Genomic DNA, 72089 nt, shown 5'->3' with positions numbered 1-72089 from the left:
GGTCTGTGGGACGAAAACTGAATCTAATCTAATCTAATCTATGTCACACTACTTTAACCCTTTCACACCTGAATTTTCTTGGAGGAAGAAACATCTTTATTTATGTGGTTATGCTCTTGGGTAATTTTTTAATGATTTTAGATGCAAGATACATACAAAAATATGTACCCATTTTCAAAACATACTTTGTGCACTTTGCTTCATTTTGTGGACTAAAATAACAAATGCCAAAATATTCTCTGTTGTAATAAAAGTAAAATAGTCATTCAATAATTAACATTCAAAATAACAAAAAACAATATTCAGTTATACAGTGGCTTATAGTGAACCAACCACATCCTCGTATTCTGGTCGTCAAGTTCTGCACATTGTCACGAGCTGCTGTGCACTGCTACATTAATTTACTGATATTTTCATAGTTACACCCAACAGTTGGCAGCAGTTTCATATAGTGAAAAAGTTGGACATTCGCAAATGTGTACCTCAGGTTTCCATTGGGGGGGGGGGGGGGGGGAACTTCAGTTGTAGCTAAGACACAGTAAAAGTTAATGTACACAGTTATAGCCAGAGGGACTGAAAGGTTTAAGTGTCTCTTTTTCAACATACCCATGCTACATTAACAAGTATGTATGAAGCACTGCATAATATCAGAATTACACCTTCAGTTTTGTACGGATCACAGTGGGAAAACTGAAGTTTGTGAACGCTTGTTTAGTCTCATACAAAACTAATGTGTTTTCCAACATCGCATAATGCCAATTCTGTGTACCAAATAGCAACGAGTTTTACTTGCTCTGTGAATGTAATGACACAAACCATGAAATTATTGCTATGATCATTACACAATGAAAATGCTTGACCCATTGTCATGAGGTGTGTCAGATGAAAATCTGTGACTGGTTAAGAACTTTGTGGTAGAGAAGGGCGGAGAATCATCAACTGATGTAGAAGTAACTTCACATATGCCCCAAGGAAGTGCATTGGGACCCTAGCTGTTCATGTTGTGTATCAGTGATGTAGCTTCAGACTTTTCCAGATGTCTGTAATAAAATTCTGTTAGAAAGAAGTTGCATAAAATCCAGTAAGATCTTGATAAATTTTCAATTCACAACTTGTTTCGGTGTTTGGAAATCTAAAACTGAGCACTAAAATTCAGAACTGCAGTGTTCTGTAATTATATCAAAGAGTTAAAAGTGCAATCACTCAACCAATACAAATACCTTGGTGTACAGTATGTGGGGATATGAAATGGAAAGATGACATAGGCTCAACCGTAGGTGAAGCAGGTGGTAGACTTCAAGTTCATTGATAAGATACTGGGAAAACGCAATCAGTCTACTACTGGGATTTGGTTGCAAAACATTTGTGCATCTCTGTCTAGAATATTTCTTGAGTACTAACAGGAGATAATGAATGTATACATAGAAGTGCAACACAGATGGTTATAGGTTTCTGTGTCATAGAAATACTGAAAAACCTGAAATATGAGATGCTTGATGATATACATCATATATATATATCTTGAAAGCCTAGATAAAAAAGTTACAATATGGTACCTCAAGAACTAGATTAGGTGAAGAAACTAGGAATACTTTACAGCCTGCTGTATATTGTGTCTGTGGAGAGTATGAGGACAAGTTAATACAAACTACATGACGCTTGTGAATATCATCAGAATATGGGGGATTACTCCATGTGGTAAGTGAGACGGAAAAATTGCTGAATTCAGGTCCTCTTTTAGAAAATATAATTTTATTTAGAAGGAAGTGCTCAAACTGCCCAAAAAAGTTTAAAGGGGGATGTTAATTACAAGCTCTTTATAAATGTAAATCTATGCGGAATATTTGGAACAGAATCATAGGAAACTGTCAAATGTTGGAATGAATCTCTTAAATTCTAGCAGAAAGACTTATGCTAGACTTGATGTTGCTCATGAGTGCAAACCTGACATCATAACTTCCATAGTATCCTTTGGCTATGTATTCACAGACCCCAGAAACTTGTTTCTGTGACAAGCTAGGCTGCGACTTCCTGGACTTGTGCCATAGGGTTCAGAGCCGTTGGGTCTCCCTAAATGGGTCAGGCATGCAGTGCACATCACAGGCTGCCAGATACATGGCTGAATGTGTGTGGGGTGCACACACGGGTTTTTAAGGTTAGGTAATTCTCCATCCAGCCCAGTTAATGGCAACCACAGGTGACCCAAAAGCATAAAATCCAAAAAGCTGCCCCCTGAAGGTGAGAGTGTTAAAATCCTAGCAGTTAACTGCCAAAGCATTCGTAATGAAGTGGTGAAGTTGAAGCACTCCTCGAAAGCAGTGAAGCTCACACAATATTAGGTAAAGAAAGCTGGTTGAAACTGAAACTGATAGCTGTGAGATTCTTGGGGGAATTTACGTGTTCAACAAAAGGATAAGCTGGTGGGAAGTGGAGGTGTATTTGTCACATTAAACACGAAACTCAAATCCACTGAGATAGAAAATAAAGCTGCATGAGAGATTGTCAGGCAAGACTCAGTGTCAGGGGTGGGTATAATATGGTAACTGAATCCTTCTACTACCAGCCAGACTCACCTCCCGAGGTAACTGTAAACTTGAGAGAGAACTCAGTTTGTGCTTGTATGTAGGTTCCCCAATCATACTATAATCTTTGTTGGACCTGTAATCAACTGTCAATCAACTGGGAAAATGACAGGTTTGCTTGTGGTGGGTGTAACAAGACATCCTGTGAACCATGACTAAATACATTTTCTATCTTGAACTGACAGATCGGAACTCCACTCATGGCAGAAATATATTAGACCTGAGGTGAAAAACAGATCTGACCTCTTTGAAGATGTCCACATTGAAACTGGTATCAGTGACCTTGACACAGTTCTGGCAACAGTGATTACCAAAATACAAAAGACAACTAAAACAAAATGAGAGGTTCTGAGAAACAGCAGAAATCATTAGAATTCCACAAAGCTCCAGAGTCTGATAGAACCCCTATCAGAATCTATACTGAATTTGCAACTGAGTTAGCCCCTCATCTAACTATAATCATTCATAGATTCCTCGAACAATAAACTGTGCCCAGAAGTTGGAAGAAAACACACGTCAACAAGAAGAGAGGGATAAGTGATCCATAAAACTACTGTCAAATATCCTTGAAATTGTTTTGTTGTAGAATCTTATTTAACATATTCTGAGCTCAAACATGATGCGGTATCTTGATTCTTGGACAGAGTGAACTCATACATGCCCGCCAGCACCAATTCCAAAAACATCGATCATGTGAAACTCAACTAGCACTTTTCTCACGCGACACACTGACAGGTAGCTGCACCAATCTCTTGATATCTGAAAAACATTTGACTCATTACCACAACTACTCTTAGTGTCAAAAGTACAATCATATGGGTATAAAGCAAAATGTTTGACTGAACTGAGGATTTTTTGGCAGGGAAGATGCAGCATGTTATCTTGAATGGAGAGTCATCGTCACATGTAGAAGTAACTTCAGGTGTGCCCAGCGAAGTATGCTGAGACCGTTGCTGTTCATGTATATTAATGACCTTGTAGGTAGTATTAATATTAGTTGCTGCAAAAAAGAAGCACAATGATTCATATATTAGAAAGGATAACAAGAAAATGAAATCTATGTGGAAAGTTATTAATAAACATGCAGGCGAACTTGAAAACATAAGTAATAAAATCACCATAAGACACAGAAACGAAGTTGTTGATGATCCACTTCTAATAGCTAATCTATTTAATAATCATTATATTAATGTAGCCAAAAACCTGATCACAACTAACTATAATCCAAAGACAAAGGTAATAACTCCAATAAATGACAGAGGAATGTACCTATATCCCATAACACCCAAAGAAGTACAAATGGCTATCAGCAAACTAAAGAGTAAAATGACCTGTGGATTTGATGGCATCCCTGACAAAATTTATTAAATACAATAGCAGCAGTGTTGTCTCTCAGCTTGTGGACATACTCAATGACTCCTTTGGTGTGTTTCCAGGTAAACTTAAGCAGTGAACAGTAATACCACTTTATAAAAGTGATGACAAGTTTGACATTAAAAATTTGAGACCACTGTCATTATTATCCGTACTTTTGAAATAATTAAGAAAATAATGTAGGCTATGACAGATTGCTAGACTTCCTAAACAAAAATAAAATTCTTGTAAATGCACAGAATGTGTTCAGAAGAGCAAATGGCTCTCTTCAATTTCCTAAAACTTGTTTACAAAGCTATTGCGGACAGGAACTGATCTATGGAATTTTGGACCTTTCCAAAGCATTTCATCTTATAAATCATGATCTACTACTGTTAAAACTATACAGGGGGTTACAAAAAGGTGCGGCCAAACTTTCAGGAAACATTCCTCACACACACAGAAAGAAAATATGTTATGTGGACATTAGTCCGGAAATGCTTACTTTCCATGTTAGAGCTCATTTTATTACTTCTCTTCAAATCACATTAAACATGGAATGGAAACACACAGCAACAGAACGTACCAGCGTGACTTCGAACACTTTGTTACAGGTAATGTTCAAAATGTCCTCCGTTAGCGAGGATACATGCATCCACCCTCCGTTGCATGGAATCCCTGATGCGCTGATGCATCCCTGGAGAAATGCGTATTGTATCACAGCTGTCCACAATACGAGCACAAAGAGTCTCTACATTTGGTACCGGGGTTATGCCCCCATAAATGAAAGTCAAGAGGGTTGAGGTCAGGAGAGCGTGGAGGCCATGGAATTGGTCCGCCTCTACCAATCCATCGGTCACCGAATCTGTTGTTGAGAAGCGTATGAACACTTCGAATGAAATGTGCAGGAGCTCCATCGTGCATGAACCACATGTTGTGTTGTACTTGTAAAGGCACATGTTCTAGCAGCACTGGTAGAGTATCCCGTATGAAATCATGATAACGTGCTCCATTGAGTGTAGGTGGAAGAACATGGGGCCCAATCAAGACATCACCAACAATGCCTGCCCAAACGTTCACAGAAAATCTGTGTTGATGACGTGATTGCACAATTGCGTGCGGATTCTCATCAGCCCACACACGTTAATTGTGAAAATTTACAATTTGATCACGTTGGAATGAAGCCTCATCCGTAAAGAGAACATTTGCACTGAAATGAGGATTGACACATTGTTGGATGAACCATTCGCAGAAGTGTATCCGTGGAGGCCAATCAGCTGCTGATAGCGCCTGCACATGCTGTACATGGTACGGAAACAACTGGTTCTCCCGTAGCACTTTCCATACAGTGACGTGGTCAACGTTACCTTGTACAGCAGCAACTTCTCTGACACTGGCATTATGGTTATCGTCAACTGCACGAAGAATTGCCTCGTCCATTGCAGGTGTCCTCGTCGTTCTAGGTCTTCCCCAGTCGCGAGTCATAGGCTGGAATGTTCCGTGCTCCCTAAGACGCCGATCAATTGCTTCAAACGTCTTCCTGTCGGGACACCTTCATTCTGGAAATCTGTCTCGATACAAACGTACCGCGCCATGGCTATTGCCGCGTGCTAATCCATACATCAAATGGGCATCTGCCAACTCCGCATTTGTAAACATTGCACTGACTGCAAAACCACATTCATGATGAACACTAACCTGTTGATGCTACGTACTGATGTGCTTGAAGCTAGTACTGTAGAGCAATGAGTCACATGTCAACCGAAGTCAACATTACCTTCCTTAAATTGGGCCAACTGGCAGTGAATCGAGTAAGTACAGTACACATACTGACGAAACTAAAATGAGCTCGAACATGGGAACATGGAAATTAAGCGTTTCTGGACACATGTCCACATAACATCTTTTCTTTATTTGTGTGTGAGGAATGTTTCCTGAAAGTTTGGTCGTACCTTTCTGTAACACCCAGTATAATTATGATGTCCATGGTGTTTCCTAGAAATGGTTCAAGTCATGTTTAACTGATAGCAAACAAAGAGTGCAAATTTCTCAGGATGGAAATGTGTACCATTCTGAATATAAAAGAGTTAATTATGGGGTGCTCCAGGGCTCAGTATTGGGACGATTGTTATCCTTGAGTTTTATTAATGACCTACCACAACAGTTTTCAACAGCTGATACTATGCTATTTGCTAATGATACCAACTTCATTATAAAAAAGAAGAATGATTATGAGATGCAGAAAAAAAACAGCAGAAGTGGCAGAAAAATGGTTGAAAGATAACTGTCTAGTTGTCAATGGCAAGAAAACTGTATGGATGAACTTCAACCACATACGGAACAAAAATAGGACCAATGTAAAATTCACATATCAAATAGCCAAATTCAGCAAAAGAATGAATCACATAACATTTTTAGGATTATAGGTGGATGAGCATGTATGACAGGAAAAACATGTAGAAATGCTTAACTAAAAATTAAGCAAGAACTGTTACATATTAAGAATGCTTAAAGATTGCTGCAATACCAAAATAGTGTTAAGTGCTTATTACATATACATGCATAGTCTACTGAAGTATGGTATAGTATTCTGGGGAAACACCTCTTTTGCAAAGCAGCCTTTTAAGCTTCAAAAGAAAGCTATAAGATTAATAAGTGAAGTTGCTTACTTAGCATCATGTAAAGGCATCTTTAAAGAATTAAGAATCATGATTTTACCATCTATATTTATATTTGAAAGTATCTGCTTCATCAAAAACTGTCAAGTTTCAGCTTTGAATAGTGAGATCCACAATTATCAAACAAGGAACAGGGATGACTATTTTAGGGATGTGCACAGAAAATCTATATATCAGGACAGTGCTGTTTACAAATCAAGAATTCTTTACAGCGCATTGCCAGATAGCATAAAAAATACAAAACAATACGTTCAAAAAAAAGAACTAAAAGCTCCTACAACATTAATTAATACCTGGAATTTTGCTCAAATCTGTAGGTCTGGTTCATAACTCTAAACAAAAATTCATAATTATCAAACCATTCCTAGATAAAACTAAACTTTATTTATCCATATATGTATCTAATTATACACCTAACTTTTGTGCCTCATGTGACCATGTCTATTTGACTAAAGCACTGGTATTTAATAGTTTAAGTAAAATAAATCAAGGTGTTTTTGCTAGTTTTTATTTTATCTGTATGTATGTATACAGTTTTACGATCTGATTAAGCAGAATAATGTTTTTGTTATAAGGGTATATTGATACAAATAAGATTTTGTACATGAAGTAAGTATGTAATATTTTATACTCTGACATATCCAATATTACGAATGTGACAATGCGGATGTTCAATAAATAAATTGTCAGCCCGTTAACATATAACTCGACTAGATCCATATCCCTGAATGTTTCCTTCATGGAGGGATTTACAGAACGCAATGTGTTAATTAATGAATAAGTTGCCATAATTAGTAATGCCCTACTCACAACAGGTAAAGACCCAATTTTTGGAACCCAGACTGTCACATACTTTTAATCTGTTACAATTGATGAAATTTCCTACTTTTCACTTCAGAAATATTCTCACTTAATGAGTGAACTATCATAAAAAGCAATACCTCTTTATAATAAAGATAAAGGAAATTATATTGCTAATTACAAACTTGTAGTAAAACTCATTATACCACAGTGTTGCAGCTCACTCCTGCACACTAAAATTACTATGACCAGCCATCTCTTAAGTCACTCACAATTAATGTATAAGAAGTACAAGAAGTATACGGTGTGTTCACAATATCCAGACCAAGAGCTACCTAGTTCTGAATCCACCGAAGTCAGCAGAAGTTACATGGATTAGGACCATGACCGTTTTGTGGTGGATGAACTAAAAATACAGTAACTGTATGTACAGTTGCCATTATGGTTTGTTCAACATATTATGCTGTGCCAAAACAGTAAGCACAATGTGCCAACATGACCTGAACAAATGTTATGAGATGAAACTAATGCACAAATAACAGTAAAATAAAACTGTTAAGAATAGTACAAATTTGAAATTTTGTCTAAAAATTGTAAGTATTAGCACTTCGTCACACGTGTTAGTTCTTAAAGGCAGCAGTGGGTCATATATTGAACAGGACAGCATAATCTGCATTTTTCTACCCCCTAATATTGGTATCACTTTTATCTGTTGATTCTGGTATAGTCTTCAGTCTGAAGACTATTTTAACGTGGCTTTCTTCTTTAATCTATCATGTGCTAGCCTCTTCATCTCTGAATCACTACTGCAATCCATTTCCATTTGAACCTGCTTATTGTATTCATGCCTAGGTCTCCCTCTATAACTTTTACCCACAAAATATCCCTCCATTACTAAACTGATTATTCTTAGATGCCTCAGGATCTGCTTTCTAAACAAATATTTAATATACGTACTGTTACTGATCATCATAAAAAAATCTGTAACCATTTCAAGGCAAATCCCCAATAATACGGTCGTTTATGCTGAGTCATAATTTCCGACAAATCCTGGAAGTTATTTAAGTACTGTATCGTACAAATACAATAACTGATAAGTGTTTCGAACTTTCTAATAATTAAGTCTACAGTATGTTATACGCTTTGTGATACAGGGCCTGCTTACAACACAACAGAACGGGTGATACTGTTTTACAATAAAAAAATCCTGACAACTTTAAGCTGAGATGACATTACGATTTACATTCTTATACTAATATTTGAAAGCCGAAACATTGAAAGATCTACTTTTATTACTGTAACAAATCGGTATTTCAAGTATCGCAAGAAAGAGACCAATTCCGGATGGTCACAATTTAGGCACGCAAGATCCCTTTGTAAATTATAAGTTCCACCGTCAAATAGGTAACAGTTGAAAAAAGACAACTGGATTTGAATTTATTGTTACAGCTTTAAAAGTCGCTGTAATTCGATATTTCGAAACGTGTCGACTCTAGTTTCTATTATGTATTGTTCCTCAAGCACACACACACACACACACACACACACTTACGTAATACGTTGAAGCAAGCTCGGTAGCTCTGAAGACCGTCCAACAGTCGGATATAACACTTCATTCTTCATTGTAGTTCGCGCCATGTTTATATCCACTAAATTACTAAGAGCGTCTCCCAGCAATGCTCTGTGGGTAATAGTAGATACTTAAATGTTGAGTTAAAAAAAAAAATGAAATGATCGTATGGCACTGTTGGCCGGGAGGCCCCATCCGGGGAAGCTCGGCCGCCTAGTGCAAGTGTTATTTCAGTAGACGCCACATTGGGCCACTTGCGTGCTGCTGGTGATGAGAATGAAATGATAGTGAGGACAACACAACACCCAGTTCACGAGCGGAGAAAACCTCTTAATCCGGCCGGGAAATCGAACCCACCCCGCTGCATAAGAGGAAAGTACGTTACCACTCAGTTAAGAAGGCGGACAATGTTGTGTAAATTATGCCTTATAATTGACTTCATAATCTCCATGTGGTGGAGAAATAATGCATACTTCTTATAGGACACCTCCATTTCGAAAATTACATAAACATGGTGCAGAGCCGTACAGATGTTATCCTGTGCCCTGCATAGCTGCGCTCCACCACTCCCTCCGGAAACCACATTTATGGAATTTTTTCGAAGCTTGGACATGCACTTGCGAACGTTACATCCATCTCGGCACAACTAGCAGGCCCAGGAAAACACGACTGTCCAGTGTTTAGCAAAGAAAACTTAAGATTTTCAAAACTTTAGCATATACCAGAGTGTCTTTCACGTTGGAATAAAATAAATACGTAATACATTTGTAAGGCCTACTTCCATTGATATTACGACACAAGATGAGTAATCCAGCCGTTGACCAACGACAGAGCAAACATTTGTTTACAATAGGGTTCAACAGATTCGCCGGCCTGTGTTGCCAAGCGGTTCTAGGCGCTACAGTCTGGAACCGCGCGACAGCAGGTACGAATCCTGCCTCTGGCATGGATGTGCGTGATGTCCTTAGGTTAGTTGGGTTAAAATAGATCTAAGTTCTAGGGGACTGATGACCACAGCAGTTAAGTCCCATAGTGCTCAGAGCCATTTGTCCCATTTTTTTCAACAGTTTCATGAACAGCTGTCTACAGGCACAACTTATATTTCCCACTGTAGTACTGATCAGCCACAGAAGGCTTTTTTCGAGTTTTCTTTTATTTATACAGCAATTCGTACCAACCGAAACTTAGAAACAGCAAAATTACTGGCTGTACATCTCACTTCTGTGTTCAGTGGGTAGAAATAAGCAAAAATTGGGAGTTCAAAAATGTTCAAATGTGTGTGAAATTCTACGGGACTTAACTGCTAAGGTCAGCAGTCCCTAAGCTTACATACTACTTCACCTAAATTATCCTAAGGACAAACACACACACCCATGCCCAAGGGAGGACTCGAACCTCTGCCGGGACCAAAATTGGGAGTTACCGGTCAAATAGCAGGTTCGTTTCTGCCCGACTTTTGAGCACTTAGCAACAACTCTACGAGCGTGCTTTGATGTAGGAGGCAACTCTGCTGCATAAACGATGTTAGCGACAAATTCAAAGGGCTCTGAGCACTATGGGACTTAACATCTGAGGTCATCAGTCCCCTAGACTTAGAACTACTTAAACCTAACTAACCTAAGGACATCACACACATCCATGCCCGAGGCAGGATTCGAACCTGCGGCCGTAGCGAAGGCTGTGAGTCCTTCATGTGAGTCACCGACTACAGAACCAGATGTAATTGTAGAACCGTGACAGTTTTTCAAGAATTTTACTATGTACGATAATCAAGACATACACACTTCAGAACGCGCGCGCACGCACACACACACACACACACACACACACACACACACACACACACACACTACAGATAAAAATGTAATCAGTAATGGAATTACTTAAACATATCATGTACTCTACACTTGTAGTGGGTGTATGAAAAAGGATTTTACAACTTCTGAAACTCATGTTTATTTATTCATTTAACTTACTGACATGGTTTTGGTGTCATTTTATAACCAAATAATCAACTTTTTTCTACCTTACATCTGAACAGATACAGCGAGGCTTCCATTGGTTATGCAGTGCACTTCCCACCTGAAGTCTATTTCTTGCTAAACTCGCAGCAGCATGTCAGGCACGACTTGTTCAATTGTGAGGCAGATTCTGGATATGAGCCCTGGTAGAGAATCTGGCAACGGTGGAACAAAACACAGGATCTTTGACGAATCCCCAAAAGAAAAAGTTAAGAGGTGTCAGGTCTGCTGGCTCACCTCGGCCTATCCACTTACCTCCAGATGGGTCGTTAAGGAAATCCGATACACCAAAGACGTAGTATGGCTTTGCGCCATCTTGCAGAAACATTCTTGGTCAGTAACGTCAGTCTGGGGTTTAAAAAGTATTCCTGTGTGTCTAAGTACACCATTCCGAAGATAGTTTTCTCTTGTAAAAAGAAATTTTGGTCTTCCTCAGTGCACAAAACGCATTCAATTTTGGGCTATCACATTCATGTCCCCAAGGATTTGAATAGCATTTCTCTGTCCCAGATCCTACTACTGTATTTGCTAACTTTACCGCTTAAGTGAAAAGTCGACATATCACTAAAGATAACCTATACCTTGAAATATTCATCTTTATCCAATCATTGTAGCATTTCCATACAAAAGTCCTTATGAGCAATCCTATCAGTGTCTTTTAGTTCTTGCAGCATTACGTTTGGCGTATGTTAACACAACAGTTGTGTAACTTCTACGGTTTGAGATTCAGCCGCTTTTTTTAACATGACGCCAAACAGCCATATGTAGCAGCTCTCGAGAAGCACATCTCGTCGATTTTGTGGGACTGTTCACGAAGCTTTGTATCGCTTACTCTACAACGTCGTTACACGCACATCGACGACCTAAGGATTTGTAATGTCGTACTGAACATCCAGTTTCAATTAAACACTTGTGCCACTCATAGCTAGTAGGCCTTACTGGGAGGATCATTATCATACTCTGCACGGAAATAATGTTGCACAGTTGTCGCAGACTTCAACTCTTTAAACCAAGGGCGCCCATATTATACTTACAAGGGGAAGCCGCCAATTGTGAAATCCAGATTCGATTCATATTGCGCATAATAAAGCTCATGGCCTGAGGTGTATTGTGGCAAAGCACCAATATGCACTTCTCAGCCGTTGTCGAGAAAATCGACAGTTAAAAGAAACCGTTGTGGTGAAATACTCTCTACGATTAGAAACTTTCTACAGCGTCGTGGTGCAGCGGTAAGCGCTCGGGTTCGTAATCCTAAGGTCGTCGGATCGGATCTCGCGCCATGCAACTTTTTTTTTATTTAGTATTTGTTTTTTGTCATTCAAATATATATATATATATATAATTCCCGGCAATCAGTTGCAACAATTACGCATATAATAAGTTGTTGAAAGTCGTTCGTCGTGGAAAAACTGGCGACTTCGAACATCATTATGTTTTCCGTAAACAAAGTTGTATTTCACAAATGTTATTAATTGCCTTCATAATGTTAACCACGTATAGTTAACGGAAGACGTAGAAACGATATTCCGAAACGAATACGTATAGCGTAAGTCAAACGTTCGAATTAGAATAGAGACCCCACTAACACAAATTTCCTGTGGCAGGTATGAAATATAAACTCCGTTACTCGCTCGTTACACTTGAAGAACAGACGTTAAATGGGCCGAAACGAGCCGCCGCATAACTAGCGTAGTTACCTGCTAACTTCGAAAGAAGGTAGATGCGGTCCCTAGCGCAACTTATAACATCGTCAAAAATCAGTGCGGACGGGACAGCTTTGGTACACCCTGTTAAACAAACGGAAAAATGGAGGCGGTAGAATTGGAGAGCGATCCGCCTTCACCAACATGCATAAGCAATTCATTAATAGTATATATATATATATATATATATATATATATATATATATATATATATATATATATATTTGAATTACAAAAAACTAATTATAAAAAAAAGTTGCATGGCGCGAGATTCGATCCGGCGACCTTTGGATTACGAACCCGAGCGCTTACCGCTGCGCCACAACGCTGGAGAAAATTATTAATCATAGAGATATTTCACCGCAACGGTTTCTTTTAACTGTCGATTTTCTCGACAACGGCTGAGAAGTGCATGTTGGTGCTTTGCCACATTACACCTCTGGCCATGAGCTTTTATTATGCGTAGTATGAATCGAATCTGAATTTCACAATTGGCGGCCTCCCCTTGTTAGTGGAGTGTATTTAATAACCTGGAAGATGAATGGTGGCTTGTAAGTAGCCGTAGAAAGGTTCCAGTTCCGCTTCTGTTAAATACCTACATAAAACCGACTTTTAAATCATTTTCTTGAAAGAAAAACACTAGACTGTACTATACTTTCTCCTTTCTCTGAGATCTGGGATGGAGGGGGGGGGGGGCGTGTCGCAGTCCGCTGCCCCACCTTGCCCTTGGCTATGGGCGCCCTTGCTTCAAACCAAAACACACACAGAGCTGCGCTATTCTTTACTATTGTACCAAGTGAGTCAGTTGTAGTTCAAGATGGTATCAACACTAAGTCTAAATACATAGTATGAATAGTTTGTGCGAATATTCGAAGTTGTAAAGTTGTTTCTGATACACCCCGTATTTGCCAAGTCTTGTAGCTTGAACGGTATCAATAGTTCGTTTGCTATCTCGTGTGCCAGTTAACTTCTTCACGTCGCCAATTGGGTTGGAAAGACTACGTACCCCCTTTTTTTTTTTTTTAAGAAAAAAAGAAAAAGAACAGTATAGCTAACTCGAGCAGTGATGACAACTGACAACCCAAGCAATCTCAAATTGTATGTGAATCGATACGGAACACTAGTAAACAAAAGTTTGGGCAAGCAACATTAACAGCTGCCTCCAACTGAAGTCGATTGTGAATCAAACGTTACTCGAGCGACAGTTCTGCTAACTACTGGCTTGCCTCCCGTGTTTACGAAGTATATTCCATTTTTGTGTCAAGTCCACCGAAAATAAAAGTGCCAATCTCTTGGTGAACTCTATCTCTTAGTGCCCTGAGTCAAGGGCACCCATACCTGGGGGGCAATGGGGGTCACTCCCCCCCCCCCTCCCCCGCCCCCCATCTCCCAGGGAACGGAAATAATATAATGAGTCAGGCGTTTTTCTATCGAGAAAATGACAGAAAAGTCGCTTTTACGTGGGTATTCAACAGCGTCGGAACTGGATCTTTTTAATGGCTTCCTGCAGTTCGCCGTTCGTCATGCCACAGGTCTTCCTGCACCCTTACCGCACCACAAACTATCGTTTGGACTCTGTTGCCTTGAGCCCAGGCCTAACTGGTTTAAGTGTAAATCGAGTTCTGACCTCTGTACAAGCTTCGAGTTTCTGAAGCATCAGGAAACTAAGGCAAAATGCATAATTATTTTTTTCTAGTGACATCTGTTGAACAAATGTAGTGGGCGAGCTGTGCTCTTGATCACCAAATTGACTGAAAAGCGGCGGAAAGGTGGCGGGGGGAGGGGGGAGGGAGGGAAAGCCGTTGCAGAAGTGCAGACCAACATATGTTTTGTTACATATTTGCTATACTGTAAAATGTTAAGTGGAAGTACTTACGTCAGCGATCACCTCCCTTAACGACTAGAACAACAGTAAGAAACTGACTCGCTTACGAATGAAGTTTTGGATGACCAGTCTGTTTTGTGGTTTTTACAGTGTTTAATAGTCATTTGAAAAACCACTTTCTGACGTAGATCGGGCTCACAAGGTACTATGAGTGGACAACTAGGCCCAGTTCCAATAACGGCTGCCGCGCGACTAAACCGCGTAGCAGGGTCTAGGTTGCCATCGAAATGCCGTCAGCGGCGAGGCATAGCCGGCTCTGCGTGATGTCAAACCGCGACCGTTGATGCGTGCTGCGCTGCCGATCCGCGTTGCCAATCACAGAACACGCTGAGCGTGACGTCAGGTACGGAACCCCTCGCTATACGAACTTCAGCCGAAGCGCTGGCGCAGACGCGACGGTAGCTATGAAATACTTACCACCCAATTTAAAGGAAACTATTTGATGGAAAAAAATTTGATTCTACTGCGTCTTACAGCTTGATATCTTCGCTCAATAAAGGACTAAATTTGTTTTCGTTATTTGGCATGGTTACTTGCTGTATCATTTTTAAATAAACCACTACACGAAATGTTATTGAGTGTGAGGTAAAAACGTACTGCGTAGATTTTACGTAGATTTTATGTAATACATTACTGCGTATGAAATTTAGCCAACATATCGGAATTGTTTTTAAGGTTGAGAACAGAACGGTTCTCGAGATTGGCGGTGGACGGGTCGCACTGGGGCCACGTGTGGATCGCCTCAGTACTCCGTCCTGCTCGTCTCAAATCATGTGGTTGTATCAGCTCCGTATTTCCTAAACGGTTGGAGATATCGAAAAATGGTTTTTCGCAAATGATAGTTCTTAAAGAGTCGGGTATTTTGTCGCAAGACAAGTAAGCGAAATCTATTTGTCAATCGAGATGTGAAAGTAACTATAGTTTTTCGCAATGGATCGATGAACTTTTTTAAACGGCATTTAATAGCATGTAAAATGAGAATTACAGTGACATGGAACATATTTACAATATGCTACATAAACCTACAGAAATTAAACCTAAACTAATTTGCTGGTAAATCATAATATGCGATTTGCTAAGTAACAAACGCTTCTTTCTTGCTACAGTGTATTTTATTTGTTCCAGACGCGTTTCCCGTTTTACTTTAGGGCATCTTCAGTGGAATTCAGAATGATTCAGTTTTGTTTTGATACACGATATTTGTAGATTATAAAATAGTTCACGACTTTTTTTACGTAAATAAGTGATTACTTACAGTTAATCGAGATTTTGGCTGACATCCGCATTTCATCTCATTTGGTCACATGCTTGGTGTCGTACTAAAACTTAACTCACGAAGCATTAGCACATTTTCACGTTCGAACTTTTTTCTTCATAATTTTCATGTCCTTTGAGCTAACTGGAGTGGAGCAGCATTTTTCTACCGTCACTAGCTGTAGACATTTTACCGAAAATTGTGATTTAAGGTCGTAACTACAGAGTGTTCACTTTGTCTCTTCCTATTTGGTTTGTTTATGTACATGTTGCGAACATAACGAATTATATGCTGAAAACAAACGTCTGTTTATTTCTGTTCTCCTTGTATCTCTCTCTTAGCCTAACCTAACCTAACCTCTCTCTCTCTCTCTCCCTCTGTGTATGTGTGGGAGGGGGGGGGGGGGTTGGCTAGTCAGTGTGAGTCGTAGAAAGTTGAAAGTGAATGCAGCAGTTGTCAGAGAGTGGTCGAAAGTTTTGGTGTTCAGCTGATTTGAGTTTTGGCTTAAATGTTTTGTGGAGAGATTCGTGTAAGAGCAAATTCACAGCTTATGTTAATAGATGAAATAGCAGAATAACACTTCAACAGAAGATTATTAACGGAATATTAGCTTCCGATCCCTTTCTCCGCTTCACTCTTACATTAACCCCTCACAAAACATTTAAATCAAAGCTCGAATCAGCTGAACACGAAAATTTTCAACCGCTCTCTCACAGCTATTACAATCGCATCCAACTTTCTACAAGTTGCCCTGAATAACCACACACACACACACACACACACACACACACACACAGAGAGAGAGAGAGAGAACAGAAATGAACAAATTTTAGTTTTCAGCATATACACTCCTGGAAATGGAAAAAAGAACACATTGACACCGGTGTGTCAGACCCACCATACTTGCTCCGGACACTGCGAGAGGGCTGTACAAGCAATGATCACACGCCCGGCACAGCGGACACACCAGGAACCACGGTGTTGGCCGTCGAATGGCGCTAGCTGCCCAGCATTTGTGCACCGCCGCCGTCAGTGTCAGCCAGTTTGCCGTGGCATACGGAGCTCCATCGCAGTCTTTAACACTGGTAGCATGCCGCGACAGCGTGGACGTGAACCGTATGTGCAGTTGACGGACTTTGAGCGAGGGCGTATAGTGGGCATGCGGGAGACCGGGTGGACGTACCGCCGAATTGCTCAACACGTGGGGCGTGAGGTCTCCACAGTACATCGATGTTGTTGCCAGTGGTCGGCGGAAGGTGCACGTGCCCGTCGACCTGGGACCGGACCGCAGCGACGCACGGATGCACGCCAAGACCGTAGGATCCTACGCAGTGCCGTAGGGGACCGCACCGCCACTTCCCAGCAAATTAGGGACACTGTTGCTCCTGGGGTATCGGCGAGGACCATTCGCAACCGTCTCCATGAAGCTGGGCTATGGTCCCGCACACCGTTAGGCCGTCTTCCGCTCACGCCCCAACATCGTGCAGCCCGCCTCCAGTGGTGTCGCGACAGGCGTGAATGGAGGGACGAATGGAGACGTGTCGTCTTCAGCGATGAGAGTCGCTTCTGCCTTGGTGCCAATGATGGTCGTATGCGTGTTTGGCGACGTGCAGGTGAGCGCCACAATCAGGACTGCATACGACCGAGGCACACAGGGCCAACACCCGGCATCATGGTGTGGGGAGCGATCTCCTACACTGGCCGTACACCACTGGTGATCGCCGCCAGGTGTAAATGGCATGGCAAGCCGTTCCACAGGACTACATCCAGCATCTCTACGATCGTTTCCATGGGAGAATAGCAGCCTGCATTGCTGCGAAAGGTGGATATACACTGTTCTAGTGCCGACATTGTGCATGCTCTGTTGCCTGTGTCTATGTGCCTGTGGTTCTGTCAGTGTGATCATGTGATGTATCTGACCCCAGGAATGTGTCAATAAAGTTTCCCCTTCCTGGGACAATGAATTCACGGTGTTCTTATTTCCATTTCCAGGAGTGTACTTCGTTACGTGGGCAACTGGTACATAAACAAACCGAATAAAAAGAAATAAAAAGAAATAAAAATTGAAGACACGGTAGTTACGGCTTTAAATCAGTTTTTGATAAACTATCCGCAACTAGTGACAGATGAATAATAGTGTCGTTCGCTCTCCATAATTTGGCCTCCATTACGAAATCGACAATTCCTTGATACCATAGAGTATGTCCTGTCAACTTATCCCCTCTTTTAGACAAGCTGTGCTATAATTTCCTTTTCCCCCGCAGTTTAATTCAGTATCTGTTCTTTAGTTATACGATCTACATAGCTAATCTTCAACATTCTTCGTTAGCACCACATTTCGAAAGCGTGCATTGTCTTCGTGACAGAACTGTTCATCGTCCATGTTTCACTTGCATATAAAGCTAAACTCCACATAAATACCTTATAAAACACTACCGAACTATTTAAATTGATATTCGATGTCAACAAATTTTCTTATTCAGAAACGCTTTTCTTGCTACTGGCACTCTGCATTTTATATGCTCTCTACTTTTGCTTCTCACTTACTGCTACCCTTTCGAGTCCTTGAAGTTCTAGGCGCTCAGTCCGGAACCGCGCGACTGCTACGGTCGCAGGTTCGAATCCTGCTTCGGGCATGGATGTGTGTGAAGTCCTTAGGTTAGTTAGGTTTCATTAGTTCTAAGTACTAGGGGACTGATGACCACAGATGTTAAGTCCCATAGTGCTCAGAGCCATTTGAACCATTTGAACCTTGAAGTCTTTGAGCTGCAGTTTGGTTTTTGTTCAAGTTGTAGATAATCTTGGGTCCCTGTGTTTTGCGATGCCGCGAGAGTTTCAAAGAGTGTCTTTCACTTGATTGTTAAAACCTTTCTCTCGTGCTCCTACTGGTTTGTATAGCCCCTTCTCCTCTCCTTCCCCCTTCCAGCCTTCCCTTCTTCCCTCCGTTCTGGTTTGCCAAATAAACTCTTGACAGTTGCTTCTCTTTAGAGCAAAATTTTCTTTCCTCTTTTTCTTACTTACTTTCGGAATCTATGTTTTCCACGTGCAAAATCGCAGTCGCGATTTTTGACACTCTGTCAACGTCATTTTTTAGACCCCTATTTCCTATGCGCTACTTTATTTACTGAATATTTATATTTTCTTTGTTGTCAATTAAATTCAAGAATGTCTACTGTACCATTTTCCCATTTACATCCTCTGCTACCTTCATCAATTCTTGTCTCAAAAATATCTATTCGTATTGTAGTGGACTCCTTCTTCAATCAGTCGTTGCCTAGTAGTCTCTTTAAGTTCATTGAAAAACTCTGGGTCTTAAATTATTCAGGTTCCATTGCCTTAATTTGCTACCGTTTATTGTCTCTTTTATCGGTAAACGGCATTTCATAAGCAATAAATTATCGTCGCAGATTAAAACTGGGTGCCGGACCGATACTCGAACTCGGGACCTTTGCCTTTCGCGGGTAAGTGCTCTACCAACTGAGCTTTTTTTCTGTAATTTATTACTGAAATTGTGTAATTACATTTTTTAGGAAACACTTTTAAATTAGTTTTTTGAACTGAGCAAACAATTACAGTTCGTTTAGTCGATAACAGAACCAGATGATAAATTATTTTAGCAAATAACACTGTTTTGGAAAACAATTACAAAACACTCGCTTTCAGTATTGTATCTGCTCTGAGAATCAGTGACTTTTGTAATGATAGCTGCAAAATGTTCCAAAAACCTTTTCAAAATTAGTGTTTAAAAATGTGATATTATTTTCCGTATCTGTAAAAACATAATGGGAATTAAAAATTAGGTACAAACACATTTGTGATTTATGTTAAAAGAGGCATACCCTTTTTAAAAGTAATTATGAGGTTTGAACACTGTTGTTATAGTTTGTGGACGTCCTGTGGTTTCAACAATATTTTGGATGTTCACCAGCTAAGGGCCATCACGTTTCCGGAAAGTACAGACAATAGTGAAAAAACTACACTCTTAGGCTTTTCTGATCTGGACACCGTTTGGACAGCTATGCTTGTTCCTTTCAAAATTGTTGGAGGCACTGGCAATAGGGCCTGGTCAGCAGAATAGAATGAACCTTGATAAAAAATTGTAATTGGTCAGATGTACTTACAAAAAAAATCACTTGTACATCAGTTCAATTCTTACCTCTTGGAACAAGCACAAACATTTTTGAATGACACTGTCGTAAAAGAGGTGCTTACTCTTTAGAGTGATAAGGGTTTACTTCTCTATGGAAGGTAGACTTAACTCGCTTAGTCTTTCCTGCGACTGTGTGTTTCTTAGAAACGTGTTGATTCTTTTAACAGTCGAGAGAGATCGTTCCACTGAAGATGTAGCTCACGGAATTTATTGTCAGTACCAAAGTTGATAATATATGCATTTCATCGAACCCTTAAATCAGGCCTGGTTCGTACATTAATGAAGCTAACTTACTTACATTCTTTGAAGAGAACTAGGGTGAATTGTACAGTACAATGAGTTCATTTTTCAAAGCAACATAGTCTAACAAGTAAGAGCGGCCCATAAATTAGTGACAGTTTATGTGAAATATCATCAGGAAGATTTAGTTTATAATTTTTGAAGTTCTGAGAGTAAAGCGGGTGAATAAATTCCAGCTTGTTGAAAGAAGAGTACCTTTATTCTATTTCTCACCGAAGTGATCAACAGTTACTTCACCACTGCATCGCCGTCCCAGTTGTCACTATTATCCAGAACACTGTCAAACCATTGCAACAGTTCTATTCTTTCTTTAACTGTGTTGACCAATCTGGACGACAAGTTCCATTAGTTGGGGCAAGTGATGGCAACTTTCTTTGAATGAATTCATATTACGCGAAAGTTCTTTCAGAAGACTTGGAAGAAAATGAATGTGAGTGCAAGTGTGCACACTGCATTAATGAATGAGTCCTTTCAAAACTTCCCTCCTCTGTTTAACTTGATCATTGTGCCGCTCATTTATATAAGATTCAACTCTGTCCTTCGCAACCATTTTAACTGCAAAAACGATTGAATATAATTTTGTGATTTCGAATGTCTGCTTCCAGTTTTTCTTGAAGAGATGCCACGGAAAACGTTTTTGTAGCAAATTACATTTATTTCCATTCTGAGTTTTGAATTGGAACAGAAACGCAAAAGCTATCACGGTTTTAAAACGAAACACTGCACTGTATTTCAGGCGATTACAAACATCTACAGCTAAAAGCAAACTCCGGAAACCTGTTTGTGAATGTGTCTAGAACACACAACACCCACGTGCGAAAGCCAGTGTAAGCGAGCTGTGCGGTGCTTTCACCGCACACCATCAGTGACGTCAAGTCCCACCCTTCCGTGTTTCCCCTCCTGCCCTCATTTCCTCGACGACGTGTGCGACGTCGCCACAGAACGCGTCCCAGTCCACGAGGTTCATCATAACCCGCTGGCGGGCAACGTTTTTTTTCTGTGCTCCTCTCGAACGCGAGTCCATCTATCAAGGGGCTGAGTTCGAGTCTGAGCTCATTTGCTGCCGTGGCTCGCAGTTAGTCGTACTCATGACCAGTAATACAGAAGAACGCACTGTCATTGTCTGTCCCTCCGCAATTCGTTTTCCAAAGATTTCAGAAATTGTATTCATAAAGTGAACAAAACTTGACCAGGTTGATTACCTGGGCTGGAAAGGGGACCCTTCACGGGTCTGCCATCATCTTTAAGCGATAAGAAATAGTGTTTCCGTTTGTTCCACTGCAGCTATCTGCAGACAACTGGTAGCTTTAGGAAGACGTTACAGCTGAGAGAGATTCAGCCTAATGTTGGTATTCATTCATAAACTCACTCTTGTAATCACGTCTTCCAAACAACCTGAAGAGCTATTTTAATATGCCTGGAAGGCTACATGTACAATGTATGCATTCCTATAGTCAAGAATTCACATTATGGAACCTTTACCCTTACCTCTGAATGTAGCATTTACGCTTACGGAATGCCTTTTTCTTTCACATTTATTTCTTCAACACTGATTGGTTCATACAGTGCAGGGATTTCAGTGCCCATCATAACACAGGCATTTAAACTATTTTATGTCGTTACATTCTCTTCTCATGGTCAAGTACCCTTAAGTGGCACCCAATATTTAAACAGAACGGCTTATTTCATGATACTCTTCTGTTTGGCCATCAACAGAGTCAGTCTTAATAGTGGATTTAGTTACCTACTCTTACAAATTTCATACCCCTCTTGTTCGAGACTTCAACGTCTCCTCGCCTTAAAGTTAAGCTGCTGTGTTGGTTGACGATTAAATGGAGAGTTTCTGGAAATGTTTCAGAAAAGAAAGAAACCCTAATTCGTTTTACAAGCCTCCAAGAAATTTTTTTCTTCTGCTTTGGAATCTGAAGCTACTGTCTATACGGCTTAGGTATATCGTACATAAGAAAAAAGTATACAGCCCTCTAAGATGGTAGTTACTTTCTGCTTCTCGCGAGGATACTTTTAATTTTACCACTTATGTAGACACATGGCACTGTCAAGAAAATCCACTTCTCTGACCAAATTATGGTCAGTTTACAGCACCGTAAAAAACCTATGCCAAGGCCAACCGGAAGCGAAACTTTGCAGAGTATGTTGCACCAGAAGGCAAGTGGCAGGGTAACGTAAATGCGGTGCTTCACCATCGCGTAGGTTTTCGAAGTCTAAACTTTAGATAACAAGGGAATATGTCCGCTATGCTATTGAGCTGAACTATTTATTCCTTAAAGTTATTGCGTTATTGCGTCTGAAACACTAGAACAAATATTTGAGAAAATTTAGTTTTCGTTAGAATTCGAGATAAGTACCTGCCCGAAATATATCTGGTCTAACGTTTCAGTACACGCCTACACAATGCAGGATTTACCATTAGATATCACCTGAGGCAGACCCATCAGTATAAAAGGTCTGCGAATTTTGTAAGCAATGGAAAGGCAGTAACAGCAGAATTAGTCAGCAGTGCTCACTGATTTAGAAGGTGGGCTAATCACTGGATGTCGCTTAAGCAACAAAATAAGGGATATTTCAACCCTTCTAAGGCTGCGAAACTAGACTGTTGGTGAGGTAATTGTTAAATGGAGAGGCGAAGCCATAGCTAAACCAAGACCAGGCTGACCATGTACAGACAAACAGGAACCATCGATCATTGCAGTGGTTGGCTGTAGCAAATAGCAAGAAATCAGCGGAAGGACTCAGTAACGAGTTCCAAAGGGTTACCAGCAGTCAGCTTAATGCAATGACTGTGCGTGAAGGGTTAGAAGAATGGGGTACGCTGGTGGGGCAACTCTTCAGCCACCCGTTGCTGCAGTCTGTGCTGAGCGACGTTTGAGATGGGGCACAGAACGGCATTGGACATAAATACGGCTTTGCCCTGTGGTAATAGCCTGGAACGATTTAGGTTTGGCGAATGTTTTGAGAACATTAACCTGCCATTATGTCTAGTTCCAAGAGAAGCCACGGAGGTGGTTTCCGTATCTGGGCGCTTTTTGTGGTTATGGCGTTGTGCGGTTGCTGTGCTCATGAAAACGCTAAATGAGGAAGAATATGAACACTTTCACAGCTTTTTGTACTTCGTGTAGTAGAAGAACAGTCTGGAGAGAAGATTGTATCAGCATGACGACGGAACCTGTCTAAGCAGCGTCTTTGAGGGAAAGATTTGTGGATAGTATGATTCCTGGAAAGGACTGTCTTGTTCACCGTCTCTACTTGAACCCAGAACACCACCTTTGGGACGAGTTAGGAATCCAGCGTCCAGCATCAATGACCTCTGGTTTGAGCTGTTTATTCAAACACCTCACAAAGTGTCCCGAGCAGAATTCAAGCAAAGACGAAAGGTGGGTGCATCCCATATTAATGTCCACCAATATGTTGTCCAGATGTTATTGATCCATTAATTATCAGTATTAGTAGAGGCGATATTTTGTCTGAAGTTTACGGAATTTTACTTTCTTTACATTTCAAACTATACCCCCAATTTCCCTCTCCTTCCTCGAAGCTGAAGTAGGTAACTCAGGATGTTAAGGGCAAATTTGTGCCTGGAAAGATAAGACAGTGCTGAAGTAGTTGAACTCTGTATTTTACGATTTATAAATATTTTTCTGCACTTCACATTTTAGTCTACTAAGGCGACAGTTATGTGATAATTTTTCCAATAGTTATTTTCGAATCTGCTCCACATTTGTGGGTGGGCCAATTTAATTCTATTTATTGAGTGATTGTGGCTCGGCTGAGGTATGTGTTGACAAGGCTTTAGGAACAGACAGGTGACTAAAGAACAACGTTCGGCTTAAATATATGCATTTTATTTGCAAAGATAAATTAGGTACATACGTATCACATGGAATACTAGCAGATATTTGGACACTTAGTGCACGTAGCATAAAACAGCTCTTATAATCTAACCAGATAAGGGTATCGTAGAACTCTACACCTGCAAGTCTCAATTCTGCTTTGTTTCATGCAGTAATAGCCTCTAATTTCATTGGATAGTGTGACAGACGAAGCTACCTATATCACGTAAGCAGCATTTGACAGCTTCTTAGCTACATGCAGTGTTTAAAGGAAGAATACATTTTGTAACTTTGAAATTACATCTGTTCACTAAGGAACAAAGATATAGTGCACGTGCATTTTATAGCGTGAGTAAATATTTCATTGTTTACAGTAATTATGGTGCAATTGCCATGTGAAATAATACATACGAGAGATGGCAACGAAGTATTTGACAAGAACCAAACACTGTCATTCCATAAAATTGTTACAAAAACAAAACATTAAATTATAAACAGTAAACATTTATGTTCACACGCATAAACACACACAACTTTCACACAGTAACGCTTAACCCTCCTGGTAGATAAAGAAAGAATCGTAATTTAACTGCCTACGTTTAAGTCCAGATAATTACACTTCTCTACACAGCACACTAAAGAAGTTAGAAAGCTGGAATGATTTCGAGATCATGATTTTGGAGATAAATAGATCGAACGCACGAAGGAGGTCAAGCGCCCAAGAATAAAATAGTTCTACAGCTACAATACATAAGATGTGATACATTTATACAATTTACAAATGGATATGACGGCGAGAATGACGAGCTAATTTATTTTTTTATACAGCAGAGGAGAGACGGGCTTGCTGAATAGTCTTCTCCCCACCTCGGCGCTTCCTGGCACAGCCTTTCAGCACAGCGGGAAGGACAGCTTACGCATGAACAGATACGCGGGGTGGAGTCAGGGCCCCGCGCACAGTTGCGCGTACCTCGTCCTCCGCCGCCGATCTGCAGGCCGCACTCAGAAGCCACGCCTCGAGACTAGTACGTAGCTCACTTGGTCCCATTTCCCATCTCTTATTGCGGGGAATCCCCTTTCAGTGGCACAGAGAGCGCGTTGCTAGTGGACAGCGAGCCGCGTCTCGGTAGTCACTCGCAGCGGCAGTTTGCTAACAGATGGCGGGCGCGTCGGCACGTGTGCGCTGCGGCGCCCGCACCGGACTGGCGCCACCCACAGGGGCGCTCGCCCTCCGGCACGGACGTCACACTCGCCACTCTGCGCCGCGGAGCCGCCCGCCAGCGTCGCAACTACTCGACAGAGACGCGCGCTCGACTCCCGTCTGACGGAAGCAGTCACCGGTAGCAGCCGTCTCTCCTGCACAGCTAGCGTGCGCTGGATCTGCAGCGGGCTACGAGCGGGAACTATACAATGGGTACAACGATGGGGACGATGCGGACGCTAAGAACGTGGTGAAGTGCAGGGAAAACGAGGTCACGAGGAGAGTCCCTTAAGCGAAGTTGGCCTTGAGCTTGGCCAGCGCGTTGTTGAGGTGCAGCATCTCGAGGTTGAGCTGCGAGAGGCAGCCCTCCAGCCGCTCCACGGAGTCCAGCACCTCGACGCGCTGGGTGTGCGGGTTGTAGCGAACCTCGAACTTGCGGGACATGCCGCTAGCTACCCACCTCCTGCGGAACACAAAACCACACGTTAGACACCATTGCACTCAAATCTTACGGTCGTGTGTAGCTGAGGCCAAACAAGAAGATGAAAAGGCACACGTCGGTGCTGACAACTCGTGGCAGTTAAATTCAGCGCATGGTCAACGGTAGTATCAGGGAGCCACGGTATATTAATATTTTCTTATGGCTTCCATCCCGATCAGCCTTCCGATTTGATGCCACGAACTGGTCGGAAGCAATCCAACGTGTCCTTATTGGGCGAAATACCACCATATTGCAGAGCGATATGAAAGTGGGACGAGCATGTAATGGCAGTTGTGGGGAAGGCGGATAGTCGTCTTCGGTTCATTGGTAGAGTTTTGGGAAGATGTGGTTCATCTGTAAAGGAGACCGCTTATAAAACAATATTACGACCTATTCTCGAGTACTGCTCGAGCGTTTGGGATCCTATCAGGTCGGATTGAGGGAGGACATAGAAGCAATTCACATGCGGGCTGCTAGACGTGTTACTGGTAGGTTTGATCATCACGCGAGTGTTACGGAAATGCTTCAGGAACTCTGGCGGGAGTCTCTGGAGAAAAGGAGGCGTTCTTTTCGTGAATCGCTACTTAGGAAATTTAGAGAACCAGCATTTGAGGCTGACTGCAGTACAATTTTACTGCCGCCAACTTACATTTCGCGGAAACACACGAAGATAAGGGAGATTAGGGCTCGTATAGAGGCATATAGGCAGTCATTTTTTCCCTCGTTCTGTTTGCGAGTGGTACAGGGAGAGAAGGTGCAAGTTGTACGAGGTACCCTCCGCCACGCACCGTATGGTGGATTGTGGAGTATGTATGTAGATGTAGACGTTTAAATGAGGACACTACAGTTTAAGTTCAGAATCTAATGGCTGAGTTGCATTTAGTTACTAGCTCTCATAACTGGTTTCTTGCTGAGGAAAGAACGAGTGTGCCGAAAGGAAGTAGCCGTACTATAGCCATTTCTCTAATCCTTTTCAGCTCAGATTTAATCACCACGGTACCAATGTGTGTTCCCTTTTGTAGGAATCACGACAAATCGTCCACGATTGCGTTTGAGGAACTTTTTAGGGGTTTGATGGGCTTTTCCTTTATATCCCTTTGTGCTTCCACTGGTTTAACACACTCTTAAGCTTCTGTCTTGCCTACCTATTTATCAGTGCGTAATTTACATATTCAGCTTTAAGTACGCTCGTACGATTTACTACCCCTCCCCTCCTCTAGCCTCACAATTCTGGCAATGTTCTGTCCAGCTGTCTACGTGTGATTTCTGCTGTAAGTGATGAACTTCACCATTTAATAGCTATGGCCCGCCTGTGAAATTATAAAATCGCTATCTCACTTGCTGTGGGATATTTGTGCGGTGAAAAACGCGGTAACACCCCGTGGCAATTTTTCCACTGGTAACGTATTGGCAAGCTGGTGTCGCACGTGACTAGTGTTCTCACAGCTGTCGAGAGCTGTGTTTCCATCGAGGACTGTACAGGCGAAAGTCGCGCCGCCGCCGGCCCACTGCGCGCGGCGAAAGTGCGGGCGTAGCGCACGCAATGTCGCTCCAGGCATGCGTTACGCACTTCAGAGACGTTACGGAGTGCTGTTTTCCTCTTTGCGAGGATGGGGGCCGATTCTGTCCTCCATGGTTAGTCATCGTAAACATAGCGCCCCAATTTTTATCGACAAATACAGACCGATGTTAATTGTTCAAGTGGCTCTGAGCACTATGGGACTTAACATCTGAGGTCAGTCCCTAGAACTTAGGTTAGTTAGGTTTAAGTAGTTCTAAAGACTAGACACACATCCATGCCCGAGGCAGGATTCGAACCTGCGACCGTAGCGGTCGCGGCGGTTCCAGTCTGTAGCGCCTAGAACCGCTCGGCCACTGCGGCCGGCAGACCGATGTTAAGACTAATAGGGTATACAGGTATATCCGATTGACACGATTTCAGTTCCCAGTCGGGTAATTACACTAAGTAGTTTGTGTTACAGGTCGTTGGCTTTTAGGTAAGTTCTGCTGAATTTTCCGCACTGGTCCTCTTACCAGCCGCTTAACAAACAGCTTGGAAAGTGTTCATTTTTCGTAAACAAATTGAAGCTTCGTTTGAACTACGGAGAGTAACGAAGATGGCAGACAATACATGAACAAGTTTCATTGTCCTGACGGGCTAAGAGTTGTAATGCATCAGCATCACATAGCGTAGATAATGCTGCTATGCAACAGTTTAGGGCTACTACAGAAAAGTAGAATTTGGTGCGATCACCTTTTTAATGCTTAACCACTTTCCTCAGCAGTAGCTTCTGCGCGGGAAATGTCTCAGAACATTCAGCACTCCAATGAACATGCCATTTACTTAGAAATTTTCACGAAATTTTGGGTTAATTTGTGACTTGGAAGTACCTTGAGGATCTAATATTTTAATAAAAAATTTTGTAGTATTGAATCCTCCTCCGAAGTGGAATGGAAGGACACTCATCCGTTTATAAATTAAGTACCAGGGGATCAAAGAGTCAGTATAAATTTGAAAACTGAATAAATAATGGAATAATGCACATAGATACAAATTGACACACGTGCTTGGAATGACATGGGGTTTTATTAGAACTAAAATTACAAAAACTCAAAAAATGTCCGACAGATGGCGCTTCAGCTGATCAGAATAGCAATAATTAGCATAAAGTAAGACAAAGCAAAGACGATGTTCTTTACAGTAAATGCTGAATATTTCCACCATCATTTCTCAACAATAGCTGTAGTCTAGGAATAATGTTGTGAACAGCACTGTAAATCATGACCGGAGTTATGGTGAAGCATTGGCGCCGGATGTTGTCTTTCAGCATCCCTAGAGATGTCGGTCGATCACGATACACTTGCGACTTCAGGTAAGCCAATAATCGCACGGACTGAGTTCTGAGGACTTGGGAGCCCAAGCATGACGGAAGTGGGGGCTGAGCACACGATCACCAAACGACGCGTGCAAGAGATCTTTCACGCGTCTAGCAATACTTTTTTTTGGTTCTAATAAAACCTCATGTCATTCCAAGCATGCGTGTCAATTTTTACCTCTATCTACATTATTCCGTGGTTTATTAAGTTTTCAAATTTATACTGACTTTTTGATCACCCGGTATTTTGTGGTTCGCAGTTACATAATTTTCGAGTAGAGAAGTTCGCAAATAGTAGTGGCAAAACTGTACTTTATGGGAACTCTAAACTCTTGTGTGTACAGGAACATGGGAAAAAGAAATTTACTGTGCCATCATTTGGTAGTAGCACCTCAGACTGGGCAAGGAAATCGGCTGAGCCTTGTGGAAAGGATCTCCGTGTAATTTTTGCCGAAATCACAAAGGAGGTAAATCTGGGTGGTCGAATGGAAATCTGAACCGCTGCTATATCTAACACGAGGCCAGTGTTGAGTTACTGCGGCACCTCTTACAATCATTTGCGAAACGAAGTGACTAAACGCTGTGGAGCTGGCCTGTGGTGGGAGGAGGAGAGTTTTACGCACCTGAACTTGTCCTTGGCATCCTCGAAGCTCTCTGCGACGTAGTAGACGGGCTGCACGTCCTGGTCCTGGTAGGGCTGGATGGCGGTCAGCGAGGGCTCGAAGGGCCGGTGCTCGGGCTTGTCGGACACGGCGTGCAGCAGCTCGCGCGTCGACGACAGCAGCCCGGCGCCGTACGCTTTCAGCTGGCCCTTCTCCTTGCACAGGCCGAACTCGACCGTGAACCAGTACACCGTCGACAGCTTCTCGATCTCCGCGTCAGAAGCCCCGAGGGAAGCGAGGCCGATCTCCTGCGAGAACTGCGCGAAGCTGGGGTCCGCCAGCAGCGGCATGTGACCGATCAGCTCGTGGATGCAGTCGCTGCGGAAGAAAGAAAGCGCGTCCTCTTAGCCGAGCCGAGCGCCGTCTGTGCAATAGTGTAGCCGTCACCAGACATTACGGTTCTGCGATGCTCCCAAGTTTACTGCGCCAGGAAAGGTAATTTGTACATTCACGTATTTGCTCACTTTAAGTTAGCAGCCCAATCTGTGTTTACTTATTTAAGAACTCTAGTTTTGCTGATTTCTCGCAAGTTTCTCAAAGACAGGAAAGTGTTACGTTAGGGTTTATCCGAAGTGTCATTAGGAACCACTGTTCCAACGTTTTAGAGTTGTTTTGTGTGAAGAGACCAAACTGCGAGGTCATCGGTCTCGTCGGATCAGGGAAGGAATTCGGCCGTGCCCTTTCAGAGGAACCATCCCGGCATTTGCCTGGAGCGATTTAGGGAAATCACGGAAAACCTAAATCAGGATGGCCGGACGCGGGATTGAACAGTCGCCCTCCCGAATGTGAGTACAGTGTGCTAACCACTGCGCCACCTCGCTCGGTAACGTTTTAGAGAATTCACGTTTAAACTGAGGCAAGGACAGGCGCAATACGCTCAAAACTCCAAGAAGAATATAATTCCAATTCTAAAGAACGGAGGTGCTGACAGGCGTGAATATTACAGAACTATCAGTTCGTTATGTCGCGAGTGCAAAATACTAACCAGAATACAGAAGAAAGGAAAAAGTTCTAGAAGCCGACCTCGGGAAAGATCAGTTCGGATTGCGGAGAAAGTAGAAACATACACAAGGCAATACTGACGCCAGACTTCCCTTAGAAGCTAGGTTAAGGAAAAGCAAACCTACGTTTATAGCATTTCTAGACTTAGAGACAGCTTCGGATAATGTTGACTGGAATACCCTCTTTGAAACTATGAAGGGGTAAAATACAGGGAACTAAAGTCTATTTACAACTTGTGAGGAAACCAGACGCCAGTTTTAATAATCGAGGGACATGAATGGCAAGCACTTAAAGTTTAGCCTGTCCCCGACGTTGTTGAATCACTACACTGAACAAGCACTGAAGGAATGTAAAAACTTTCGAGTAGGTATTTAAGTTCAGAGAGAAGGAAAGGACGGAGGTTTGCCGAAGTCATTGTAATTCTGTCACAGGCAGCTAAGGATTGAATAGCAGTTTAACTGAATGAACAGTCTTCAGTATATATAAGATGATCAAGAAGTAGAGAGAATATAAAATTTAGACTGTCACTGGAAGGAAACGCGTTTCTGAAGATAATTGCTGTTATCGACTATAGACGTTTTATAAAGTCTTTTCTGAAAGTATTTAAATGGAGTGTAACCATGTACGAAAGTGGATAGTTTGCATTAGAGAATAAAAGCTTTTGAAATGCGATGCTGAAGATAGCTGGGTAGATCCCGTAGTTAACGAGGTACTAAACACAATTTTGGAGAAAAAACTAGTGGCACAAGATGACTAAAGGAAGGGATCATCGGTTGATAGGACACATTGAAAGACATTAAGGGATCGTTTTAGCACCGGAGGAACGTGCGGGTGTAAAACTCGAAAGGGGAGACAAAGCTGGTCCCTGCGGAGGTTCGCGTCCTCCCTCGTGTGTCTGTCTCTCTCTCTCTGTGTGTGTGTGTGTGTGTGTGTGTGTGTGTGTGTGTGTGTGTGTGTGTGTGTGTGTGTGTGTGTGTGTGTGTCCTTAGGATAATTTAGGTTAAGTGGTGTGTAAGCTTAGGGACTGGTGACCTTGGCAGTCAAGTCCCATAAGATTTCACACACACATTTGAACATTTTTTTGAACAAAGCTGAATACAGTAAACATTAAGAAGGGTGTAGGTTGCAGGAGTTGTTCGGAGATTAAGAGGGTTGCACTGGATAGAGTAGCATGGAGAGCTGCATCACACCAGTTTTCGGACCGAAAACTGGTATCTTTTGTTCAAACATACCAGTACTAGTTACCTGTTTGGTAAGTTACAATAACTGTTCAACAAAATCTATTTCGGCAGAGGTCACGATGAGAAGTCGCCATGCAATGAACGGCAGTAAATCTTACCGCTTAGCAGATTAGCGTTTTAGAGACAATCCGAAATGTTAAATTGCTGTACATCGTCAAATTACGATCTCCAATGAGGACACTTTTTTAGGGAGTATGTGCCACAGTAATATCTGCACGGATCTGCGTTAGCTAAATTATGGAGTCAGGATCAAGTCTTTGGGACCGGATCACTGAAATGCAACACACTAATACCGGATACATGCCACGGCGAATGAGCCTGTTTTGACAGTTTGCAAAAGCATCCCTGCAGTATACTGTATTGGGTAATTTGCACTTTGAGCACTTAAGAGAGCACCTAGATGCGCGTTTGTTTTTGGTTTTGAAGCCTGAACTTATGAGTGTGATACCAATACCTGCAAGTATGCGAAGTTAAACTACGCATACCTGAGAAGTGGTTGAGGGAAGAGCAGTTAGTTGCCTGTATTACTGCACTTTATAACTGAGGGGGAGTGGAAGGCGGAAAGAAAACTCTCCCGAGCGAGCTTCAAGGAGCGAACAGCGGGGCGCAGTCCAGCGTGGCGGGCTGGCGCGGGCTGCAACAACACGGCGCGCCGGGCCAGCCGGCTGCCGGCTGCCCGCCGTGATTGCATTAGCGCGCCCGTAATGGATCCCTCCTCATCTAGCGCCCCACTGACGGCCAATTAACCCCGGGCTTTTAGCGATGTCATTCCAGTCGCTGCTTCCACGTAATTCGATTGCATGCGGCGTGATGATGTTCCTGTCACGGGAGAACAGTTCAGAAAGGAGGGCGGAACGGAACAATCTCCAGAGGATGAAGCGAAACTGCTACTCTGCTGTGTGACGCGAAGCCACATTGCTGCAGTCTTCGCAGCTGAAAGCCCTGTGTGAAATAGGAGTGGAAGCAGTTTTGTGTGTGCTGATTTCCTCTTTGGGAAAGTTACGGGCCTTGTTTAAACAATTTGGACGTCAAAAATGCTTCAGATAAAATTGTTGGTGCCTTACTACTTAGAACTTTAATATTCTTCGCGCTGAAATTTGTTTATTATTCCTGAAAACCTAAACCATATTCAGTGCGTTTGCTACTAATTCATGCAGATACATATTCTTTGAGGAAATACTTGTTCCCTCTACACATATTTGTGTTTGAGCGGGAGGCATTTCTTCTGCAGGTATCAGTGAAACATTTGACATTTCATTGCTAATATTTGTTTATTCGGTATTAAACCGCGGTCCAAGGTATTCTTTGACTAAGATCTTCCACTGCCTGGGATTTCAGGAACTTTAACGACATAGCAGTTGGTATCAACAAACCTCAGAAAACCTAGCTGTTTATATGTATCCACCCAACAGTCGGTTCGTGATATCAGACCGCTGCCTACCACCGCGGAATAGCACCGAACTATGCTACAGAACTTGTAGTGAGGAAGAGTTGGCGCGTTTGTTTTATTTAACACTAAGGCCATGTCTAATTTCAGTCTTCTCCTATTACAGACTTCCAGTTTTTACGACCTCGCTGCATCCTAGCGTAGTAATGATTAGATCTTGATGAAACCGCAGTATCAGAATGTGTGGTTCCCCGGTCCCAGTGCATGTTCTGCTACTGCCGATTTATCCGCATTGCCCAGGCGCCAATCGCTCTTTTTTACGGCGAGTGTTGACGCTTATTTTCGTAGTTATGCACGTTTCACCGTAAGTGCAAATGATTTTGTGTAGTCCTGCTGCGGCAACTGGTGGGCGTTGGTCCTTTGCAGCGTCCAAATATTAGCACATTTGAACTAAGAGACAACAAAATTCGTTTCTGACACTGGTTTTACCAAGATCGAATCGTTAGCACATTGGGATGTAAAGGCCATAGAAATTCAAAAGCTCAAGAAACAACTTTCAATTCTTTGCTATTTAAGTACACAAATTGTGGGCCTTGGTTATAGAACAGTGCCAACTACTCCACACTAGAAGCCAAAAACCAAGAAACGTCGGTGCAACTCCCCAAACTTAGGCAACGATGTAATGACGCCACGAACTGATCGTCGTATGGAAACAGTTCGGCTTGCTGAGCTTATTTGAGACTAGCTGCTTCCAGAGTCGCTTGCACCTGATGTCTCCGGCACTGGAAGATTAAACAGAAGTATGCTGTGGAACATGGCCTGATGCCCATAAAATACTTCAGTAATGAAGCTTGCATCGTTTGAATGAAAGAAGATACTGCTCATTTGATGAGAAACTAAGAGGTACAGAAATCGATACCGTTCTTACGAGAGTGACTGACGTTCAGGCATTTGTGAAGGAGCTAAACTTTTGGTGTATATTACATGAAGTGCGACACGAAAAGTAACTAGAAGTGGACATCGAAAACATTTACGACGATTTTTAACTTTCATTCGTGATTGGAACGATACGACTCGTCAGACTTTTTGCAGAAACAGAAGTGCACAAGATGTCCTATACGCTCTGACTCGGTATTATCATTAGATTCTCAGTTTTTATCTGGATGGAGTTTCCTTTGATTCTGCAAACAGATGCAGAACCACAGAAAAATCTGTAAAGACTCGTCCGTTTGCGTCATACTATTTGACTTCTCAGATGCAAAAATAATTTCACTAGACTATGGTAGATAAGTCACAATGATACTTAAGTTTTCCTCAAGGGCACGAAAATTATTTCTCCAATTGCGAATGCATTTTTTTCCATTCCAGAACGGAATGTATTGCGGCAAACGTTTTTCCGTTATGTTCTTACACTAGCTCGACACACGTTAAATGTTGTGTTCTTTTTATTGACTAGTGCGTAAAACTATAGGTATGAAGTTTTCTGGACATAAATCAGTTCGTGTCCTGTGATAGCTGAATTAATTCTCAAAAGACTTCTCCGTCAGAAATTTTTGCCCGAAGGTATTTCAGCATTGAAGAGCTGAAAGAGTAAAAGAAGGAAAATACGGCGCATTCTCTTTGAGAATCTTACTAGCCTCTGATCGGGCAATTTTTCTGATCGGCCTCCGAGGGACGGCTTGCGTGGGTCGTTAATTGAGAGTAGCGGCTCAGATTGAGCCGCAGCCCGGCTCTTTCTTTTGTTCGTCCCTGGGGAGCTGTGCGGGGTGGGGGGGCAAGCCTTCGCCCTCCACCAGTTCTGCGCCCAACTCCCGCTCTGTTACTTTGGGCGATACTCCCAGCTGGAAGAGAAATGCCCTAATTACTTTCTGTGAGCCCACTGATTCGATTTGTATTAGCTTTTTAGGTTTGACACAAAAATGAAATATTTTTAGGCAGACGGTCCGAAAACTTATGGTGTGGTGCAGTGTGCGCCTATGCGTACTGAGTTCGTTGGTGTTTCCACATACGTGTTGGTCAATTTCGAACACGACATTAAGTTTTCTTACCTTCGTCTTTACGTAATAAACATTTATAAGGATAGTGCACTGTTCTTTCTTCTCTGCAACTCCCAGAGACTGCGGAGAGAAACAAGATTAAAAGCAAGTCTTAAGGGGGATACTCCGTATCGAGCAACCTGTGCAGTTTTAGTGCAGAACAAACAACCTACAACTTGTTCTCTTCTTGACCGATCGAGTCACTGCAAGATTACTGCATGTCAGCAACACTCATTGGAGCTGGAGTTGTTTCCTGCTTCTGGGCTAAAGCAGCCTAGCTAATGTTTTTGCATATTTGTTTTCGGTTTTAAAACTTAAAGTTGTCTTATTCTCACAGCATTTATATTATTTATTCCTTTTTATTTGTAACTAAAGTTTCGGGGAAAAATGTCTAAAGATTTAATGGAACACTGTTCGAGGTCAGATCAAAAGGCATAACTTTAATGTCTGACGTTGGCTTAAACTTACAGAAGTTAAAAAGATTTAATCTTTTTAGCAGCCTAAGTCATTGGCTTCTGGGACAAGTAGAAGGTACGAGGTGCATATCCTAAAAATGCATTCATTAGAAATCCTGCACATTAGTTGCCTTTGAAAGTGCACGGTTCATGTTTATATTAACTGCCTATATTTTAATTGCAGCCGTACGTTTCAACCAATGACTGGTGCGTGCATGGAAGCACTTTTTAGCCCTCACAAGGACGCGACAGAGCAATGGGTAGGCTGTAAACCTGCAATCGCAGCTGGTTTTAGGAATTAGCTTGGAGATTTGAAACCTCTTACAGACCCGATAAAACATTGCTGTTCGAGGATTCTGTCAATGTAATTACTTTTATTTTACGTTACAGCCAAGCGTAATCGAAGGAGAATCTCTTGTAATAAGAAAACCAAACGCAAATTACTTCTAATACTTTAAATTGAGATCATTTCCCCGCTCACATTTTTCCAACTTAACGTCACTCCAAGTGGCAGTTTCCAGGGTTGATTATGTGATGGGAGAGAGTATCTAAACGACGCTCAGGTCATTTCCGTAATGGAGTATTTCGAAATCGACACCTTCACATTTGCAGGGACGGCGTTCTAGAATACGTCTACCACAATAAGAAATAGTTGCTGACAGATCAAAGGAAACACTATCTTCACGGAGGTTCCATTTTGTTGTATTTCTCTGAAAGTTTTCAGTCTGTCTTATTACAGAAGGATTTAGCTTACGTTATTGTATTATTTGGTTAACGGAGTATTTTTTTAACGCTAACGAATTTCATATTTCGTTAGTACTATAAAGGAAGCGTGTTCTGTCTAACTCTTGGCAGGTGTTCGGCTGATGTGTTGTGACAGGGATTTCCAGTCGATGGCGTGTTTTCTTCGAAAGGCGACTTCCCGACATCACCATTCGCTTATCACAGTCGTTACTGGACCGTCCACCGGTCTTTAGTTAACTGAATTCTCTGAACTCAGTCCATTTTAATTTGTTTATCGTGTTTCCCGTCTTCTAGATAGTACATTTTACGGTAGATGTACAGTCCAGACGTTTGATTTTTTTTTTTGTTTTCCTTTTCAGCGTAAAATCGCTATTTCGAATTTATTACACTTATTTGCTTCCCTGGTCTTATTTTATGCTGTGTGAATAGCGTTGCTTTGAAGAATAGTTCTCACCCGTATGAACACCGTAACTGGCACATTGAGTTATTAATGACTGACTGGAAAGTTTAGTATGAAGCTATCGCAGGAATACTTACTGTGGCATGGACAGTTCTTCAAAATATAAGCGTTACTTTCATGCTGAAGCTTCCTTTGATCATCATGGCACATCGGTTTCACGTGTTTACATCTACAGCCAACAAATGGGGTACTTCTACATTTAAAATTTGTACTCCTGATTGTGCTTACGAAGGACGAAGGAGGAATTAGGGAAGTCAGTTTTTCTTTGCACTAAGTAGAAAGAAGTGACGCTGATGTCAGCCCAAATATGATTAAATGTTGCAGAAACAAGTTTTTTGTAACAGTTGCACACTAACTCTTGCATGAACCAGCTACGTTTCTATCATGACACCATCATGGTATTACAACTTATAAAGAACAGCCCAACACATATTTCTCTAACTCCAGAGCAGAAGCATGCTTCTTGAGACAGCCTTTTTTCTGTTGCTCAGATTGATATCTTTCCGAAGAGAAAGAATTGTTGTGGTGACCCAAGCTGTTGACCTATCCGTTATTTAAACGGAGCTTCAGCCGACAATTCTACTGTTCAGTACTTGGGAAGTTACGCACCAGTTGTCAAACGTGTGATTTTCACCACTGCATGCTTCGGGGCTGCGTTATTATAAAGTGCTTAAACTTTCATGCCATTAGGCATCGTAACTGGAAACCCAGAAGCAGACATGCGTTGTTGAACATGAAACTCCTCTTACGACATCTTGTGTTTGAGTGTTCTACTCAAGCTCGGCTTGAAACTGCAAGGTTTTTACTTTTGGCGGTGCATTTTACGCATAGAAGTTTTAAGCAGTTGATAACTGGATGACAGTCCCGTAACATGTTGTGGTCAGAGTTTCACATCTGAAAAGTGTGGCATAACTTACTTCAGTACTGAGTCATGAGTGTTTTACGATAGCTTTAACAGAATTCTCAGTTCTCGAGAAGGCACACACACGAGACTAAGAAAGTTTCTCCTCAATCTATTTACTGTGGCACTGAAGATGAGCAAGAAAGCACTCCGTCTTCAGGTCACAGGTGGCCCATCGGGACCATCCGACCGCCTTGTCATCTTGGGCTGAGGAGGCGGATGAGAGGGGCGTGTGGTCAACACACCGCTCTCCCGGTCGTTATGGTGGTTTTCTTTGACCGGAGTCGCTACTGTTCGGTCGAATAGCTCTTCAATTGGCATCACGAGGCAGAGTGCACCCCGAAAAATGGTAACTGCGCATGATGTCCCGGATGGTAATCGATCCAAGCGCCGGCCACGCCCAACAGCGCTTAACTTTGGTGATCTGACGAACCAGTGTGTCCACAGGGGCATGGCCGTTGCCGAAGATGTGTAAGACGGTAACAAGTTATTCGTAGTAACGAATAGAAAGAAATCGCGCTGTAAATTTTGGTAACGTTTAAACTGTCTTAGCAGTTTAGTGTGAGTTTTTGAATTAAATTTATGAAAATCACATTCCACACAGGAGTTAACTGGCAACATAGAAATTTAAGAGTGGCTGACGATTTACGGTTGTAACCAAGCTAGCTACTGCAAGCAAGCTAAAGGTCCCTGTCTGAAATGAAGCAATGGAGCATTGCTGTTAATCTTTACGAAATGTTTGTTGCTAGGCAGGCGAGAGGTACAAACACTAAGCAGAGGCAGATGCGAGATACTCACGGTTCAGGAGTGTGCGTGGGCGACGAGGTGTGCCTGACGTACTGCGTGCTCTGGAAGATGCGGAACGCCAGACTGGCCAGGAAGTCGCGCGCCGTCAGGAGCCCGGCGGCGGGTCGCAGCCGGAAGCCCGTGTGCTCTGCGGGCAGGCAAGCAGGCCGGCTAATGGCGAGCGACTCGGCGGGCAATGGCAGGGAGGTCCAGGTGTAGGATAAACAACAGTAGAAGGGTATGTGATCAATGGGAGTGAGGGACCATTACAAGAGCTTTTAAATAGAATGAAGTAATTACAAGATAAAGTGCACTGAGAGTATAGCAAAAGACAGCAGTAGTCATTAAAATCTTAGTATCAAAGCTAGGCTTTGTGGAGTATGTTTAAGAGAATAGCCGTTTGCACTATTATATGGAATTCAGTCGTGGACTGTGGGAAAACCGAAATGAGATTCAAAGCGTTTGAGATGTGGTGCTATAAGAGGATACTGGAAAGCTGGTGAATTGATATGAAATGCAGAGCTTCTCCGCAGAATCTTCGGCGAAAGGAAACAAGAAGGTACAGGTCGATAGCGAGTATGATAGAACACCATAGAACAACTTCCATTGTTCTGTAGGGAGCGTAAGAGGGCAGGAAATAGGTAAACAAAATACATTCATTTATTTAGGCTTTTGTTGTAAGTTATTCTGAGGTAGACAAGTTTATACTGCAGGGGAAATCGTGGGGTGTCACATGTGCAGATGTAAGTCTTAAGTCTGTAAATAGTGAAAGTTTTAATTTTAAACTTGTACATAATCTGACTGTTCTTAACCGAGGATCACTGAAATGGATAATTTACTTTAATTTTTGACAATACTTGGTTGTAATAGCCAAGAAAATAGCAAATGTCTTAATGACGCATTTAATGAAATGCAGATGTAAGTATTAAACCCATAAATATTAGAAGTTTAATTCATGTACATGATTTTACTGTTTATTGACTGAGCATCAGTAAAATTAATGAAACTCAAGTTTTTCTAATTACATTTTTGTAATGTGTTTATCTGACGTTTTCCACACCCAGGAGGATTCCTGCTTTTATAGGTCTATGGAATGAATAATTAATCTAATGAAATCAGTCATAAGACTGATGACTGAATAAACTTTGCTCTAGGATTTTTGATAGAGCTGTAACACATTGACATTTTATTGAAAACTTAGTTTAAGAATATTTCGTTCAAACTGCCACTGCGTATTTTACCTAGTTCTTTCAGGGTTTTACATTCATCGTCAGGTGATACGTTTGTTGAAGGTAACTTCACATGTGCCGGACAGTCAATCTACAAAATATGAAGGTCGTGGTAAATAGGGACTTCATTCTAGTTCTTATCTAATTATATTTGCTGCTCTTCCCGCTCGGGTTTTGAAGACTGACTGCTGTGGGAGTTTTCATAAAGGAAACCTGTGTGTTTCACATCCAGTCCAAGTCAACGTCCGATGTTACTAACTAATTTTGTTGACATTTCGAAACTCTGCAGAAGTGAATTTACGAAAATTAACAGTAGCTGGAATAAAACATTGTATTACTGAGGTTCCTGTGTAGACAGAAATGCTGCGAATGGGTTTGTGACGCAACTCCAAGACAGCAACACAACCGGTCTGTTCGCTAATGACAGTATTACCCAAACCATTTATGAACGTTCATTGTTTTAGTAACTTTACTGAAAGCTTCTATAAAGTTAGCTTACGTTAAGTTAAAGCCAGTTATCTTTATTCTGAGACTAGTAGCTTTTTACTCCCTAACACTTTTGAACCTAAATTTTTCATTTTTTTAGAGGCATTTTCGTCTTGCCACGTGAAATAACTAGACTAAGTGAATGTTGTGCTTTAGAGTCTTGCTGAAACCTGTCTTGCATACCGTTTGGAAACCAGTGTGATTAAGAAACACTACATCGTCTAGGCTTGCCATTTCAGAAATACTTAGCGGTCGTGAAAGATTTTAATATTGATTTCTCTATGCGTTATTGCGAGAAGCGTAGGCTGCACCGACGCACGAGTGCTGTACTCACTGCTCATGAAGTTAGACATCTCCTCGAGCTGTGGGATGCGCTCCTCGGTGAAGATGCCGGCCTGCTGCAGCAGCTTGAAGACTCGCCGGTACTCGACGCACGCGTACTTTGGCAGCAGCTCGATGGTGGCGCGGAACACCTGCTTCCACGTGGCCGTCTCCTCGGGCGTGTACTCGATGCGGGGGATCGGGTCTCCGCTGTGGACGAGAACCAGTGTCTCAGACAGTTACACGCGGCAGCAGCGCGGCAAGGCAGAAAAGCTATCTGGGGTGTGGTACTCACTACTTGTAGGCGAAAGCGATGTTGGCTATCATCTTCCTGCGCTCGCGGTACACCTTATCGGCGAAGCCCGGGTGGTTCATGTCCAGCTCTGGCTCGTACTTTGTCATCAGGTGGTTGCAGTTGTCCAGGTCGCTGGCGTGGCGCGGAAACCACGGATCTGTGGAACAAACACACATCCGTTGTCAATACCGTCACGCCGCTTTCAACAAGCCAAGACGATTATATATAAAATGCAAATTTCACAGCAAGCGGCTAAACTTCCTGAAGAGACACAAGTTTTTCTTTGATGTAAAAAACACCAGCCTTTAACCTGCGTCGTTTATGCGCAGTCATTTTTTCCGTGGTGGCTGTTTCGTTTAGAAGTACCATTTTTTGACAAGAAACAGTTAATTTGTGGCATTATTGAAATTGCCTAATTACAACTTTTGTTTCCGTAAGTTAGTGCCTGTAACCAATTTTGGCAGCAGCCGTTCCTTTATATCTAAATACCTTCAGATTTATTTCATTAGTGAATGCTAACAGGAAATTTCCAGGTAACTGAATTAGTTTCTGCGTCACTGAAATGTCTCGCAGCGTTGAGAAACCCGAAAAAAATCTATCAACCGCAGAACTGTATCACGCGACCCAAACGTTTAGCTCTGCATCACTAGACAGGACGGTTCTGAGAAGCATACTCAAACTGTGCAGTCGTCTACGCAGTCATGTACGGTTACAGCCGTGCTAAGTAATAAAATTTTTTGCTGTCTTGTCAGTTGATGCGTACGTAACGAAATTTTACTGGCGCCAAATTTTTGTTTTTAACTAAGACGTATCTCTAACTTGTGATTACAGTACTTTGCCTACGCTGTTTACAATCTCGATCCAGGAGGATGAATTGATTGAAATAAAGGCGTGTTTCAAAGATAAGCTAACACGTGTGTCTGCTTACCCAAGATACTCAAAGTTTTCTAGGTGCCGTAGGTGCCTTTTGGCGCACAGTAAGTTCATCGAAAGTGGTTGCACAGTGGCTAGCGTCGCGACATCAGTTGTGCTTCCTGTATTCGAAACCCGATTACTGTATTTTTTAATATCCTGTACCTACGTTCGTAGAGGGTAAATAGAACGTTTTTTTCAAGTTTGGGGAGTCAAGGGTATTATATTAATTATAAAATTACAAATGTTTCACAATAACTGGCTTATGTTTATTACGTATGTGGTATGATTTGTCAAGGTTTACAGTCTTTAAATCCTTATTCTTACATTTCGTTCTTACGCCAGTTCTTGTATTAACTTTATATTTCATTCTTATGTATATTATTCAGGAAGATTTGCTGTATTGCTGGATGATACCAATCGTTGCTACGTTCTGGACAGAAATTCTCAACACGAAGACACTGCTCGAAGCCAGGTTCATCAGACCACCTTTCTTTTGGATCTCTGGGAAGAAACATCTTTGGTAGCGCCGAAGACTTCACACTGGGCACCAATTTCGCGACAGACCGCGAATAGATGATTATATTTGTGGAAACTGTATGTTGTGACGAAACTGCAGGAATTTCACCGCAAATCATTTCAAAAAATTCTCATTCATTACTTTAATTCATTCAGGGGCAATTAGACAAATAAGAACGTTATTTTAATATTCACCGCAAAATATTTGTGCAATAAAATACGGACCTCGGTAGATAAACGAGAAACTGAAGAAAATTAATCTGATTTCGAACACTGGCCACAAGACTGGGCAACCGCTACGCTAGCCCCCGCACCGCTACTTCGGTTGGCGTGTTTTCTCGCTAGCAGGCACAAATTACCTCGAAAACTGTCGTTTCCGCAAAGAACTGTGGGGTAGCTTATTGGTTCAAATGCCCCTGAGCACTATGAGACTTAACATCTGAGGTCATCAGTCCCCTAGAACTTAGAACTACTTAAACCTAACTAACCTAAGGACATCACACACATCCATGCCCGAAGCAGGATTCGAACCTGCAACGTAGCGGTCGCGTGGTTCCAGACTGAAGCGCCTAGAACCGCTCTGCCACTGCGGTCGGCCGGTAGCTTACATTGATCCTTTCTCCACTGAGCGCAGGTTCTGGGGCATCGGGCTGGGACACTTGTGTTCTCCTTCCGAGCACGGATGTGTGAATATATATGTGTCAGTTGCCGAGCTGTACAGGAGGTGAGTGAAATACCGGGGGCAGACTCACCCTTGATGCTGACGCTGTTGTCTGCCATGAGCGTGACGGCGGAGAGGGCAGCGCTCTGGCGCAGCGAGCGAAGCAGCAGGAGCAGCGCCTGGCGCGTCATCGACACGCGCACCAGCACGTCCAGGCTGCCGCTCTCTTGCCGCGACTCGCGCGTCTCCAGGTGGCACACCTGGCCCTTGAAGTTCTGCCGGGTAAGACACGAGGCGGTCAGTGACACTTGTAAACAGTCTTAAAATTTAGAGACATTTTATTCACTAATTATCTGATTTTACACGACTCTTTAGCAACAGTTTCGGGAAACAATTTTGAAGAAAGCCAGGAAGGTCGTAAACTTTATACAAATGTGGAAAACGTGTAATTTATTCTCGCGAAATTTTAAATTAACGCTACACAGTACTGTCTTACTTGATTGCGAGATGACCGTACCAATATATTAAAATTCTTTGCCCCAAATACAAATCTTTGGCAATAGTAGCAAGCTACACTGTCTAGCAATTAATTCCAGCTAACAAACTGTAGCTGTTTGTACTGTTATGAAAATATTCGTGGTGAGTGACGGGATGCACTTTTCTTTCTGAATGTAACAAATTTCAGAGTGACGCCAATTGAACCCGAGGTTAAAATACCTAGCTGGAACTCGGGAGGACCGAGGTATAACTACGCGTCCTCCAATCACTTGAGCATAGTTCAACAAACTCATGCCCAATCGCTTCGCTGCAGTTTTCTCCAAATGAGGTAGGCCTCACGTTCTGCTGACATTCAGGTCCTCTTCCCAATGTAGTTAGCGTTACAGTCAACGTATCAACGAGACTGATCAACAAGGCAAGGGGCCCGCTGGTTAAACGCGTAACACGTTTGCAAACGAAACTACCAGGTTTTGTGAGAACTAAGCTACGCATATACATGTTGCTGTTAGGAAGCGGTTCACGTACAAACGCAACCTTTACCTGTCTCGAGGAAATGGGTTTACAATCTCTTTACCGTAACACTACGTTCGTCTTGCTGCACAACTACAATGTATCTGGACTCACTATTTTACGCGAGGGATTGAGAAATATCCACCAGTCCGAACGCTGTCAGATATTTTCAAACAGACATTCTAGCCTCTGTCCGACATTCTCTGGTTCCAGTTGTATCTGCTGACAAAGTTCTAGAAATCGTTTCCATCACCTAGCAGGATCTCATGAAACCATGTTGAAGCAGAAAAATTTCTATCTTTATAATCATCGATTAACTGACGTGCAGATGAAGGCAATTGCACGATTGCTTACACGTATAAGTAAGCATTTACTTGGTAATTCTTAGATTTACAACGCACCACTGATTCAGCAATTAACTACAACGAAGACAAATGCAGCTTAGTTATCTGGCTAAGGACCCGAAACAAAACAAAACTCATTTAATGACTGAATATCAATCTTCGTATGCTGCAGACACTTTCTGACCGAAATGAAATGAGTTTACAATGAAACTCCCTGTTATTGTTTTAACGGTAGATAAAGTGCTAAGTAATTAATGGCAGATCACAAGACAGGTGGGCTATGAGAGGGCTAGGGCCGCGACACGTAACTAATGCGAAACGCCTTCAGCCGGGAGTGGAGAAAGGTCACCTGCCAAAGAATCAAAGGTTTTTTCACCACTGTTTTGACTGTTTCGCTCTCCTCTGTCATCGGGCTATTCGAAGAGTTAAGCGCGCTTTGTCATCCTTAAGAACTTAATTATAAGGTCTATTGGCAGATGTTCATGAACCTGAGTTTTATGTAATTTCTGAACCGTTCTCAGATGATTTACGAAAAAATCCACAAGTATTGCATTAGTTTAATCGCTCTGGGACAGACTTACCTCTATGGTCTTGAGGATCCTGGCGAGAGAACCGAGCCCCTCGCGCATGCGCAGCACGAGCGCTGCCTTCTGGATGGCCTGCTCGGCTTCTGCACTCTCGCTGGCCGCGTTGGCGAGCAGCACCTCTTCCTCTGTCATCTCCGCATCTGCACCACACCAGGCAAACGTCACGCTACAGCTCCTCGAGTAAGTGTGGCTACGGTTAGCTCAAACTGAACTACAGCTGTTATTACTCTTCTGCATTTAGGGTTCTCAATACAATCTACATGAATTGAAGAAATAGGTATCTCACAACTGGCTCGTTATGTTTATATTACGTGTTATTTTAGAAACTTCTTAACGTATGACGACAACTTATTTCAAATGACTCTCTCATACACGAGTTCTCTAAATGTCAAGCACTGTGTGGAATTTAATGCACTGAGGATAACTGCTTAAAATTGTTAGATTATGGAGAAAATTCACCTCATCTGTAACGACTGCTCTTGAGCTGGCTCTTTCATCCCAAAACTGATTGTACATTAGAATGTGTAGTACACAAAGTGAATATTAAATTGCATTCTTTCGTGATCCTAATAAGTACGAGAATCTGAAGTATCTGCTTAACAACTTGCAAGAATTAAAAATATGCTACTGTCGTACAAAACTTCTTGAAAGTCTCCTGGCTGTTACGCAGCCTATTAACTCCGTACTGAGAGAAAAGAGGGTCACATCCGGTGAGAGTGGTTTGCCATTGGTGTGCTTCCAGTGAACTGTGACAAGTCATCTCAAGAATACTGATGCAATTTACGTCTTCTATCCGATTCCAGAATACTTAACCCTGTTTTTGTGCAAACGAACCGCACAAGGGTGATTGGCTGTTCAAACGGAGGAGTGAAAAATGAAGGTATCATGTGGGCCTGACATACTATCTGGGGTTGTGCAGCCGCATGGTGCTAGTCTATTTGACTTCGGCGTTTATGAAAATGTATGATTAGGTCAAGAAATACGCAGTCCTCGAGCGAAGAAAATCTGATCCGTCCAGGAATCTAGCACGGGACCGCGCGATGCTAACCATTAGACCACCGCGGAGAAGTTAGATTCTTCATAGGCTGGTAAGAACTTTATGAACCAGATTTGACAAACGTTAACACTTCCCTCGGTAACTTAATTTCTAGTATCCTAACAGGGCACCGGTTCCGCGAATATTTGAGATGCCACATGTACAGAAACGACGTTTGCAATTGCATTGTTTTTCCTATTCTTCCTAAACGTTTTCCGAGACCTTTGTGGTAATTTCTGGCAAATGTCGAGACACACACACACACACACACACACACACACACACACACACACACACACACACACACACACACACTGCCGTACGAGTGTGACGGTACTCTCGCCGTGGGTGACGTGCTGGGAGAAAGCGCGGCGTGACTCCCCCCAGAGGCACGTGCCCACTGCCCGGTCACCACTGTCGCCTTCTGAGGTAGCGTGACTGGCTGCGCGCACCGCCAGTGCGGGAACACGCTTTCTTTCTCCTTCAGTATTCATTTTCGTCACACGATTGCACTGAGGAGACTGGAATACTATAAAGGCTCCAGGTTCCATTGGTCCATTTTACTACCCACGGCAAAGTTTCGTGCGCATTAATGGCGTCACTCAATTTCAATACAAACCTGAATCCCTCTAAGAATAGCCGAGTAAATTAGGCCATACTTCTATTGTATATTAGGAGATGAAACCTATTCTCTAAGCTTGTTTTTTAAACTTCTGCGAAGAAGTACAATAACCATGCTGATTGGGGCGTGTGAAAAGGGCGAACAGTGGCAGATTGAAACTGTGTGCTGGAGCGAGGTTAAGTCGGGACCTTTGTCTTTCGCGGGTAAGTGCTCTACCAAATGAGTTACCCAAGCACGACTCACGACCCGTTCTCACAGCTGTACTTCCACCAGTATCTCGTCTCCTACCTTCCGAACTTCACCCAAGTTCTCCTGCGAGACTTGCAGTCCTGAAAGAAATATTGCGGAGACTTATGTTTCGTAACAGCGCACACTGCACTCTAGAGTGGAAAGTTTCATTCTGGAATTTGGTAATTATCAGAGTCTTACAGATGTGATGTACACTGTACCTGAGCGTGCCATCGACTTTCCTCCTTGACAGCAGCGGGCTGCGTCTTTTCGACCCCCTGACCGCTTTCGTCCGCTTCCCCTCGGCAGCTCCCCACTCCCAACCACTCACCGTGGCCCTCCACCCAACTCCCGCCGCTTTGCCTTAACAGCAGCTCTCTTGTGTTACGACCAAAAAGAAGGTGGCAGCAAGTGAATTTCCACTCCATTTACCCTCTTTCAGAGCTCCAACACTTACGCCCCTTTTACATTTCCTCTTCAGAATTCAGCCACTGAATTTCGTATGTGCTTATTTCTTCCGTACTGTGAAACGTTAAGCATAGCGACAATGGACTGTGGACTCAAAAGTTTACGTACAACGAATCACGCGAGTTTATGTTGCTACTGTTTAACTGCAATGACAAGTTCACTTTGTTTCGAACAAGGCCGGCTAATGAGATATTATAAACCTTACCAACTAGGCGTAGTTATCCATAGCGGTGCCTCTTCAGGCTGTGTTGAGCTTGAGCTGCCACGACAACCGAGTTACGAGGGCTATCCACAAAGTACATTACGTTTTGGAATTAAAAATAAATAAAGTATTGGAATTTTTTTATTATATATAGATGAAAGCCACACTTAAATAATACTTTTCTACATAGTTGCCATTTAAATTAAGGCACTTATCGTAGCGATGGACGAGCTTGGAAATTCCTTCGTCGTAAAATTCGGCCGCCTGCGTCTTCAACCACGTGGTTACCTCTTCTTGAAGCTGTGCGTTGTCATCAAAACGCTGCATAGCCAACCACTTCTTCATTGCTGGGAATAAGTGGAAGTCGCTCGGTGCCAGGTCGGGACTGTACGGTGGATGAGGAAACAACTCCCAATTAGAAGATTCGAGAACTTCACGAGTGGCATTTGCCGTGTGGGCCCGGGCGTTGTGAATCAGCAAGATCTTTGAGCCCAACTTTCCCCTGCGCTTGTTTTGTATTGCTCCTCTGAGGTTGTGCAGAGTTTGGCAGTACCTTTGAGAGTTTATTGTAGTGCCTCTTTCCAAGAAATCCACAAAAATCGTATTTGTACCGGGTTACTGATTAACCACGTGGTTGAAGGCGCAGGTGGCCGAATTTTACGACGAAGGAATTTCCAAGCTCGTCCATCGCTACGATAATTGCCTTAATTTAAATGGCAACTATGTAGGAAAGTAGTATTTAAGTGTGGCTTTCATCTGTACATAATAAAAAAATTTCCAATACTTTATTTTTAATTCCAAAACGTAATTTACTTTGTGGATAGCCCTCGTATTTTCAGGATCGTCCTAGGAAATGAATTAATGGTTTTAGTGGGTGCACTTTTGTCATACTAAACACGCGAAGGATTGCTATGGCAGTAGTAGAAAAATGAAAACGAAGGTATGGTAACATGGCCTAGCAGGAGGGCGTGAAGGCTGTATACTACATTTCTTTTCCACATACTGTGACACTTTCTGCTGGAGCTGGTTCTGCCTAGATAGAAATTCCCCCTCTGTGTAGTGTCTCAGTCTATTTCTCGTAAGTTTGTGGAAGCACTGAGCAATGTCTATGGCTGGGGGCTTTTTTTCAGGAAATTACATTTGCTCCATACTATATGGTAAACAGAGGTCGAGGTATGGCATACCTGACCGGATACGGATAGTGTTTGAAGTAGTTAGCCTCAGGCTCGACATCAACTGGTTCTCAGGAGAGGAGGGACTGACCTGCTTCGCCGCTGGCTGCGTGGCCGTTCTGCACGGGCTGCTCCGGCTGTGTCTCCTGTAGCTGCGGCTCTACGGCGTCGCTGGGCGGCTCGCTAGAGTCTTCGGTCACTTCTGCAGCGCGCGGCGCCAACAACAACACCAGCACATCAGTCATGCCAAGCGCTCATGCGGGATAACATTCTGCAGCTGCCGGACATGTCCTTCTTACTACTGTGTAATGTCCGATCATAGTGTTTCACGGCGCTTGCCATCCATTGACATTACGACCAGCTTCTACTAACAATTACTGTTTGACCTCGTTACGGTTTCGGCACTAATTCACATCCCATTCCGTTAATAAAGCTCTATTCGCGGATGGCCAAGCTTGTTTCGTTCGTACCAGCCTGTTAGAATGAGCGAGTGAAAAACCAATCGGTGGTTTGTGACTGGACACTGAACGTCAGTAGCTGCCGCCGCTTTTTATTTGAAATTATCCACCACATATTGGAAGAGGATACGCGGGAAACCGTTACAGAGATTCAAGTCAGGTATTAAGCCACTTTACTAGCTTTCGGAAGAACTGTTCAGAATCTCGTCTAACACACTGTTTAGGTATTCCCAAATCATTTACAAGGTAAATTCAGCGACGGTTTCCCTAGAAAGAAAACAACCAATTATCTCTTCTGCCTGTTTACTCTGCGGTGGTGTGTCTAATGACCTATGTAAATGACGTGTTACGATTTCCCACCTTCCATATACTTTTGCTACAGAATCTTAATACATCGTCACCCACGTATGTTTTTGAAGTTTTGATTTCAGATTGACCAAAATCGGAAACTTAGGTGTGTCAAAGCGTAATCCAGTTACGTCATCCAGTAATTTAGTTTGTTCTACACAAATGAAGTGCACTGATAGCGTTTCGTATTTTTACTCTGGTCAAAACGACAGCTTACCAATCGTACCAGTTCCGTAATATTAGGTACGCACGGACTTAGCAATCACTAGATTATGCAGAAGTAGTTTATTCAGAACGATGTGTTTTAGAAAGGAAACGGCTACAAGCTACAAGAACTTTCATGTCCGACAGCGCAAAGATTTCGTGATGCAGGAAATTTGCTCGGAAACGATCTTACCTGTTGTGGATACTTCCTCTTGCGATGTGTTCTCGATTTCTTCTGCGGCAGGGACATCTTTCTCCTGAACCTCGTTTACCTCAGCAGAGTCAGTTGGAGCATCTAAACAGGGTGATAACATCCACATGCAAGGGTAAGACGAAAGCGGGCTAATATACAAGAACAAGGCGGATTAAGGACCGTTAAAAAACTACACACTGAAAGCGTAACAGTCTACTAATACCATTTCATGCGTACTATTAAGGTGAAATTTACAACTAGCTGCGGATTCAAATGGAAGTACGTGACGTAACTATTGATGCAAATTTCAATTTTTTGGCACACGGCTGGAAGACTACAGATTTGAGGCTAAGGTTTTCCAGACTAAGCTGCCGACTCACCGTTGTAGATCTGGCGGGCTTCCTCGAGCACGCTCTGCTTGGTCTGCTTCACCACCAGCGTCTCGAAGCGCGCGTCGTCCACGAGAGAGCGGCGCCGGGACGGGTAGCCGTTCTGGAACATGGCGGTGCGCGGTGCTCAGCACACACTGTCCAAACTCTGGTCGCATTGCGGCGGCCGGTGGCGTTCTCCCTGCCGCCGTTACGTAAAGCGGGGCTCCCCTAGCCGCGGCAGCTGCCGAAGCTATCTTATCGATGCTCAAGTCATTAGGAGACGACCGGCCGGCTGGCGGTTCGTCAGTTTTACCACGAGAAGAGGGGGAAAACATCCGGGACTAGGTAAAATTTTACAGACAAGTTTTTTTATTTTACTGTTTTTACGATAAAGAAACCTGGGGGTTGACAAGCAGTAAATACGAGTACGTGGAAAGCACCGAATCGTAGAAAGTGGTTATCACCTACGCAACTTGCATTATTTCTTTGTTAACGCACTTTATGTGCTGACTGCGTATAGTGAACTGCGTCATAGATCTACCTTCAAGAAGTGAAAGTGTGTTCCGTGTATGATAGGTACATTCACAGATACTTACATTACCTGTGTTACATCTACTACTTTAGGTATCTAAAATGTGGTACTTAGAAGATGGGAGAAAATTGCTTTCCAAGTACAAGAATGAATAATGGCACCACACTGAGGAGAGCTAGAGGAAGGCGCTGAGTTTCGTGAAAGCTTCGAGGGTTGGGCTGGGTTGTTTGGGGAAGGAGACCAGACAGCGAGGTCATCGGTCTCATCGGATCAGGGAAGGAAGTCGGCCGTGCCCTTTGAAAGGAACCATCCCGGCATTTGCCTGGAGCGATTTAGGAAAGTCACGGAAAACCTAAATCGGGATGGCCGGACGCAGGATTGAACCGTCGTCCTCCCGAAAGCTTCGACATTCAGCTCTAATAAATTTAGGGGATTATGGTAAACTGAAGTGTGGGAAGCAAGACAGGAGTTTTTACCTTCGTTCTCAATATAGCCGTATGGTATCAACTACGATTTAGCTGTTTTGATCAAAGATGAGGACTTAGCTTCATTCGTATCATCCTCGCGATTCTTTCTGAGGACCATAATCGAGCCGTTGCAAGCTGGGAGCTGCGAGGCCCCCACTAGCGCCGCGCCCCCTGCCGCGGCGTAAACACTGGCAGACCTTGCCCGCAGCGGCTTCCTGCTCCGCAGGTTGGCCACGAGGTCACTGGTCGACAGCTCTCTCCAGCCAACGGCCGCTCGCGGCCAATTTCCATTCGCTTCTGGCCTCCAACTATATGTGGTTCGTTCTCCCGAGAACCATTAGCCGCCGCACGCTGGACATGTAAGCCAAGGTTAGTCGGCGCGGCTAGACTTTCCTGCCGGCCTGCTACTACCACGGCAGGCTTACGCAAACACTGCGAGGAGGTGTGCAGTGTCGCGCCGTTGCACCGCGGTGACGCAACGGCGTCCTGCGGAAAGTCACCGGTGCAGAATGCAGATAAGGATCTGGCGTAGCGGCTGCGAGCACCCCGCGTGTGACAGGCCACGCCCTGCCAACTGGCCGGGCCCCTCCGTAATAACTGGTAACAGTAACGGCGCACGGCCTTGGCTGGCTGGCTGGCTGGCTGGCTGCCGGCCACGCAGCTACAGGCGCAGCGCCGCGCCGCGGGTTGCCCGCCTTACACCTCCAGGCACGTAGCCGCCCGCACATTCCACCAGCCGCACGTTCGATCGTTCACTTCATTGCTATATACTAAAGAATACCACCGAACGTGACCATATTTTCGTTTTTACTTGACCGAATCGTCTCATTAAGGAAAAGAAAACAGTCGGTTCACTTTCTAGCCGTTCACTCAGCCAATATCAATTACTATGTACTTGCAGTTGATTTTTGGACAATTCATCACTAGTAAAATTATAACAAAGTCATGGAAATTCAGCTTCCGTGTTTTAAGCTTATTTGTCCGTCGCTGACGTAGAAAATAGCAAACCTTTCCGTCCCATCTGCACAAGCTGTGCAGTGACTAGAGTACATGTAAAGCTTACTGGGACAGGGTAAATACTAGCTACAATGAGGTCGGTAATTTGATTGTAATGCTGGCATTTTAATTTGATATTCCCCGCAACTCACAAAATTTACAACAAAAAAAAACGTGTATTTCTTTGTCCACCCATACACGCCTGAGAATGGCACATTAACAATTTGCAATTACGCGCCCCCTATTACCGGCATCTACGTTGACAAATACTCGGCACCTCGCAAGGATAACTTCTAGGTCGAGAATATTAGGTAAGTTGTTGGAAGTGGGCAGGTGTTGGTGAAAATCTCGCTTCTGAGCACAGAAAGAGCTGTAACCGCAGAACTCTGCACGGAACACCCGTTGGTGCAGTGCTGCGAAACAGACCGTATATCTCCCGTCGAAGACGATAACCAAGACGCCGTCTACAAGTCCGTACCTCTCGATGGGTGAAAGCGAAGTCCACCTTCTCCACATTTCCCCGTCTCCCACGCGTACGAAAACGCGGCAGAAGAATACTATCATCGCCGAAATCCCGCCAACGGCATTTCCGAGATCTACCCAATGATCGAGTAGGTCATAACGCCCCTAGGCAAACTAAATTCCCGTCTTCGTCACGTGTTGCCCAGCACAGCAAAAGCGCCGTATTATACCGCGTTTCCGGTGACTGGTACCTGCCGCCCACGGCGGCCCGGCGAGCTACGGCCATCTGCAGACTTTATATTCCACAATTCTCAACTTCCGACACTTTTCACCAACGCTTTAAGTTAGTGATTTAATCATGGAGACATGCAGGAAATACTGCTCTAGAGTGCCTCATATTTATTATAATTCAATATGAGTCATGATCTGATGCACTTGCCAGTCCCTTTATTATTAATACAAAAGTTGGTAAGCTAACGTGTAAGTGCTCATGCCCTGGCACCTTACAGTGTGACTATCGTAACGAGACCTTCAGAACGTCTTTGAAGATAATCTACACTCTCAAGCTGTGGGAGATACTTATAGATTAGCACAACTGGAATGTAAGATGCGGTAGGAAGTAGGCAGTCAGTTTAGCAGACATTGCTAAAGGATTATATTAAAAGGACTATTTGTATATAAATTTAAACGTATGTACTCAGTATGAGTTGGTTTTCCGAGTTCACTTCCACACAGCGTGCAGCCTGCAACTGACGTCCCAGACCTGAATCTCGAGTCACGTCCAACTTACGATTGAGTAATTTCCGCTACGGTCAGCGAGGCGGCAATTCTGAGACGAGAGGCTTTTCTGCGGGTGGCGGAATCCAATTTCCTGAGAGGACTGCCCTTTGTCTTGGCAGCTGATGCTCTAACACGCGACCTAACAGGATATCGTGAAGACAAACCCACGTCTTATTTTAATGAACGAAACTGGGACGTGTTTTAAGGAGAAACTTTACGGCCGTCAAACATTAAACTGTGAGATACGTACTTCTTGGCGGTTAATATTTTACGCATTATGCGAAACCGACGCGTTGCGAGGACTAACCTCTCCGTGTCCGCAATAGAATTGTTGAATAGCTAACGGGTCTGTCGTAACAGTTACGAAGTAGTGATACCTTTTTATCAACGGCAAAATAATTTCCAAGGTAACTAAAGGGTATGCATAGGCTGCGGTATCTCACTTCACAGTGAGAGAGCTGTGAGGGAAGTATTCATTTCTTTACGGAAGACCGCATAAGTTTCAATAGTACGTACATTTCATTGTTCTGTCAATTTCAGTACAGCTGTCCGGAAACAAAGTAAGCCCCATTTCCATGGCACGTGATTGGGTCACACTCCTGGGGATACGAGAATTCGATTCGCTTGCCGCCCGTCTTCCTGCGAGCTATCGTTCCCCGTGGGATTTGCGAGAATCCGTCTCGCAGTGAGGGACGATGGAAAAACGTGCTGTGCGTGTCTAAGAAAAATTCTCCAGAGAAATAAGGCGCGGTAGTGAGAGCCAGTGTTTTATCGAGAGAATAATCCTAATTCTTGCATTCATGTAAATCAGCTTTTATTTGTAAATTATGAAGAGTTCTAATACACTTTAGACACTAATACCTGAAATGTTACGACTAAAGTTTTTAAGTAGGGTGATCCAAGAAAACCGTAATTACGTGTGGTTTGGCTAGGTGCTAACTGTAGAACTGACTTTGCACCAATCTGTGTAACACCGCAGGAATGTTCATAGCTGCGCAAAGTCGCTACTTTAAATTCTCGCTTAGTGGCATGTTTAGGACTAAAGCCTAATGTCTCAGTATGACTAATGTCACCATATTGTTACTTCTGTAACAAGTTGTACGTACTGACTTTGCTGTCGATTATTTGAGCTGTTACAGGCATGTATCACGACAGCCATCGGCATTCAGTATTTTAGTATCTATCATCGTCATGTAGTTCGTTGGGTGCATACTTTATTAGCATATTCTTTATTTTAGGGCGCCACTTTATCAGATGCAAATACTACACATCGGTAGACATTTGAACCCTACAGGAAAGAGGAAATCTAAGATTATCACGCTCCTCGTTTCATTTTGTGTATGACATCGGTAATAGTGCCCCGTTGCGATCCGCACTAAGATTTCATCTTAAGGGGCGGAAATAGTTGCCTCGTTCTGTCCCCTTTCGCGCTGACGATGGAGCGCCTTTCGCGCTGACGATGGAGCGCCTTTCGCGCTGCACGAACAGTTATTGGAGAACAATCTGCGGCAAGCGAGTCAGTGGCCATTATAGCGGGGACAGCGACGGGCCCGGAATAGAAAGGCAGCCGAGGGCCCAGTTAGGCAAGTCGAGCGTGACGCGGGCGCCGAGCCGGCCGGGCCGCTTCCGACCTTCTTAAAAGGTTCCGCCGCCGTCGCCGCCGCCGCCGCCGCCGCCTTTGTCGCCACGGAAGCTTCGGACCCAATTACCGTCCGCCTCTGCCGCCAGCAACAGGTTGTCGGGCTCGAGGATCCGCAGGGGGACAGGAATCACGTCTTTTGCAAGTGTTAGCGCGCGTCGAGAACTGTCACATTGCGGGCATTCTTTGTGCCACCTAGTAATCGAGCTACATGTTATCACTCGTAAGATACAATCTTGATACGTTACGTCTAATTTAAGGGCCCATCTTTGGCGTACCCAGGGCATAAATAAGCTCAACACTGTTAAAGCAGTACTGATGGGGGTACAGACTACTCTAACAAATACTGTTGCTACCAAACGTTAAGTCTTCAGGTCCAAAATGAGTGCTCCTTTGTTGACCTAGTATTTATCCTAGAAAGTTTCTCACAGTAATACTGAGTCAGTGCGTGTTACCTAGTAGCAACAACATTATTAATATTCTAGAGCACGGGTATCCAAACTTTTTAGTCCGCGGGCCGCATTGACTCCACGAAATCATAAGGGCCAAGATCTAACTAGTGGGATTAAAGCACCCTAGCACTCCGTGATCACCGTAATGTGAGGCTAAAGGAAAGATGAAATCCCAAAAATCTAAGGTTGTGGGAATAGCTAGCATTGAAACGAACTAAGATTTTATTTAATTACATAATTTTGATTGGTGGACGTAGCTGACCGAAATTCTGGCGTATTTTACTCCGGCGAATTTCACCGACAAAAAAATTATGTCACTGCACATTCTTCACGAGAGCGTCCTGCAAAGTCAACGAAATCTCAAAATCACTGTTAGCAACACTATTACTGCAAGACGTAACAGAGGTTGAGTATGTCAACGCATTATTTCAAGTGGCGCAACAATAAGTTTAGTTATGTAGTCTTCTAGCGAGTAGCAGAGCCAATGTCGCGGTGTATTGGTCGCGATAGGCCTCGAAACAATTGTTGGCAGTATAGGTACCACCTCAAATATTTGGCAGGCCGGATACCGGGGATGTCCGGCCAGATAACGCAGGCCGATTTGCCGGCCCTCGCGGGCCGGTTTCGGCCCGCGGGCCGTAGTTTGGAGACCCCTGTTCTAGAGACTGAATTACATGCTGGAAATTTAGGCAAGATATTCAACTTTATATAACCGTTCCGACTGTACACTGAGCTATGCCATTGGCGATAACTAGTCTCGTCGAAACCGCCTTTACAGATGCGTTCAGTTCCTTCGTCCCCTATGATTAATGCAAAATAAAAAATACCCGCTTGAAAGACCTTTAGAAGCACGTCAGATGACTTAAGGTTCACGTACGCATCTTGTGTGTCCGCAGACTGATAATGCTAAAGGTCAGTCTTTCTCGATGGATTGTCTCAGGAGAAGATGGTATGAAAGTATGTTTCCCCGAGAGTGGCTGCCCGAACAAAGAGACTGCGGGTGCTCCAGTTGGGATGGTCGTTGCCGCACACCTTTGTGCCACCTCCAGCTCTGCACACTTGTCAGCGACCTCGGCAGGCTGGGCCGGGCCCGCCCTCGCCGTGAAATGCCGTTAACCTTGTGGCTTGTGGCCGGCGGCGTATTCACTCGCCCGTCGCCCGTGATCGATACTCAGATGTTCAGGCACGCCTCCACGCGGCAGGAGCCCAGCAACGCATACTTACAGAGCGTCTGCTCCCATCCCGGTCGAGGTTGCTATACCAAAGTTTGCCTTTTCCTAGATGGCTGCACGCCTTTCTGGGACGAGGGAACGACGATTTTTGCTTTTGCGAACGTACACGTTATCTCCGTTACCGAGACGAACGCGTCACCTCTAGAAAAGTTTGGCTTGTGAGTCTTCAGTTGGGTAAGTTCTGTTGTCTCTTCATGTCAAATGCTCAGTGCAGTCAAGAACACTAGTGCTTATTAGTTATGTTGTCTTTATTATCAGCAGTAATTTATCCACGGGGAGGAGTGGGGGGGCAGCAAGAGTAAAGGGAAGCTAATTTGGCACACGAACAATTTTATGGGTGACAAAACCAGATCCAAGATTGTTAGTCAAAGTATATAAAAATTCTGCTATGAATTAAACAGTGCTCCAGCTTCCAGGGCGGGGGGGTGGGGGGAAATGCCTTCATTCCTCCCACACAGGCGCCTCTGTCCGTCTGCAACAAAGTATTAGCGTTATCTGTGCGTCAGTTTATTAGCGACTGATTTTGTTGTCTATTTCTCCCTTAGGGCAGTCGTATTATGAGTAAAAAAACACTACTGAAAAAATGGCTCAAATGGCTGAGCACTATGGGACTCAACTTCTGAGGTCATCAGTCCCCTAGAACGTGGAACTACTAAAACCCAACTAACCTAAGGACATCACACACATCCATGCCCGAGGCAGGATTCGAACCTGCGACTGTAGCGGTCGCGCGGTTCCAGACTAGCGCCTAGAATCACTGCCACTTCACTACTGAAGCGTCAACGTTTCTGTTGTAGTGAAGGTTATTTTCAACCAGTACAGCATATTATGCTCTGGCGTTTTTGGTAGTAGACCAGTTTTTACCTAGAAAGCCATCTTTGGATCCCGTCTGCATTTGTAGATATCACGCATGCTAACTGGTCTGGCACGTTAGTGTGGTGGTGCGGATTTGGTGGGGGTGGGGGAGGAGTGAGAATGGCGAAAGAGTTAAAGATAGTAATTCCGGTTCACTTCATTTTTCAGCTTCCAGCATGTTGGGTTAATAACAGTACAGATTTTGTTAACGACGGATGTAGAGAAGGTAGTAAAATTCAGCTTTATGCAATTGAATATATGCTGGTTATCTTAACCCGTTTCCAAATCATCCGAATAGAATGATGTATTACGTACTAGTATGCAAACCATGTTAAGATTTTATATTTGTACGTAAACGACTTTGATATAAGGGTATGTACACAAATTTACAATATGAGCATTGTTTGCATGCTGTTTCGGAATACGTCTTTCTGCCTGGATGATTAGGGAGCTTGTCCAGGCAAGTTGTCAGATAAACTGAGTCTTCCAACTTTGGCTGTTTCCTGGATCAAACTTCATTTGTATCTCCCGTGCAGTATGCTGTTACCTCACACAGATGCCGACGACATGTATGTAGGCCGCGGTTACTGCACGAGGCGTGGACGCCGACTTACACGGGGACAGGCCGTGTCCTCGCGGCTGCCACTGCCAACCACAGCTGCGTCCGTGCCCTTCCTGCGCTACGTCTCTTATTAACCTCCCTGGTGGGATGTCAGGGACCGCATTAGCAAGCTGCAGTCGGCCTTTGTCACACGGTGAAAGACATGCCAAGCAGTCGCAGCGCACACCTGCTGAGGGATACAGTATAAACAACGCAAAAGAGGTTGATCTCAGACTTTAGTCTCAACCATTGCATTATGCATTTCACATCCACGGTATTTCTGGATTTCTTGCAGCCTAAGTAAAAACCATCTTGGCATATCTAGTACCTTCGTACGTTCGAGTATGTTATCCCAGCGTATCTTCGCAGCCTCAGCCGGAAGTAGATTCAGCAAGTTGCCTGGAAAGTGCCGCCCCTGTGAGATGCAGTTAGTATAGTGAGTTTTTGAGATACCCGTAGCTGACATTTTACCACGGACTAGCTCACTTAACGAGCATACTAACTGTCAGGACCTTCCTCTATGCTGGTCGTGTCGGCACCATTCTCTGCCTAGACGCCTACGAAGAGATCTTATCCCTCCGCCGCAGACGGAGCGCGTCATGCAGTATCCGTAGCGCACCCGAGTATTTACCCGGAGGCAGCCGTTGGTGCAACCAGCCGAGCCTGCCTGCTGATTATATAAGCACAGCGACTTACGACAGGCGAACCTGCCGGGAAGGGACGGGCCTTGCCTTGGCGCTTACGTGACGTGGCGTGACGCCGCTACTCTCACCGGACGCCGACCTTGCCGTCAGTCTTGGCGGAGACCCCAAATTTCGGACGATTTCGCACTTTAAGCAAGAACGACGCATTTGTCACGCCGAGTGCATATTTAGTGTAAGTGGTCACGTTCGTAGTGTGAAGGAACACTAAACACTACCGATATGAGCGACCATCCCACGATTACGACGAATCAATACTTCTAAACAGTGCAGGCAAGACCTAGTAGGATGATATAACGAACCTGTTAAACAGCAAGGAGTACGGCTCGAATGGCTCTGAGCACTATGGGACTTAAATGTTGTCATCAGTCCCCTAGAACTTAGAACTACTTAAACCTAACTAACCTAAGGACATCACACACACCCATGCCCGAGGCAGGATTCGGGCCTGCGACCCTAGCGGTCGCGCTATTCCAGACTGAAGCGCTTAGAACCGCTCTGCCACACTGGCCGGCCAGCAAGGAGTACCATTACGTAACTACTTTCTTAGTGAAGCGAACTAACTTTGCTGCCTCAATGTAATTCTTTACATCAGATGCTGCTTGCAGGCCACCATGGTTCAAGGAACTGGTTTCTATGAAAGGAGGGTTCTTAACATGCCGCCAAAGGGCGTCAAGTGTGGAGAACTATGTCGCCAGACAGGAAGTGAACCACCAGCAGAATTTTATGCAAATTTTACAGTACCTAGATTCGAACCATTTATTTCTGGAATTCAAATATTTGCCATTCTAGGATATGCTTTTACGCGTTTCCGAAGTTGACCTCTTAACTTTTTTAAATGTTTAGAATCTTAGTTTACCGGAATGACTTATAAAAATATAATTTTTGGAAGCTATGGAGGGACAAGTGTTTACACAGCAAAGAAATTTATTAACATAATACCAGTATGAGAGTTACAGGACGAAGCTGACACACGTATCTGATTGTCGTTTAAAGAACTGTTCGTTTCATTTACGCGAATTAGATTGTAGTACGACAAGCAACACTGAATTCTCCTAGTCAAAGTTTGCAGTACCATCCAATCGAGACTTAACCAAACATCCCTATTCCATGACAAGCGATGAGAGAACAACGGTTAATGGAGAAGCCTATGTTTACTAAAGATTTAACATAAAAATTCTGTGGAAAGCCACTCTAGATGATCACATACTCAACCTACTCAAGAGGTTTTTACCACTGCGTCAGCTACGTTTAAGGGAGAGTGACAGTTTTGCTGCAGTTTAAAGTTTTGTAATTGCCCTATTACGACATGTTAATTTTCCGAACGAGTCCCTTCTTTAGCTGGTGCTGTGCAGGAGTTTGTCGCAGGTCGTTTGGCTGGCTACGTTCTCCAGGGACGCAAGCTACGCAGATTGCGTCAAGAGCAGTGGCTGCGACGCGTAGAGGACATTCTTTGTTTCTCGCAATAACTGGTTCCCCACGAACCGGGAACTGTTGCTACCAGACCTCGCACGAGGAAGCTGCCCCAAGGTTTCGCCGTCCTCGCGCTGGACACGCGAGCCTCTGGCCTGGCCGCTTCTGCCGACACCTGTTACGGGTGCACTACATCTGAAGCTGCCTGTTCCTTTTCCGTGAGGGAATTTCACCGTTTGTTTTGTACAAATATTTAGAAGACTTCTTCCACTAAACCATATACCGTCCGATGTTCACACCATGGTCTGCGATACACAGAAACGATGTCCCAAGGAGCAATATTTCCCCGCTGTTGCTACGCTTCGTCCACGAAGCACGAATGAAGAGCAAGAATTAACGATAACCAAACTGCTCAGAAATAAGCGTTTTATCCCCTTTTAGACACTCCTTTTTCCCTCTACAGCACTAGTGAAAATTTCCCGTTCACTTTCCTCTGTCTCGCATGGCTAGGCTTTTATTCCACTTAGCGCGGCTTTCACTGCGTTTGTGGACAACATTTAAAATTTTTCCACTGTTGTACGCCTTTTATCAGTTATCTTGCAATTACCTACCACAAGCTACGCTACTTAATATGCCAACCATCCTATCCTGTTATCCAATTTCTTTCAGGTGACAATGGGGTCCTTCACAATTTAAATGTTCTACTGGCGTTGTTTCACCGCAATTGGCGACTCTCAGAGTGTCATTAACTTACTTAATTATTACAGGTGCCTGTGTTCGACTGAACGGAAGAACTAATTATACCATGTTCGGGAAATAAACTAGAAGTATTCACAGTACGTAACAGGAGTTACGTATTCAGTTTTACTTTACATGAAAAGGTTTTTGCCGTCGTGTGGCTAATACTGTTGATATGACTTGTTTGGCTAATGTATGCCTGATTAAAGTTTTTCTGCAGTGAAGACTTCTGTTTTGGAGAAGCTAACAGGTATTTGAAACAAATGGCATTTTTCATTAAATATGTCCGTTTAAAATAATAATTAGCAGGGCGAGTTAAGGTTCCAGAGAAATCGCGCAGCATCCTTTACACCAATTTCATTTTGAACTGTTCCTCATCCCCAAGGAAAACAAACTTTCATAGATGTCAGTGAAAACTTATCACTCTGAACTGCTTCATTAAGGAGTTTTTCGATTTGTTGCGAGCACTTGACGCTCTAAAGGCAAAGGTCCCTCATTCAAATGTCGGTCCGGTACACTACATTAATATCTCAGGAAGTTTCCCGTTTTACTATGTTGCCGGTTTATCTACTGTATTCGTTAGCCAGGATGTACCAGTCGCCCTCGTTTCGTTTTACATTTTTCTTCACTACTTTACCTCTGTTCTTACAGACAATACTTCGCTAATGTAACTGTTACCTATCATTTATTTCGTGTTTGTTCCAGAGGTTATTCATTGCAGTTTACTGATTAGTGGTTTGGTATTTTGAACGATTATCTGTTATTCATGACTTACGCCTCTAAGAAACGGAAACTTTCATTAGCTTCAGTTTAATATTGCGCACAATGGAATTATTAGAATGCTGCGAGCTGGTTTTGTAGGCTAAACTTGTCTGGAGGCGATGTGACAACTCGACGACAAACTAGCAGACAGTTTGTAACGGAGCTGCGGCATGCAGAGGCTAAGCCGGCTGCTCGGGAGTGGCTGGCGCCCAAAGTAAACACAGCGGGACTGCGTCTCGCCGAGGTGTTGCGCGGGAGGAAGCCCGATCGGCTAACACAGCGGCGCCCTGCCCGAGAAAGGCAGAGGGCTGCTTACCGTCAGTCGTCGTCACATCAGTACAGGAACCACGTAAGTGGTAAATTTGCCTCAAGCGAATTTGGCGAAAACTTAAAGTGGAATGGCCACGCGAAGAATTTGATGACCTTCCGTCCACTATTCCCTTCAGCGGGACAGTTTATCCAAGTAATATGCTGCGGGAGGAGAGGCGTGGGGTTTGGAAATAAAAGATCTGAACTACTGGAATTTTAAGTTTCTTTTCTTTATGGCAGAGAGAGAGAAGCTCCGTGTCAGACCATAAATCAAGGTACCAGGTTCAGTCCCCAGTTGCTCCTAGCACATCGCTTAGGAAATAGTTCGTATTAAAAACAGTGCTTTACAGTGACTTCACGTTAAACCGTAGCTCCCCTTGTTCCTGTTAGATGGCCTGAAGAAGCCAAGGGCACACCACCTCCGATAGGACCAGCTCTGGTCTTTAGAACAGGTCTGCTGTTTTTCATTTTACGAAAGTCTCCAGTACAATTGTAAACCTGGATAATTTTAGCTTCCTTATAGAAATGTAGTACAGTTAGTAATTATACAACGAAAATAGGTTTTCCCTAAATTTTATTTACAGAAAACAAATTACAGTTTTTGCACCTCTGATTCTATGCGAGGCTAGAGAAATTAAAGGAATCTTAATATCCTTTCATCAAAGAATATTCCATGAAGTGTGAACAATTTTTTCGCAGTAGTGCCGTTAATGTTATTAAACAACTGAAATATCGAAATTTTTCGGTAGAAAAGTGTATATGCAGTCATGAGCGAAAAAAAATTACGTTATTTAAAAACTAATCTGACAGTAAATGTAAGTAAAACTTACGAGTTGGCATGAATGTTTTAGTAATTCTGAATGTGTGAATCTTAACGAGATATTTCCTCTTCAGCTGTGCCAAAGTTTAAGACAGTACACAATGACTAGATACACAAATCTTTATGATATAGCTTTTGAAGATGACATGAATGTTTCTGTTAAGTGCACAGATAAGCCAAAAGTTTAGAACAAAAGATAAATCTATTAAAAGTAAACGCCACAATTATTAACTAAAACTAAATTTCATTTGTCGCAAACAATTTTCCCGAGCTTCTTGGTATGGAAGAGTATGTAGACAAAAAATATGTCAGCTCCGATTCATCACTACAATCTTTCGCAATTATTCTTGCAATCAGAGTGACATTTTAATACAATTCTGCGAAATTCTGTTTTGAATTTTATGAGAGAAAGGTCATAAGAAAGTTAAACATGGAGAGTGAGCAGACCGTGTGTTCGTGTTCATTTGAGAGCATCCGCGTTTTTACAGAAACAGTTCTCTGGGTTGCAATACCTGGTATGGGTACGGAAGTGCCCGGTAACAAGTTGTGCAGCTGCCTTGCTTCCCAGTTTACCGCGTTCACTCCGCGTACATTTCATTGCGACAGAAGCTAATACGGTACAGTGTAAACATCATAAGGGAACTGTAACTACATGCTGCTAGCGGGCCGTTGTTTCTCAGGCAGGTAAGTAAACAGCCACTGTTCCTACAAAATTGGATTGCGTTATCTTATTTGACTACGGTTCCATCACACAGAACGGGTATACTGTTTTGTAGTGCCATTTATGGGCTCCAAGCAAACAAGGCTTTACGCTGCCCTAAATGTAAAAACTACTGAGAGGGATTTTTTTATATCAGGAGTTAGTTTTGGTGGATTTAAATTTTGTGCCAATTGGAAAATCAAAACCGAAAATCGGCCGCCGTTGCCAACATCGGAGTAACGGCAGAAACTTGTTTTAGTATTAATGAAATACCGACTTTTAACCATTTAAAATTTTAACGCAGGCAACATATCACCAGTGCCTACAGTGAAATATTTAACGGTTTCGGTTTTTGATTTAGTATGCGTCTTTACCAGCTCTAGAGTTAGTACTTTATCTTTGAAGGTAACCCTCCACCCTCCCTCATGGCAAACGAAAGGTTCTAATTTTAGTAACAGATTCGCACATTGAACGAGATTGTATTTCAAAGTTAAAGTCATAACTGATGGTTACAATGCCCGTGGTTACAAAGTGTCACAGTTTCTTTCAGACATGCAAGCAGGTCTGAAAGAACAGATACTGTTCTAACAATTACAACTGTGGGAGATATTACGAAATACATACACATTCTGCAACTATGAACTTACGTTAACTGTTTGTGATACAGGAAAGTTTGTGGCGAACCAGCAAAAATTTTCCATGTGACGCAAAGAGCTAATGTAAATGTATAGTCGCAGAATGCGATTCTAGTTCGGAATATTGAAGGCATAAGAGTTAGTATGAGATAACTGCATTTCCCGAACGAATACTAGCGTTAGGCTTTAACTGCCAGTTCTTTCAACTTGGACGCGACAGGAAACTCACCTCGATGCTGTAGGATTTCTTGATGGCGAACATCTCGCGGTTCTTCTGGGCAGCAGCTACGGCCATCATGTCTGAGGGTTGTCGCGTCTTGGGGCTGGAGGGTCTCGGGGAGAAGCTGTGGCTCAGTACGCCGAACGCTGCGAACTCCAGGCTGGCAGGCGAGTGGTGACTGTCGCCGAACGGACAGAGACAGAGGGAGCTAGAGCTGAGGTGTTGCCGCTCGGCGGATTCTGCACGACCACTGACTCCGCTAGTCGTACACTTCACCACTCGGCCGCAGCTCGTCAGACACCCTCGGCGCTGGCGCGGGCCCTTAAATACAGCGCTGCCCCCACTCCGCGCGCAGCCCCCGAGCGCCCCCTAGCCTTCGCGCGCGCCGCCCGCCTGCAATTATTACGAAATTTCTCGCCCCAAACGTATCGGGAGCGGCGGCGTGGGCTGTGACGGCCGCGAAGCGCCGCGCTGCCCCTTCCTTCCCACCGTGGCGAAGGGGGCCCTTTTTCCCGCCGGCAGCGCGGCCGCCCTCCTATTGGTCAGTGTGACAGGGGTTCCCCTCCTTCGCGGCCTGCGATTGGCGGTGGCTGACCTTAGCGGCAGAGGCTGTTGCGCGACTGCGTGAATGAATGCGGGGACGTCTGCGCGGATCGGGGGCGGCGGTGGACACGAGCGCCCTGCCCGACGCGCTGTGGGAAAACTACTTTGAATCACCGCGACGAAAATCCTCGCGCCGCCCTCTGTGGCCTCCCCCGCTGTCGCAGCCTGCACTGCCGGTTGCAGGAAAATGAGGTTGAGACGAGCGCGCTGACGTCACGGCCGCTCTCACCGGCCGCGGCCGCCGCGGTGGCCAGTGCGCCCACCGCTGCCGCCGCCGCCGCCGCCGCTGCAGCATCCGCGTCTCCACGTAAACATTCCGCAGCGTCGCGCGGAGCTCAGCGCGCGTCCAGATCGCGTGTGCCAGCGTTGTTCCACTATCTTCCGAACGGATACGTAGATTTTGTTTCCTTCCTGTGACTGAGTTTCTTAGTGTCGGTACTGTGGTGACTTGAATTCGTGTGCGCCGTGCAGGATTGCAAAAACGCACTTGTAGGCTTCTTTCGTGTAGACCGTTTGCCTCAGTAAAGTTTTTTCCATTTATGGATGTGTGGGACACTGTGACTGTGATGACTAAAGGGTTTGAGAATGAGTGCAATCACTCGCCTTTTGTCCTTTTAACACTACAGGCCGAGCGGTTCTAGGCGCTTCAGTCTGGAACCGCGCGACCGCTACGGTCGCAGCTTCGAACCCTGCCTCGGGCATGGATGTGTGTGATGTCCTTAGGTTAGTTAGGTTTAAGTAGTTCTAAGTTCTAGGGGACTGATGACCTCAGATGTTAAGTCCCATAGTGCTCACAGCCATTTTGAACACTACAGGTATCAAGTCGCCTAGCGACTCGTCATCAGATGGTACACAGCTCTTAGTGACTGTTTATAACATTGTGGAGGAGGTTGCGGAGGCGTTGTGTAATGTTATTTGAATCCTGGGGCAGAAACAACTTCGTAAAACGTAGTTTGTTAGTTACATGTTTCATAAATAATTTGTGCGATTTTTTTTTATCAAAATGATGTGGGACGAGTCAGTTTACAAGATACGTATACATGATTAGTGTTATCATTAATGCTTTTTTAGTCCTATATGTGCTGCTACACTTGATATTAAGTGTTTTTTGTTCAGGCTATCAATTTTGAAATGGAAATTCATCCGTGGAATAGGAGCTGTCTAGGAGAAATGATTTTAGGTTAATTTAAAACTTGCATTGCTACCTGTCAGATATTTTATGTTATTGGATAGATCAAAAATTATTTGTTGCTGCATACTGAACTCCTTTATGAGCCACTGACAACTTTAGTAATGGGTAGCAATGATTATTTTTGTCTAGTGGTGTTGGTATGGACATCACTGTTCTGGTTGAATTGTGATTTTCGAGTTATGTTAGTTACACACCACGGCACAAACTTTGCAGAGGTAAAACAGCTTCCAAGTGCTTCATATGATGTCCTGTAAAGGTAAAATGAAAATTCTACCACTACAAAAGGCGACTGGTTGCAGTCATTTCTGAAAATGTTTGTATCAGTGTCTTTGCAAGTTGTCTGAGTGTCTTTACAATTTTGGCACTGTCGAAATGTCGACCCCTTGCAAGTCATAATGAGCGTTTAATATTCAGCGGCGAGAGGAGAATATGAGTGTTTCACTGGGAATAGTGCGTGAACAGCGGGAAAATAAATCCGTTGTGGAAATGGCTTGTGACGACCGCTATTGCAAAACTCGTAGAATATTTTTTCCGCCGGCTGTAGTGCCGTCCGGTTCTAGGTGCTTCATTCTGGAACCGCGCGACCGCTACGGTCGCAAGTTCGAACCCTGACTCGGGCATGGATGTGTGTCATGTCCTTAGGTTAGTTAGGTTTAAGTAGTTCTAAGTTCTAGGAGACTGATGACCTCAGATGTTAAGTCCTATAGTGCTCAGAGCCATTTGAACCAATATTTTTTCCCTTTGGACTAGTAACCTAATGTGACGAATATAGACGAGAATTTCTGTTAGTGTTGATGCAAGGGAGTCGTAAAGCTAACGTAACTGATGGACTTGACTGATAGTCTCCAGTTATACGTGATCTCGACATTCGACTGAAATATTTTGCCTGTCTTCTTCCATGCATAACCCGTTTTGCTATTTTGGAATGTGCTTTTCGTAACAGTTTCGATGCACTGCCATTTGTGAAGACTGCATTATTATTCCCCCTCGTTTCTTTATTGTTTAGGTGTCAGTAGTGTCTGGAGAAGGACTTAAAGCGAATGCTGCGTTATCGATGTATTCCCTGCCGACTGTAGTTGTGACCTGACGCTGTGAGCAAGCCTATAAGCCACAGGACTCTCATTAAGTAGAACGGCGAATCAGATTCCTGTCCGAAAATCACGATTTAGATTCTCCGTGTCTAAATTAAAGCGATCCTTGGCTTACGCCAGGTTGTGCTGTCTTTTTTCGCTGTAGTTGGGCCGCGGTGTATACTGAGACCTGTCATGCTGGAGAGCGTTGTCCTCTAGAGTAAATAATTTGAGTCCTATACTCATGCGAATTCTTTATTGGGCAGAAATGTTAATATGTTTCGGAAATACGTGCTTCGTAATAGGTTTATTTATAGCGTCGTTGAGTCACATGGAATTGGGCCTTGTTGTTCATTTTCTTTTCAGATAAAGCGAATTAGATTTTTATATATTTTATTCGTTTGCACATCTGGATATTGTTTACTAAATCCAATAGTGTGTTCTTACGCTTCGGTGTGTACTGTGTTGTACATGAAGAGACTTAGCTATGGTGTGGAGACAATTGGTGATGAAAGAGTTACTTCTGTGTACTCGAAACTGGAGAATTCGAACTGACAAAAATATCATCAGCTGCTGTAGTCATTTTCAGGTGTACAACGAAAGTAATTAGCATCGAGAGTACCCATAACTATTCCATAAGTTGGTCACGTAGTAAAAAGCTTTTTCTCAAGTTGTGTCGTTATTCTACACAAATGTAATTCCTATTCTGCAGATCTATTCGCTAAATTTTCCCATTTCATGAGGGAGTAAATAAAATAACGAATGCAAATATCAGTTATCCGTATTTCTCGTATCCAGTACACACTACAATGATTATAAACGTTAATAAACCTCTTCCACATTACTGGATGTGATGAAAAAAGGATGTGCAGACCTAGCAAACAATTGACATGTCAGTCTGACAGGTGACTTACTAGACTAGGAAAGTTCTTTCCAGCTGTTTAAAATGAAGGTTGACTGAATTAAAAAAAAGTTTAATGTTACGTGGATGACGAGGTAATTGGAGACGGATCACGGGTTCGGATGGAACAAGGAAGGGAAAGGATTATCCTGACATTCACACTAAATTATTAGGGAAATCACCTAAGTTTTATATGTGGATGGCCGGAAGGGGTTTTGAACATCGCTCATCCCATTAGCACTGTACCATCTCACTAGGTGCTTCACTACAGAGGTGATAACAGTAAGGAAATAAGTAATTAGGAGAAATAAAGGAGAGCATACCTTATTAAGACGTCGGTTCCCACATCCAAACCTATCCAACTCTAAATAAATCTTAATAGATAAATTTTAAGCTATATTCTGCACAGTTTTATGCGAATACTGGACTCGTTTTAGAGCATTTTATACTTACTCCAAACTAATTCTAAGACTAGTCGTAGAATATACGTGAATGTCACACGAACTATCACCATTATTTCTATAAAATGTGATGGAGAGACAGACGAAGAATTATTATTTCCGTCTGAGAGAAATATATATTGATACTTTAGGTTTCTACAACGCATACGCTGAATTAGACTAAGTGCTCGTGTCAGGTGCGGTGTTGCGTCGGAAAACGGGACTCGTCACGACAGCGGGGCCCGCCGTGTAAGGTCTCCCGTGAACTTGACCGGCTGAGGTGTGTGACAGGGACCAGTGCTTCGTCTCAGGGCTTTCCACCTGCGAAGCAAATCACGTTGATGTTCACGAGAATAATACGTCAGAAAGTCAGTGAGTCAGGAATAAAAATAAATGCTTAGGTAGGACATCCTCAAATGAATTGTGAAGATGCTAAGCTCAAAGCAAGTGGGACGTTACATAAAAACGTGGAACATCGGTTTTCCCTGTGTCGCGACCCACTGCCTTTTCTGTCTTTTCAACGTTCATGCACGTGACTGACACGTTGTAAAATGTATATGAAGACTATACAAGGTCTAGTGGACATCACTTTTTCTTTGCTGGGCGGAAGGCGTCGTCTGCGATGTGACGTTGTAGACGATCTCTTTATTGTGGGAAGGGGTTGTTACGAACAAACAACTGCAGCTATCCCTTCTGAAAAACGTGGTAAGAAGGTTTGTTTAGTCCCTACAGAGAGTGTCAAAAACCTTGAGGTCCTATTCTATTATTTTCACAGTGTGTACAACAGCGTGTGAGACATACAGGATATATTCAGAGCAACTTGGTCACTGGCTATACGTAAAAAAAAAATAGTTCTTGGTTTGTTAATTCACTATGCCATAAAAACTTATTGACTCTGCTGTGCATTGAAAAAAATCATCTTAGGTTACTGATCCATTTGGGTCAAAGTGATCCTGAAGGTACTAAATCATTTTCCTTTTGACAACATTACTTTGTAGCCCATTGGTCCAAAACGACTCACAATACTGCGATATTCAGCCAGTATCGTACTTACTTAGCGCATTCAGAGGTTATGGAACGTACTTATTAAATTCTGGTATTTCAAGAATGTATCGCTTGCTTTTCTGGTTGAACGCAGGGTCACGTACGTGTTGTTGGCAGACAGCTGTGAGTTTAGCCAGTGAAATACAGTCGCTCTACGGGTTCCATCGACTGTTTCTTCTTCGTATCACCGGGTGACAAATACTTGTAATTATTTGTAGTTTTGCAGATAATAATCCTACTGAACCTTCCCGTTGTCGTCGACCTTACACGTAGGCAATATTGTCAGATATCTGATACTACTCTAAAATTGCGGTTTGCCGTTGGAACGGCAGCGCGGCAAGCCTACCTCATTTGTTGATTTATCAACTTGATAGTTAGCATCCCGTACATGACAAATCTACGTTCATTCAACATTAAACTGCAAATTAACGTGATTAAATCCAGCTTCCGAAGCTAAAATTCTCCTTTGTTGATTTTGTGGCCTGACAATAGAAACACCTACATAAAAACGTTCCTATAGATTAAGAAATTATGACTGGAGTACGTGACCTGCGTGGCGACTGGATATCACTGGCAACCGAAAATGGTTGGACACCTTCGTAGTTTGTACCGCTTGCAGCTTTTTTCAACCTTTACGCGAAATAGTTACGAACACACAGAAAATTCTCATCTCTACACTCCAAGGTGATATCGGCGTGCAGTGCTCTTGTTTTTCTTCTCCTGAAGCCTGCTTTTTTCCATTGTAGTAGGATAGGATCACGCTCTCTTCTCCCTCTTTGTTGAAACACCTGCTAGGATGGAACAGGTTAGCCACCATTAAAAGTCGAGAGCGAATGACTGCAGAGCAAGCGTTACGTAATTACGTCTACTCGGTGCTGGACTGAGTGTTGTCAGTGGCGTAGATTGGCAGCGTCAAATCAATCTGCGTACTCAGTCAGCCATCTCTCCCACCGTTTCGCACAGCCTTTACCTGAGAGTTCGCTGCCAGTGAACAAAGGGCCACAACGGAAAAAGTTTGCTGTGGTCAAACTGCAGTTTATTTTTCTGTTTGTTTGCGGTTACGCGACAAAGCAAAAATGACCACTAAGGTGGTGTTTTTCTCCGACCTATGGTGTGGGAAGTATAGTCATTCCTTGCGTCTGACAATTTATTGTTGCTTCTTTAGACCGACGGGGGCCCTTGACCTCCTCAGGGAGTTAGATTATTTTTCATTTATACCTCGAGAGGAGAATCGTAAATCAAATTGAAGAGAAACCGTAGACTACCCTAGAAACCAGCACCATTGTCATTTTAAGTTTCTTTTACATTCACTTCCATACTTTCATGTATACCAACTGAATCTGCTCCGAAGCTGTATTTGACTGCTCCCGTTTGCAGGTTTTATAAATGCCTATTTCGTTCAGGAGAGCAACATATGCCAAGAAAGTCTCAAAAGGTATTTCTTCTGTTCCTATTATGATAATACTGCGAATCTAACGCCTTCGTGGGTAACTCAGTCGTAAAAACCATGCCCAAACTATTTCATTTCGTAACTGAAGATTTAATCTGAATGTTTTCTTGGAGATGAAAGATGTTACGTATATGTGAAAACTGTTTGTTCTTCATTAAACAGAGGATACTAAGTTTCAATATAATGTACTCAACACCAGTCAATTTCAGTTACATTTGCATTAAATAACTGAAAGTATCTAATGACAGTTTGAAACAAAAAAAATTCTTATCGAAATGTTAACGTTTTGAATGAAAATCTTATTGAAATGTTTGAATGTTACTTTCTCGCTTTTTCACTACTTAGATTGCTCATTGTTCTTTTGCATTCATGTAGGGATTGTTCGTTTGAACTGTGTGACGCCATTTTCCGCCTTCTCCTACGATGTTATAGACGTTTTACTTCTAGATAATAACTAAACGCAACGTCATCATATACTTGCTTCTGATGCATTTCTTCACTCGGCGACATAGTGTAATCTCGCTGTTACTTAGCAAAAATCTTACGCTTCTTCAGCGGTTACACCTCAATCCATATTTTGGCAAGTTCGTTTGAACTAGTATTTTTCCACCAATAGAAATTTACCCTCTTCTGCTCATTAACTCAATCTGATTTACCTACCAAAGGTACCACTGTCGTTCCCCTTTTCCCGGTATGGATTTCCGTAGGCTTACTTTTTCCCCTGTTGTTCTTACTATCGCTTCAGTTTGCGTTTTACCCGTCCATATATTTTTAAATAGCCTATTGAGCGGCACTACATTTGAAATATTTACAGTTTCGTCTCCCTCTCGTCCCCCCTCCCTCCCCCGCCCACTCCTTGTCTCACTTTCATACAAAGTTTCAGTAACATATTCTGTAATTTCACACCATTACTAAAAACCATTTGATATGCTGTGATACGCAAAGTTCTCTTGTTCTCTCTACTGGCGCCCATCTATTTTATATCTTCCTTGCTTCGATCATCTCGTGAAATCTCGCCTTTATTGCAGCAAAA

General features: G+C 43.3%; 1 protein-coding gene across 1 annotated transcript; it reads right to left on the bottom strand.

The window, feature by feature from the left end:
• Nucleotides 1–24142: 24142 nt before the first annotated feature.
• Nucleotides 24143–64668, bottom strand: LOC124794960 (tyrosine 3-monooxygenase). Its single transcript, XM_047258679.1, has 11 exons — nucleotides 64366–64668; nucleotides 50052–50163; nucleotides 49672–49773; nucleotides 48560–48670; nucleotides 44735–44880; nucleotides 42893–43076; nucleotides 40710–40866; nucleotides 40428–40624; nucleotides 38391–38526; nucleotides 29328–29684; nucleotides 24143–25810 (listed from the first exon to the last, which is right to left on the bottom strand). Exons 1-11 carry the CDS (start codon nucleotides 64432–64434, stop codon nucleotides 25636–25638), a joined length of 1746 nt encoding a protein of 581 aa, XP_047114635.1. The 5' UTR covers nucleotides 64435–64668; the 3' UTR covers nucleotides 24143–25635.
• Nucleotides 64669–72089: the final 7421 nt, after the last annotated feature.

This window comes from Schistocerca piceifrons, chromosome 4, assembly GCF_021461385.2.
Source record: "Schistocerca piceifrons isolate TAMUIC-IGC-003096 chromosome 4, iqSchPice1.1, whole genome shotgun sequence".
Classification (NCBI taxonomy): Eukaryota; Metazoa; Arthropoda; class Insecta; order Orthoptera; family Acrididae; genus Schistocerca; species Schistocerca piceifrons.
This window is presented reverse-complemented; position numbering and strand designations above follow the sequence as displayed.

Coding starts and splice junctions, on each gene's coding strand:
- LOC124794960 (XM_047258679.1), bottom strand. CDS start 64,434: ATGATGGCCGTAGCTGCTGCCCAGAAGAACCGCGAGATGTTCGCCATC. Junction 48,671..49,671: donor AGAGGAAGTATCCACAACAG/GTAAGATCGTTT, acceptor CGCGCGCTGCAG/AAGTGACCGAAGACTCTAGC. Junction 25,811..29,327: donor GATGCCAAGGACAAGTTCAG/GTGCGTAAAACT, acceptor TGTGTTCCGCAG/GAGGTGGGTAGCTAGCGGCA.